The sequence below is a fragment of the Medicago sativa genome, chromosome 4 (genome assembly GCF_051527215.1).
Source record: "Medicago sativa cultivar Bolivia chromosome 4, Bolivia_mono, whole genome shotgun sequence".
Taxonomy (NCBI): domain Eukaryota; kingdom Viridiplantae; phylum Streptophyta; class Magnoliopsida; order Fabales; family Fabaceae; genus Medicago; species Medicago sativa.
The window spans coordinates 76,792,022-76,852,969 of NC_140752.1; the positions used below are offsets into that span (position 1 = coordinate 76,792,022).

At 34.2% G+C, this 60,948-nt stretch overlaps 1 protein-coding gene and 3 pseudogenes across 4 annotated transcripts in view; 3 read left to right on the forward strand and 1 right to left on the reverse strand.

The window, feature by feature from the left end:
- LOC146932063 (transcription repressor MYB4-like) overlaps positions 1-3,009 on the forward strand; it is a 3,174-nt gene extending 165 nt beyond the window's left edge. The window contains exons 1-3 of one of the 2 annotated variants that reach the window (XM_085703669.1): positions 1-20; positions 195-324; positions 2,524-3,009. The exon at positions 1-20 is cut by the window's left edge and continues 165 nt beyond it. In XM_085703669.1, coding sequence (XP_085559795.1) covers positions 1-20; positions 195-324; positions 2,524-2,842 — 469 coding nt within the window. In that variant the 3' untranslated portion in view covers positions 2,843-3,009. Of the gene's footprint in view, positions 57-194; positions 325-2,523 lie in introns of both variants that reach the window. The other variant, XM_085703668.1, reaches the window with a different exon arrangement.
- An 18,675-nt stretch (positions 3,010-21,684) lies between these two features.
- On the forward strand, positions 21,685-23,392 carry LOC146932064 (uncharacterized protein At4g06744 pseudogene; annotated as a pseudogene). The gene has a single exon (XR_015006917.1). The product of XR_015006917.1 is annotated as an uncharacterized protein At4g06744 pseudogene (transcript).
- Positions 23,393-36,955: 13,563 nt separating this feature from the next.
- LOC146932065 (uncharacterized protein At4g06744 pseudogene) lies at positions 36,956-38,711 on the forward strand (annotated as a pseudogene). Its single transcript, XR_015006915.1, has one exon. The product of XR_015006915.1 is annotated as an uncharacterized protein At4g06744 pseudogene (transcript).
- A 9,336-nt stretch (positions 38,712-48,047) lies between these two features.
- LOC146932066 (protein IRX15-LIKE pseudogene) lies at positions 48,048-49,300 on the reverse strand (annotated as a pseudogene).
- Positions 49,301-60,948: the final 11,648 nt, after the last annotated feature.

Here is a 60,948-nt window from a genome sequence, read left to right on the forward strand (position 1 = left end):
AGATTATATAAACAAACACGGTGAGGTTTGTTGGAGTACAATCCCTCAAGCTGCAGGTATATATATATATATTTGTATGATGGAACTATTTGAAAGAACATCCCATGAATTCACAATGTAACAACACATGCATATGCATGATATATTTAAACCTCACCACACATTAAATGATTTGGTTTGATGTATTTGATTAGGTTTACTTCGGTGTGGTAAAAGTTGTAGGCTGAGATGGACGAACTATCTACGACCAGACCTTAAAAGAGGCAACTTTGCTGAAGATGAAGAAGATCTCATCATCAAGCTTCATGCCCTTCTAGGCAATCGGTACGAATTTATTATGATTATGTGCCATGAATCCAACTTTATTAGATGCGCTTTTGATGACACACAAAAAGTTCAACGGTATTTTCTTTTTTTATCATATTTAAATGCTATAAGGTAGTCCATCCATCGTATGAAAAAATTGAATCAACAAAATATTAAACTACATACATCGATTTTTGTTGACTCTAAATAGATCAACTTTTGTTGATCCAATTTTTTATATATAGATTCCGAGCGGTAGTACATATTATGGAAAATACTTGTATGATCGCAATTATTTAGACACACCATTTAGACACAAGAATAAATATCATTTAGTTTTTTTTAAAAAAGAATTACATGATTTAATTCTAAACATGTATGTCTAATTAATCGTGACCATGCAATACTCCCTCCCACAGTATTTCCATCACAAAATTGATGAATTGCAATGTGGTACTTTTTGAATGGATGAAAAGTTGTAGGTTCTGTGTTTGCTGAGGGAAAGTGATAAATAAATTCAATCACATGTATTGATAAGTCAAGTGTGAAAAAAGTCTCACATTAAATGAAAATATGGATGTTCAATACAATATAAGTGAGATGACTTATATACTCAATGTTTTAAGGGTTTAAGTGAAGATGTGATGTCCACATAAAGTGAGTCGGTCAAACCATCATTATGATACCATTTTTGGGTCATAAAGGAGTTTGAGAGATCAATGGATCGACACGTTGAGCTTTGAGCAACCACAAAAGCAGAATTTGACACCACATCTTCCATTGAGACCTTAAGTCATTTAGTATATATAGTGTCTCCATATCATGCGATCATGGAGCATTGTTGTTCCAGACACTCCCCAAACTTTCCAACAAATGGTGTCAAAGCCACAAAATTCTGCTTGGTGTGAGAACATGAGTGGGATCTTAGTGCTGCTCATCGGGTCTAGTGATGTGGGTAACTCACTTGAGGTGGGGTGGGGGTGGGGGGTGGGAGGGGACAAGAGGTTGTTGAAATTCAAGTGTGAGTGATTAGTCACACGTCAACTTGGAATTGATGAAATGTTGAATATATATGAGAGGATATTCATATACCTAATTTTAGGTTGAGATGTGGTGCCAAATTCTAATCTTGTGGTTGCTTAAAGCTCAACATGATGATCTCTCAGACCCCTTATAACCCAATTGTGGTATCAAAGATAATGGTTTGATTGACTCCTTGTACCGAAAGTCATTCTGACCAAGGTGTTCAAGCGGCGTATCCCGTTGATGGAGTACAACGGCGGTGCAAGTAAATCTAGATGAAAAAGCTTCTGGTTGAGGGGTGCGTACCCAACTTAGTGATGAACTTGCACTTTAGGGAGAGATTGTTGGTATATCAAGTGTGAGTAAGAGACTCACATTAGATGAAAAAATGAATGTCGAACACTTTATAAATGAAATAACTCATATATCCAATGTCTTAAAGTTTTGAGTGGTCGCAATGTGTTCAATAACATTTGTGTGGTCGCTCAAAATCCAATGTAATGATCCTCTGAACCCCCTCGTGATCCAACACCATGGTGTGTATTGTTTCCTGATTGCTGCTAAAAAAGATTAAATTAGGGTGGAAAATTAGAGAGGGAAAATGACAAATCCCTTTCCATATGTGTTACTAAATTTTGTGACAAAGGAATTTTATTTTTCTGTAATTAATTTTATGGGTAGTTTCATTTTGTTTATTTAGCAAGAAGTGGTATTTTTTATAAAGACAAACATTAGTTGTTAGCAAATTTGTTTTCGTATGTTTGATTCTACTATTGTAGGTGTCAAAAATTAATATTAGAGGTTGTATAATTGATTTTGATATGTTTGAATATTTTTCGGTAGAATTTATTATAATATGAAGGTAGAATTTGTAGTTTTTGACTTCAAACATAATTTTTAACTTGCACTAAAATTTATTGTTCAACTCACTTTTACAATTACGTAATCAAAGATAAATCATTTTACATGATATAGAGATAATAATCAAGTAATTGAGTTCAAATGGTAAATGAGCTTCACTAAGAATGAATCAATTCCTAAGTGGTAATTGAGCTCAATTGCTTGGTCACTCAAATAAATTAGTCGCCAAGAAACCAAACACCCACTTCATAATTAGAGTTTAGAGATCAGTGTACTGTGTACATCTTTTGCTTATATAATGATTATTAATTATTGAATATGATTCATGTATAGGTGGTCACTAATTGCTGGGAGGTTGCCTGGACGTACGGATAATGAAGTTAAGAACTTTTGGAACTCTCATATAAGAAAAAAATTGATTAGGAAGGGTATTGATCCAAATAATCACGGTTTAAACCACAAAATCCCTCCCCTTCAAAATCCAGTCATGTCTAATAGCTCAAAATCCTTTGGCTTGAAAGACATTATTAGGAAGAATTGGACAAATAAAACCCATGTTGAAAATTATGGTGAAGTACTCTCAAATGCTGCAAAAGGCAAGGATGACTCATATGACCTAATGTTGGATTTAAACCTTGATCTCTCACTATGAACATTCCTTCACCATCACCTATAGTGTATTGCTGAAAACAATATAAAACTAATTGATTGTAAATTTAAATCATTGATCAAACTTCATTTTGCTTCCCCTTCATAATAAGCATCAAAATATTTTTTATTTGTAAATAAAATTTTATATGCATCGTTTGAAAGGCTTTAGATGCTGTATATGGCCCAGACGACTCTACTCTAATGTTTTCAATTACATCATCTAAACATACTCTAAGTTTTTGTTTCCATGTGTTTATAACCCAACAAATCGTCTTTCTTGATTACTTCATTTAGATTAAGATCATGGGATTTTTTTTTTAAACGAAGGGAACATGAATATGTTGTAACCAAATTTCATGTTTAATAAACTAACGATCCCTTTCCTAAAAAAATCCTTACGATCCCTCTTATTGAGATATCTATGTGGTTGATTCCACCTTGTTCAAACAAGTAGTAGGATCCTTATGATGATAACCAAATTTATGAATGACCCCTTGATGAAGTCACATCTATTAGTTGTAAAACGAGTACTGATATTTGTGATAGGAACAAACATATATGGATTATCGTTTCATGAGAAGCAAAAAGAATTGATAGGATACTCAAACTCGTATTAGTTTGGAGATAAGAATATAGAAGGAACACTTTTGGTTACTTGTTTAAGCTTCAAGGAGCATCAATCTCTTGGTGTTCTAAGAAACAACCGGTTACAACTTTATCATCTTGTGAAACCGAGTACATAGTAAGCTCATATGCAGCATTTCATGCAATTTGGTTGGATTCATTATTAAAATTTAAAGGAGCTAAATTGTGAAGTAAATAATGCTATATTTCTCTCTGAATCTCTCGATCATTTGGTTGTTGTGCTAACACTTGCTCAATATAAATTTAGGGTTTAAATGTGTCATCGGTCCCTGCACTTTCATCAGATTTTGGTATTGGTCCCTGTACTTTTTTTTGTTTGGCATTGATCCCTGCACTTTGTAAAAATATTGGTATTGGTCCCTCTGTTAACTTTCTGTTAAAAAAAAAAACACAAAACTAACGGAGTGCCACATGGCCCAATAATTTCACGCCACGTGGCACCAATATCAATATTTTTACAAAGTGCAGGGACCAATACCAATATTTTTACAAAGTGCAAGGACCAATACCAATAGTTTTGTGTTTTTTTTAATAGAAAGTTAACAGAGGGACCAATACCAATATTTTTACAAAGTGCAGGGACCAATTCCAAACAAAAAAAGTGTAGGGACCAATGCCAAAATCTGATAAAAGTGCAGGGACTAAAAACATATTTTAGCCTAAATTTAATTTCTACTATTCACTTTCTATATAAGACTTGTTGAATTTTGAGTAACTTTTTTTTATAAGACTTACAATTGTTGTACAACTAGTGTGTTAACCCGTGCAATGCACGGGTGATAGACTATATTTTCTTAATCTTAAATTGTTTTATTTTTTTTAATTATCAATGAAAATTATTTATCCCGTGAATTTTTAAATATTCCCGTATTTTTTGTTAAAAATAATGTTAGTATTTTTTTGCCGCAATGATGACAAATATGTGTCACATGTATTTATGTTTATCAGTGGTAAATATATGGCCCGTGTTTTTACGTATAAATGAAAAATATATTTATGGGTTTCAGTTCATCGTCGATGAAGCGCCACAACGGCTGTCCTTTTAGAGTCTTGGTGTGTGTTGATTCTATTGTGGTCATTGGTTTCGTTCAACGATGTCGTTGTCTTGTAGAGCTATGGTGTTGACGCGATTATGAGTTAGTCTCGGTCTGGTTTTTGCTATTTTTTTCATTTTTGTTTATTTGTGTTTGTTTTTGTTTTGTTTCGTGGAAATGAAGATGGTTAGTGACTTTGTTTCGGCTCTGTGATTTTGTCTGAAAATCATGAATCTCGTTTTCTGGATTGAAGGTATGGGTTCTTTAGTTTTGACGTTGTTCTGTTGGATGCATGTTTGGATTCAACATAACTGGTTTTATCCTGATGTTGGTCGAAATGGCTAGGTGCGTAGATGCTCCGTGTTGACGGTAGTACTCGTTCATCATACCTAAAATATTGTATCCGTCGTGGTTGCTTCTTGCATCGTTGGTGGACAGTGGTCGATTTATGTCGTTTGTTCATCCCTTGATCTGGACTGCGACTGAAGTTTCAAGACCACTGCGACTTTGTGGATTCGGTTCGTAATTGATTGTTTTGACTCAAAAGGGCATTTATGGTCTTCTGATACTTTGAAGATAATTGTTGGAACTTGGGTCGTTTCTGTGTTGGCAGACAATCGTTGGATTGTCGCGCCCCTACGGAGGTTCGCTAATTTGTACGTGGTAATGGTTGTTTAGGTCTGTTCTTTTTTATTACCATTTTTGTACTGAATAGTTGGGTTCTGCTTTTGTGGTTTACTGGGTCAGGTCGTTGGCCCTCAACCCAAGTCTTATATTTCCTTCTCTTGATAAAAACTTGTCCTGTATATTTTTCTATTTATCTGGTTTTTGGTAAACACAATGACAAACATATAGTTTTATTGAAAAATAATAGTAGTCTCTTGTTTATTTCAAAGATATTTATTATAATAGAAAAATGCTTTCCGATGTTTTTTTTATATTCTATATTTAACAGTAATGATATTTATCTCTTATTTTTTAGTTTCTTATTTTGACAAAAAAAATTCATATGCAAGAAGCAATGTAGTCATTTGAGATTGTAATTTTTCAATCAATGCAAAATATATCTTATAAATAAAAAAAAAATCTATTTTTGCAGATTTGAAATTTTATAATTCTAGTTTTTTAATTTTGAAATTATGTCATTTTATATAATTATTTATTTAGATTATTTTTCAAAATTTTGTTGTTGAAGATTTTTGTTTGATTGTTGGTTATAATTTGTTACTTTAGTATGTCATAAATGGTGTCATTAAAAAAAAGGTTTGTCTTAAATGGTGTAATTGGACTATGACTTTTATGCTTCAACCTTACATTGCCACATGTAACTTTTCTTTTAAATTTGATTTGGATATGCCATGTGTATTGTTCATTTTAAACATTCTCAAATGTATGTATAGAGGATAGAGGATGTTTGTCTTAAATGGTGTAATTGGACTATGACTTTTATGCTTCAACCTTACATTGCCACATGTAACTTTTCTTTTAAATTTGATTTGGATATGCCATGTGTATTGTTCATTTTAAACATTCTCAAATGTATGTATAGAGGATGTATAGGGGATGAGGTTTCGTGCCACTACATTCGCTCGATTGTAGCGCCCCTACGTGTGTTCGCTGGATTGTACGTGGAAATGGTTGTTTACGACAATTCTCTTTTATTACCATTTTTGTACTGAATTGTTGGGTTTTGCTTTAGTGGTTTATTAGGTCAGGTCGTTGGCCCCCAACCCAACTCTTGTATTTCCTTCTCTTGATAAAATCTTGTCCCGTATATTTTTCTATTTATCAATGACAAACATATAGTTTTATCGAAAAATATTAGTCTCTTGTTTATTTCAAAGATATTTATTATAATAGAAAAATGATTTCCCTCGATTTTTTTTATATTTAACAGTAATGATATTTATCTCGTATTTTTTAGTTTCTTATTTTGACAAAAAAAAATTCATATGCAAGAAGCAATGTAGTCATTTGAGATTGTAATTTTTCAATCAATGCAAAATATATCTTACAAATAAAAAAAATCTATTTTTTCAGATTTGAAATTTTATAATTCTAGTTTTTTAATTTTGAAATTATGTCATTTTATATAATTATTTATTTAGATTATTTTTCAAAATTTTGAAACCTTGTGACTGGCAAGCCGATCTGCATAGTCATTGCATTCTCTAAAAGAGTATGACAAAAGAAGAAATCCAATTCTGAAATTGTCAAATCTCTTTGATGAAAGGGTGGTTGAGAGAAGTTCCTTAAACATCCAAGCACACAATTGTAGAGAGTCTGACTCAATAACAACATTGTTGAACCCTTGAGCCATTGCTAAGCGAATCAACATAGGAGTGCATTTGACTAAGACATTGCTTGTTAGTCCCCATGTCATTTTTTTAAACTCGATATCAAGTTCAAAGACAGACTAATTCAAAAAATTCAATTTCATTGTCCACTTGTAAGACTCTGTTCAAAACCAGAGCATAGCATAGCTCCCACTTGTTATTATTAAACACTATATCATTTACAAACTTCCAAATAAAACCACATGTTACTATAATATAAACAAAAGAAGTGACAAACTTATATCAAGTTCTCAAACTTATATTTTTCTTTTAATAAATAATCTTCATCTCTTGGTTTCTAATAACCTCACTTAGGGATAGAAACAAGACTTTCCTCTTAAAAGTAATAAGCCCCATCTCAGAAATGTGTTTAGAGCAATGGAGACGTTGTTCGCCATACTCATTGGGTTACTATGATGTCCCCTTTACGTTCTCCAATAATCTTATAATTATTTTATTTTATAAAAAAAATAGAATCTTGTTAAAGAACCGACTAATTTGAAAGATCATTCTCACCATCTAGAGCAATTCTTACATGGGTAAAAACTCAAATTAAATTTATTTGGGCGCACACACACAAATGTAAGAAACTAAAAGAGAAATTATTTAGAACAATTCTTACATGGGTACAAACTCAAATTAAATTTATTTGAGCGCACACATATGTCAAAAATTAAAAGAGAAATTATTAAGTCACATCATTCCAATAGAAAAACCGTAAATTGAATCAATCCAAACCGAAACTACAAATAACTGCATTTGGTTCAGATGTATTCAGATCGTTTTCTTACTCAACCGCTTGATTTGGTTCGGTTTGTGGTTTTTATTTTACCATCCGAACCAAACCAAACCACAACTTAAGATAAACACTAATTAAACATATGTCACCAAGACTAAAACTCATAGAAACTCAATGGAAACTTTTACAAAATGACATATTTTTTTTCTTGTTAAGTTTCTTCTTTACTTTTTATTTTAAAAATATTTTTGTGTTACTTTTTTTTAGAGAAAAAAGAGATGAAGTAGCAGTGAGCTACTGTCACCCAAACTTCCATAACGAAAAGAAAAGAAACATTACAAAAAGGAGGGGTATATAACCAAAAACCTCATCAGGAAGGATCTAAACCTAAAATTGGGCCAACCAATTTTTGTGTTACTTGAACTTTTAAATAAGAGTATTACTTTTCCCATCCTATGGCCTTCTAGCGCGCCCTGCAAGAATTCCAAAAATACCCCTGGACCGGATTATATATTCCGAACCAGATTGTTAGTGTTTCCGGATTATAAAATCCGGACAAATACGATATGAATATTTTGTGTCTTTCTTTGATGTCAAGGGTCTCTGTTGACCGTTATACGACCCCCGCATAAGCTGAAATGCAATTGCAGGGGTCGTATGAGCGGTCAACAATGACCATGACACCACAAAGACTGATAAAAGCTACCTAAAAAACTAATTTTTTTTTGAAGAAAATGTAAGAAAGGAGGTGAAGAAGAATGAAGGTAAATGTTGAAGATCCAAGCCTTTTTATAGCCTTATATAAATCATAGGTCTTAATTACAGTCAAATAAAACGTGTTCCACATTCAAAACTGTAAAAAAATGCATTCAAACTCCACTAACCGGCCAAAGCTTTGGTGAAACGTCACCGGCCAAATTTTTACTGAGTGGTTCCGGATTTTATAATCCGGAATGCACGAAGTATTTCCGGATTATATAGTCTGAACCGCTCCAGAATAACATAAATGATGAATCTTTTGGGAAGGTGTTTCGAAGAGGAGCTTTTGAACTCGATCATGCCGGCCTGCCAACTGACATGTTACGATCTGCAGACCGACATGATCGAGTTCATAAGAACCTCTTCTTTGGAGTCAGATCTGCAACACGATGAAGAAAGGCAAGGTGTTTTCAAGAGGATTTCTTTGAGTTAGATTCTGCTGCCTTGCCAAATGACATATTCATCTGGCAGGCAGCAAGATCTAACTCATAGAAACCTCTTTATATTTTTGAGTTATCTATCTATCAAGGAGGCATCAAGGACTATCTATATATTTTTGACAGCATGCTGAAGATCTTCATCATGTCGTTATATAGAGATCTATATATTTAAAACAGCATGAGAAAGATCATCAGCTTGATGACAAAAATTTGCATGGTTTGCTTTGGTGTGTTTGTGTGTTTTGATGGTATTGAAGGTGAAAACCGGAGAGGATGTATTTATAGAGGTCCTTGGATGTTGTGGACCATATAAATTCTTAGTGCAATGTGGTCCATAGAAAAGAATCCTATGCTGAGGCATTCCAGATTACGTTCTCCGGAATATACTTACGCCCTGTGTTTTCCGGATTTAGTAATCCGAAAAGCATATATTTGGTTATTTTATCGATTAACTGAACATCTTTGCCGTAAATTAAAACATAATAAAACACGCAATTAAATTCAACAACAGATAACTAACACGCAATAAAACACGCAATTAAAAGATAATGCAACAACTTAATTCAACAACAAATAACTAACACGCAATTAAAACAACATAAAACACACGATTAATTAAAACATAACACATTATCACGGATCATCTAAACTAACTTCTTCCTCCTCTGGTCCCTCCAGCAGAGCCCTGATCTCTTCGTAGTTCCTGGGCCGGTGCAAACTTTTCAGAATTTGTTCAGCAGATCTAACCAACGAAGCGTCCAACTCGATCGGTCCTCTAGCGCTGTGCTGACCAAAGACAGAGAACATGGTTCTCACGTCGCCTTCGTTTGTGAGTTTCATCCGGCTGAAGCGTAGAGATCCGGCTGAGTCGGACAATGGACATCGATATTCAACACCGACCACCCTCCTCGTGTCTCTGTGGTTGAGTTGACGGTTGATTTGATCCAGGTCATCCTTCAGCCCGGAGAGGGTTGTAACACCCCGTTTTTCCCAACATAAAAATTTCTTAAATATAAGTCAGAGTTTAACAACTTTAAACGGAATGATACACTCCTTAAAAATTCATAAACTGAATAAATAACAATTTATTCTTCAAAATCATTTAACATAAGTAATTCAAAAACCTTGCAGCGGAATTAGTTCAACAATAATTCTTAAACTTCAAAAGCAATACGTAAAGGAACAGAAAATAGTATCAAAATCCTCATCCCGTTACGTATCAGAGCACCTAAGACACACTTGTGAGGAGTCCATTCACGACTGCAACTAATCCAGGTTACCTGCAAGTTACCCATACGAAGAGCAACATTTCCAAGCAAAGGGGTGAGATTTCTGATAAGCGTTTGGCAAGTGCACCAAATACTATCGAAGTAGTAAAATATCGATCCCACGAGGACTATTTTTAATCTCAATAATTCAACTACGTTGTATTTTAGGATGTATACAAGTTGTTTTGATTTGCCACTAGGCAGTAGATTGGTTTGATTGCATAAAAGTAATTGTTGAAAATAAAATTGGTTTTTAAGAATAAGAGAGAGATGAGTTTAGGTCTTTCGAATCATCGATGTTCCCCTAATTGTTATGTTGCACCTATCTGTATGAATGATCTTCTAATCCCACGATAGTTAACAAAATAGTCATAATCAATCCCTTGAGTTAGAACCCTCTTCTTAAACTACAGCCCCTAATCCCTTAGGTGGTCTAATAATCCTTGAAGGTTTAAAGCACGTTAACCTAATATCACTAATAAACGATTATCATTTCCTAGACTAACCATGTTTATTAGAACAATTCAATAGGTCTAAGTAGAAATCTATGGTCAGTAGTCATTCATTCTCACTAAATCATATTTATATTTGATCAGGATATAAAAAGCATTAAGAACAATTGAATTGAATAAAGACTAGAATATCATTCACAATAAATAGAGTTTCACAACATAATATCTCAATTAGGGTTACAACGAATCATCTCAGACCTAACCTCTAATGGATTTAGCTACTCATAATAGTGTTTACAAATAACATAATCATTAGAGGTAATAAAACGTACACAAAGTGGTTGAAGGATGAAGAAATTGTCCTCCGGGTCTTCCTTCCAGTTGCAAAATCGCACTTTGCTCTCTAGAATTCATAACCCTTGTTTTTGGAATAGACTTCAGCATAAATAGACACAAAATATCGCCCAAATCGTGTCACGTTTTAAGTAAATCGTGACACGTTTTCACCTTGTAGAGCAAGAAAACAAATTAGGGTTTCTCCAAATCGTGGCACGTTTTACCAATCGTGCCACGTTTTCAAATGTCGAACCAAACCCTTCTGAAGCTTCTCAAATCGTGTCACGTTTCATCCAAATCGTGACACGTTTTCATTCTTTGCTTTTTCTTCAGTTTTTCTGCTCTTTTGCTGCATAAGTCTCCTTGTGAACTCCATTTTTGTGCTAAAATACATCTAAAATTACGTAATGACAAGATGTCATCAATTTCTCATACAATAATATTAAGCAGGTAACTCATAAACTACATTTAACAATATATATATAATTCATTAATTATATCTAACAACTTAACTTTTTTAACTAGTATCATTAATCTTCTTATATTACTCATAAAACTATCATAATACTAATCATAAACATCTTCATATATCATCAATTACTAATCTTAAACACCATAATCATTCATAAAACACTTCATTAATAGCTCATCAACTTGACATCTTAACATCTTAATGACTCGACAACTTGACATTTTAACATCTTAACAACTCGACAACTTGACATCTTAACATCTTAAATCATCTTAAATCATCCTAGACATCTTCAATATGCATGTGGTACCACCAGGGCATTAAGCCCCCATCTCTAAGGTCATAAAGGACCTGTCGGGCATTAAGCCCCCATCTCTAAGGTCATAAAGGATCTGTCGGGCATTAAGCCCCCATCTCTGACTATGCAACGACACAACTCTAATGCAACGACATAACTTTCGTACAACTTAGACAACTTCATGAGCATCTCTTATAACTTCTGGACTTAGACCGACACTTACATCTTAATAAGATCGACAACAACTAATAATCTAGACATCCTTCCTTTCCTACTCCAAGTTCATCTTAAAACTACACGATCTTTAAATAGTAACACATCTTTATATAACACTCTTTAAATCACATATCTTCAAATAACACATCTTTATAAAATAAACACATCCTTGAATCACACAATTTCAAATAGCACATCATTATATAATACATCTTCAAATAACACATCTTTAAATCTCACATCCTCAAATAACACATCGTCAAATATTTTATCATTTACACACCGTCAAACAACACATCAATTATATCATTGAATAACACGTCAATACACATAATCAAATAACACATCTTTGCATCGCCAAAATCTAAGGTCACAACCATATACCAAAGATCTAATAAATAATAGTCCATAAACAAAGAATTGCCAAATTATATGAAAATAGAATCATAAAAAAAAAAAACAAATTCCAGTATACTAACAAGTAACCACTTATAAGGGGAAGCGTGGCCCAGAGACATAATGGATTTCAATATAATAAAAATGCAATAAAATAATTCACCCTAGTACTTCTTACACCATATCTTCATAGAGAAAAAACAAAATTAAGAGATTATACCAAAATATAGAGCTTCTACTAATACATAATCACACGAGCACCACATAACAATTTGAAGGCATCAATTATACAAACATAAATGACCAAAAATTCTAGATAGACCAATTAACATGACAACAAGGTAGCAGTATAATCGCATCAGACCGGAGAAATATAGAACAACAAGTTATATTCTCCAGTACCACAATAAATTTAAAACATTATAATATACTTAAAAGTTCTACTTCAACTTAAATCTATTTTTTTGTTTTGTTTTACGTATGACTCTAATTAATACCGAGGAAACTTCATTAAACTTCAATGCTAGTTGGTAGATTATAGTCTTAATCAAATCAAAGGATATTCAAGGGAACAAACGTAAAGAATTGATATACATATGAACAGCCGAAACAAACGAACACATATGGATGAATGAAAACATGAATCTAACACATCAACATCCTGCATTCATAATTAATCATATACTAAAATTACAACAACAAATTAGAGCACGAATTTAACATGAAAATAAACCTGTCACTAACCACATGTTCATACAACTCTAATTTCTCATAATCTCACAAACTCATCCTAAAACATGTTAGATGCAATCCAATGATTCACAGACCTAATATTAGTGAAGGATAGTCTCACCCTTACCTTAAATTGTTTTTCTAAAATCAAAAGCAGCGTTCTTCGTTGCTAGGGTTCTCTCTCCTCTTTCTCCTCTTTCTCCTCTTTCTCCAAAAAGCAGTCTACGTAAAAACTTTTTCTAACCTAAGCTTCCTTATTTATAATACTAATCACTCTTCCTAAATCTATTTAGGCCCAATAACTTATTCTTCTTTCTATTCTAACCTCCAATTCTACTTACACTAATAATTCTCATATTCTAATAAATAATAGAATAATGGCACATAATAAAATACTAACACCTCATATATATATATATATATATATATATATATATATATATATATATATATCACATAAATAGATTCTAACTTAATAAAAATATATAAATAAAAGGAGGGCGTTACAAGGGTGACATCGTCGCGAATCCTAAACAGATGGGGTGGTGTTCCACCGTTGTAGTAGACTACCGCTAGCTTGGTGTTCGGATCAAAGCCAGGGAATTCCATGATTTTTTTTCCTGGTGTAGTTTACTTGTAATGAAATCAGGGACCCCTATTTATAGAGGCATTTGGGCGCTGTGGACCACAAAAATTGTTCGTGCAATGCGGGCCACACAGAAGAATCCAATGCTGATGCAATCTGGATTATACAATCCGAACCAACCCTCACCATACACAACGTCCCAAGTTTCACTTTGGGACACCCCATTATCGTATTTTTCCAGAATACGTAATCCGGAGTGCATGTGAATTCCAGATTATATCTTCCGGACTGCACCAGAAGTTTAGGCCGGTGGTCTGCACCACAAAGAAAACTTTTTATAAACGTTATGGGCGGTGGTCAGCTTCATAAAACGTGTTTTTACACGTTTTTTGACCGTAATTATGGCCTCCCACATGTTTTTTAACCATCCCTCCCCTATAAATAGGCTTCATTTTCTCAATGCAAGTCACACATTCTTCTTTCTCTTCTTTTCGTCTTCTACAACGATGTGTTTCCATCGCTGGCCTTTCATAGAAATAGGCCTCTTTGGAAATCCATCAGGGGTCATATGATCGGTCAATAGGGTAGGGGTGAGTCTGAATCTGAGGTTGGTTTGCCTGGGTGTCATGTTGACCATCATGGTCTCTTGTTCCCTAGAGGCACCTGTGCCCCCTCTGTCTCCCCACCAACAGCTTTTCTTCTTCCCCGCCATCTTCTTTCCTCCCACCCTCTTTCCTCTTCATCAGTGGCTGGAGTTAGAGCTGGAGCCACTGGTATAGCTTATGTAATAGGATAAGATTAGAAATAGTTTTAGGATGTAATAAGCTTAAAAAGCTTGAAAGCTTGAAAATTATTGTAATGTATTGTTCATATATTAATAAAATGATTTCTTTTTATGCTTATGTCTTTTTATTTCTGTTTATTATTTTTATTCGCATTTTATTTTATTTTTACTTCTGGTAAAACAGTATTCCGGATTTTACAATCCGGAAACATCTGCAAAATTCTAACAATCAAATCCGGAAAACGTAATCCGGAGCAGGGGCAAAATTGGAAAAAAATAGGGCGCGCGAGGAAAGGCATAGGGTGGGAAAAGTAATACTCTTTAAATAATGATAAAATCTTAGTATTTGTATTTCTTACAAAATAAATTATTTTTTGCACACGTTTTAATTTGGTTTATGTTGTTAAGAATATTGTTATATGAAAATGAAATTTTAATGTTGGATGAAATTTAAAATATTGTTGAAAATATGTTGTGTTTTAGCTTCTTAACTCGATTTTGATGTTGAAAGCAAAAAAATGTATTGTCTCGATAAAAACCGCACAAAACGATCCATCACAAACCGTATTGTTTGGTTTGGTTTGGTTCAAATTTTATTTTAAAAGTCAACTGAACCAAACTAAACCGCATGTTTTTTATCTTGCGGTTCGGATGACTTTTAACTTTAAAACCGAAACAAACCACACCACAAACACCCTTAGTTGAGGAAGACCCACAATCCCGTCTAACTCATCTTTTGTACCCCTGATTATATGCATGTCTAATTAAGATAGAATAACACGTGAATTTGAGTTGGCATATCGTAATTGTTTGTTAGGCTCTCTCTTTCCCTAGAGGCTGACAAATATATAACATTTCAAATTTGCAGTTGGCGTCTTTTTTTTTTTTTTTTTTGATGAATTGCAGTTGGCGTCTATGGTATCTATGCTAAACTAATATTCACTAAAATAAAAAATATAGTTTCGTTTAATTAAATAAGATATACAGCAACAAATAATGTAGTAACACATGATATTTCCTATGCTGTTTTTGTTATTTCTTTTGAAATATCTAATGGAAATTGCACTTAAAAAATCTCCCTAACTTACAAACGCCTTTGTGATTGTGAACCTTCAATTGCATAACATTTTCTTTAGTTCGCCTTGCAATTCCTCATTGTGCTTATTCGTTTTTATAATTTCTATATATCATTCTTCCATGAAAAAATAAAAATTTATGTTCAATGAAATGGCCTATTATTATATGTAATTTCGAACATGAAATACAGTGTCATCGATTATATAGATATAATGAGGCCCACAACATGAGTTGGTTTGATATTGATTTGAAACCTTAGAGTGTGCTTAATCTTAAGTTCGGTTCTCCCCAATATCAATTTAGATGTGCTAATTTAGTGTTCTACACAAAAAAACTCACGAGCTCCGACATGAACAATATCCAGCATGGTAGAGACGGCAAGGGGTGACCTCTCCACTATGCATGTCCTATATTTCTTATTTGTTATACTGGTCAATTTTGTTTTTCTTTGGCCTTTTTCAATTGGAAACTATTTAAATTAAGAGAAATGATATTTTGACAACCACTTTTTGACAACTTTTGGACAACTTTCTCTCTCATACTCACATGATGTTGTTATCCTCTCTCTTCCTTTTTCTCTCTCCATTGTTTTTGACCAATAAAAAGTGAGAAAAACAAGGTTGTCAACAAAGTTGTCATCAAATGGATGTCAAAATATCATTACTCTTAAATTAAAGATTGGAATCTAAAAAGTAAAAACATCTTTGTTATTAAAGCAAGGGTCATGTTAACTTGTGCCCTTAGGACATAAGTTAAGGAGCTTAAAATAGAATCAACAAATAAATTTTATATTTAAATGATAACTTTTGAAACTTTCAAAGCATTGAATACACAACTTTTAAGAAATTTTTTTTACATTTGATTCCTTAACTTATGCCTCAAGGGCACAAGTTCATGTTTCCCTAACCAATCAAGATTGATGAGGTCCTTGAGGCCCACAACATGAGTTGGTTTGATATTGATTTGAAACCCTCGAGTGTGCTAAACCTTAGGTTCGGTTCTCCCCAATATCAATTTAGATGTGCTAATTTAGTGTTCTACACAAAAAAGCTCACGAGCTCCGACATGAACAATATCGAGTATGGTAGAGACGGCAAGGGGTGACCTCTCCACTATGCATGTCCTATATTTCATATTTGTTATACTGGTCAATTTTGTTTTTCTTTGGCCTTTTTCAATTGGAAACTATTTAAATTAAAGATTGGAATCTAAAAACACCTTCGTTATTAAAGTAAAGATCCAAAAGCACAAATGTAAGTGGGTGGGGGCTGTGAAAGAAAGAAAGGTAAGTGTCACCTATTAATAATTGGCTTCATCACTACCACACCTATTATTGACTTGACTTCTACTTCATGAAAGAATCTCAATTGCAATGCAATGCTATGTCCTCCAAACGCCGAGGATGTTAAAGAGAGAATTTGAAAATAATGGCTTCACAAATTAGAGTGACAATGGAGAAGAAGAATATTGGGAGATTCATTTTTCATTTCTAAAAATAATCATATATCTAAAGGTGAGACCTACGTTACCCCTCTCATGATTTGAGGGTATTTACCCTTCATGATATCAACCAATCAAATTGAACAATGTATACTCTATTAACTAAATCAAATATGGAAAGATTTTTTACATATAATTTGTTATTTGCATCTTTACCCCATATTCAATTAATGTGATTTTATTTTTCCAATCAAAAAATTTGATGAGATATTTTATTTCCACATTTCAATTGTTTACACAAATTTTGTTCTTCTCTTTTCTTTAATGTTTTTTTTGTTTCAAATTTATATTTTTCTACAATTTTTTGCACCATATCTTGTTTTTTTTTTCAAGCTTGGATCCGAAAAATAAAAATTCCAAAACGTTATTTTTTCTGACACCAATTATATATATTTTTTCTTAATTAGATTATTACATATTATCATATGCTTTTTTTAGGAAATATTATCATATGCTTGTATCTATCAATATTAGTCTAAACATTATCTTAATTTATCTATAAGATGACCAAATGCTTTTAACTTAAACAAATATTTTTTTGACAAGTTATAAAAAACGAAGACTTGTTTTAGTTCTTGAGAAAAATTATAAGACCTAATTTAGTCTCTGAAAAATATATAATTCACTTTTATATATCCAAAAATATAAAGAGATACAACTTAGTCTCCACTTTCTTAACTTTTTTTTATCGATGAAAGAAAGATAAAGGAAACAAAATAAGATACTAGCCATTTTTTTGAAAGATACTAGCTATTTTTTTGAAAGATACTAGCAATTATTTAGTAGTATAGTATAAGAGAAAATTAAATAAAATCATGATAGGGAAGACATGTGTATTTATAAAATAGAATAAATATATTTAAACAAAAATTAGATATGATAAAAATAAAAAAATAACCACAATTTTGATAACCACAAAATATATCATCCAATTTAGGGGAAGTCAAACATTTTTCAGTCAATGTGATAACCACAATTTTGATTGATCTCTATTTAAGTCTCATTGTTGCTTATACATTCAAGAATAAATTTCAAATCATCGTCAAAAAAAGAACAAGCCACATTTCGACTAATCACGAGTTAAGTCTCATTATAGTTCATCTGATGTACAAGTAAGGTCAAACCATTGACATAAAATAACTAACAACAGTTCGACCAAAAATGAGTTAAGTCACACAATAGTTAATCTGATTCAGAAGAAAGCTCAAACATTTGTCAGAAGGGTAAGGCTAGTAACACTCTTTTTTGAATATGCACCCTAATACTCACTCACTTATTGGTTTAAATCATTGTGGGTCTACACTTTGAAAATTGAACCCCCACAAAGTGGTAGGACATACATTGATTTCATCCAATAAATAAATAAGTGTTAACCACAGTTCGAGTAATCACGAAGGCTCGCTATAGTTCATATGATTCATAAAAAAGGTTTAACCTAGGTTATAAAATGATATGGCCATATTTTAATGAGTAAACTACACTCTTCTATCTTGAAAGATGCTTGAATTACACTCCACTTCCCTCTTATGTTAAATATACACTCCCCCTATCTCTTATGCAAAACATATTAGAAAACATTTCACATTTAAAATGTATTTTATGTTCTAATAAGTTATAAAATTAATAACAAAATATTTAAATTTAATCATCATATTGACACTTAAATTACAAAGAAATGAATTATTTTTTCTTCTTAAATGGTGTTTTCAAATTTGTAGATATTGTAAAAATATTTATTTATGTTAAAATATATTAAAGTGTAGTGCATTTAATTATTAATGGAGGGGATTGTAATTCAAGCATCTCATGGGGGTATAAGTTTTATTTTTCAACGGAGAAAAGTGTATATTTTAACTCAAGAGGGGAGGGAAGTGTAATTCAAACTTCTTTTAGAGGATGAGAGTGTAATTTACTCTATTTTAATTGATCGCATGTTGAGTTTCATTTTAGGTTATATGATGCAGAAGAAAGGTTAACCTAAATAGAATAGTTCCACTGAACTCATCTCTGTTAAATAATAGTGACCGATGAAATAGGAAAGCAAGTTTGGAGAGTGTGAGACAGATTGCGAGTTTCCATGGTGAGATGGTAAATTGAGATTGGAGCATTAGAATGATAAGAAGAGTTTCGATTTCTTCAAGACCACCATATACTAGAGGCTCCTGATTAATGAGCACATACGATTTTGACATTCAATTCATTGAGAACAGTCCATGAGATTCCATTGTTGCATCTTTTGAGAGAAGTCTTTTAAAATTGAAATAGTTAATATCTTATTTGTGATTTACATTTACTCCATTATAAGGTAAATTAAATATTGTTATTTTGATTTTTATTTAAAATAATTATAAGGTAAATTAAATATTGTTATTTTGATTTTTATTTAAAATAATTTTTCGATAATCTTAATTGTGAATTCCGTAAAAAAACTTAATTATGAGTAATTTATTTTTCTTTATTAAGAAGCCAAACACAATATATTAAAGAAAGAAAGCTTCTAACATGCCACGATGAATCGAGTTATATTTTGTTGGAATCATCTTGTTTAGAGTTCTTCATACTAGTGACGAGACTTTGAGGGGCACACAATTATTCCAATTAATGTATGAATGAGAATCATGATCATTCTGCTTACTATGAATTAGAATATGATAACACCTTTGATCGAGTAACGAACGTCGGGATTATATTTCCAAATTCATTAGTCAGTAACATTATCCCCTACCAACTCCTCCCCTAGCAAAAAGTATTCTCCCTCTATTTTCAATCTGGACCCTCTATTTTCAATCTGGACTCTCTGACCCCCAAACTTCCCTCTATTATCTCATCTACATAAATACTATTATTAACACTTAACTCAGAAAGACGGCTAAACTTGAAATGCAAAGAACCGCCTTTTATGCAAGGATTATTCCAAAAAGAGGTGTTCTCACCATTCCCCTCTTGATGCATCAAGCCTTCCTCAAACCACCCGCTCTTATTCCCTCCTTAACAACACATACATTTTTCCACAAAACAGACGCCTTACTTGACCCCCTAATGCGACCACCTTCAACCCTATATTTTCCCTCTCTAAATTTTTCTTGCTAATTTTAGTTTTTTAGTAAGATCTTAAGATAATTTTCTATATCTTGTTTAATTTAAAATTTTGATGTTGAAATCTTGAGGCCAAATATTCTTCAGCTCACCGGCTACATGATCGTACTGAGAGCCAATCCGTTCAAAATGGGATGTGTTACACCTGAGAAATACAAAAGTGGAATGTGCAGAGTTCAGACACAAAAGTTAAATGTTTTCAATCAAAAGGGCTAGAAAATAGAATTAGTTTTAGTACATAAATATAATATTCTATATACTAAATTACATGAACTAAAAAAGTGATTAGTATAGTACTTTTTCTGTACATGGGTGGTACATTTATTTACAGCTTCCTCCCTCCCATAATACATGACACAGTTGACCCTATTACGCATGCCAATGCATAATTTTGAGCTTAAATATTTTGAATAATATATTAAAAAAATTATGAAAATGTGATATTTTAAAAATACTCACCGAGACAAATCTAACGACATTTTATATGATATTATTTATCTTTGTATATTAGTAGAAAAATATAGTCAAAGTAAGTTAGGTCAAAATTACACATTTTCAAATGGGTCATCTATTGCGGGACGGAAAGAATATTTATTATCAAGTAATTTAGTGGCTAGAAATCACTTCCTTAAAGTGAATATGTGAACAATTTATAATTTAAATTTTGACCTCCTCATATTGCAACACCTTTATCAACAGCGCTATATTTACGAGAACATATACTTATTTATTTTACACACAATAAGGAAACAATATATTAATTTTTGAGTGATAACAATTTTATCAAAAAAAAAAAAACATAATAGCAATTAAAAAGTACAATTAAACGGAATAATCAATACTACAATGTTAACGAGTGCCCCGGACACTCTTTAAGCACTTTAAATGGTAAGTTTTATATGAAAAGTTATGTAATAAATGCATTGGTAATTGTAATAATTGATTTTATAAAAGAATAATTTCTAAATTTAGAATGCTTAAAGAGTACCCGGTGACACTCATTAACAAGACCCTAATTAAAAAGACATTTGTTTTGAGATTGTTTTATGTATGCAGATCTGTCACTTTTGTAGGACGGAAAAATAATTAAATTTGCTAATATAGATTTATGCAAATTTCTCCTCAAGTATATTTTTTTCACTAGAATTACCCTCGACTATAGATAATTAGTTTATATTCCTCTTGTAATGTTTATTATTCTTTTTACAAATATACTTATTATTCTTGTTTGTAGATAAAAATGTAATAACCATAGGTATATTGATAAATAAATAAATTAATAATTGACGCACTTAAAAGTTTTAAAAATATCTTATATAAAGAACAAAAATACATTTACTAAAAGTGTCATGTATGCAAGCACTTAGATATTAAAAATTCACGTGGTAGGACATAACATGTGTTTGTCCCCACCCCTAAAACCAAGTTTTTGAGACTTGATTAGCCTCCAAGAGACCACACTACCATTAATAATAATAGAATGAAAATTTTCGTCCTCACAAAAAGAAAAAGAAAGCGCAACAGCTTATCACAAGTGTGTACATTTTTTGTATTTTTTAGACATATCAACCTCAAACTCACGAGTCTTGACTTTTCTACTACCAAAAGTCATGCAATAAAGTTACACAATACTAGCAAGGCAATACCATATATACTATAGTCCTAAACCAAAATTTTATCTCATTCATCTCATTAAGCTAAGTCTAGAAATCAAAAATGATAAAAACCAAGTCCCTTTCCTTTTCATTCTTAGCAATAACATGTTTTCTCTTGCTTCACTCTCAATCCATAATTCAAGCCCTAGAGCATATAGCAACTTCAGAATATGAAGCACTGGGCCTAACAACAGAACCAAAAAGAGAAGCACTAGAAATCATCATCGGCGGGGGCGGCGGCGGTTCTGCCCCTGCTCCTTCCCCTGAATCTAGCTGCCCTCCTCCTCCACCTCCGCCGTGCCCTCCTACTACCCTTAGCCGATTAGATAGAGCCCGGGGCGTACTTCTCAAATTCAAAAGCAAAATCTATGATCCAACTGGGTACACTAACAACTGGAATGAAAACACAAAAAACACTTGTGATTTCAAAGGAATTCTTTGTGGCACATTCCCAGGTACAAATGAAAAAGCAGTTGCTGGATTAGACTTCAACCAAAAAAAATTCCAAGGTAAAAACTGTGACACTATACCCTTATCCGGTCTCTTAGATAAAATAGAAGAGTTAACATTCTTCCACGTAAATTCCAACAATTTCTCTGGTTCAATACCGAAAGAAATCACCACTTATAAATATTTCTACGAACTTGACCTCAGTAACAACAAACTTGTGGGAGAATTTCCAAAAGAAGTTCTTGATTCTACCCAACTAGTTTTTCTAGACCTCAGGTTTAATCAACTCACCGGTTCAGTTCCATCACAGTTATTTCAAAAAGATCTTGACGTAATTTTCATCAACAATAACAAGTTCAGTCAATGTTTACCTGAGAATTTTGGGTCCACCCCAGCAAGGTACCTAACTTTTGCACACAATAATTTCGTGGGAGAAATTCCTAGAAGTATTGGTAACGCTTCTAAAACTTTAACTGAAGTGCTTTTTCTAGGAAATAAATTTGAAGGTTGTTTACCTTATGAAATTGGATATCTTAAAAAAGCAACAGTTTTTGATGTTAGTCAAAACTCTTTAACTGGTCCTATTCCAGCTTCATTTGGTTGTTTGGAAAAGATTCAGTATCTGAATTTGGCACATAACAAATTTTATGGTACTGTTCCTGAGAGTGTTTGTGTTTTATCTGGGATAAAAAATAATGGGAATTTGTCTTTAGCGGGTAATTATTTTACTAAACTTGAACCAGCATGTTGGAGTTTATTGAAGTCTAAGATATTGGATGTTAGTAATAATTGTATTCCTGGACTTCCAAATCAAAGATCAAAACAAGAGTGTTATGAGTTTCAATGTAAGAAAAAGCCTTGTTCAAATCCTCAGAGTTTGAGTTATGTTCCTTGTAAGGCACATTGGGGGAGCAAACAGAACAATGCCCCTGCTTCTCAAGAAATGGCTACTGAGCCTGTTACTTACAAGTCTCTCAAACCACATCGGTTGAGGCCATGATCAAGTCATCTTGGGGTGATTCGTCGTCTGCATTGCACTGATACTTCAAATTGAAGGTGTGTCAAGTGTTGCTGACACAGACACAAAGTCGACGAGTATAGTTACATTAAGTTGTTTTTATGTTTATAAATTATTACTGTTGTCTATATTGTCTAATATTTGTGTCGGTGTCATTACTTCATAAGGTATTATGAAGTAAGATAATTATTGTGACAAAAAAAAGGTATTGTTACTGTACCATTGTTGAGTTTCAATAAATAAGATAATTATTTTCATATCATAGAATTATGTTAATTGTATTTCCCTATTGTATATTGTGTATGTTCATGAATAAAACACTTGCTATCCAATTTGGCACCATTGACTTTTCAACAGTTTGGTGCAACCCAAATGTTTTTAATTGAGTACTTAAAAGATAAATTATGATATAGAGAGAGGTGGATGAGGAGTGCCAAAATTTAAAAATGAAAGTATATTTGTTTCGGTTTAGGTAGATGACAATTTAAGCAGATGATGATTGAGCATTTTCTAGCTTGAGAATAATAACCAAAGATGCCCTATAGCATGTAGGGTGTACTTCATTGTATTTATTAGTAGTATATTAAAGAAGAATAAGGTTTTGTTTTGTTTTTTAACTAAAAAAATTAGAGTTTAGTTGAGATATTGGTTTCACGCATTTTCTTGTTAGAACAAAATTTGAGCATCCGTATCAGTCAAGTTTGATTAATGCTGTGTTTGCTACAGCGTTTTGTTTTGTCCAAATGCGCGGCAGTCCAAAAGCTACCTCTTGTAGCTTTTATATTCTTGCGGTAGAAATGCATTGCGAAGTGGTATTTCCCAACTAAACGCCACTCCAAACATAGCATAAAATATGTATTTTCTCAGTTTTAAAATAATTGACCTAGTTGATTGTTTCACACGCATCAATTTATAATTTTGAGTTGGATAAATGAAGATTATTTGTGTTTGGATACAGTCATATAAAAGTTAGTTGAACTATATATTTGTCTGCAAAAATCAATTATAAAATCAAAACTACAAATCTTACCTTCAAGTAGAATCAGTTCTATAGAAAAAAATTAATTATACTCAAAAGCAATCAAATATGTCAGAATCAATTCTTCACCTTCAAAATCAATTATGACCCCACTAAAAGTGGAATCAAACATTCAACATAAAGAAGAGAGACGGATAACAAGAGAGTGAGAGCATTTAGAGAGAGGGTAAAGATCTTCTCCATTTTTAAAAATAAATGGAAGATGTCATTTGACAAGAGATAGACACACAAATAGGTGGTGGGTCCTATCACTAAATGGGTCCTATCACTAGATGTCATTTTCTTTTGGAATTTTTCTAGGATTCTTGTTGTTGAAGGTTGATGGAGATGATATGAAGATGAAAAAGAGGAGAAGAAGATGAAGAAAATCTAACGTTTTTGAATTAAAACTAACGGAAATGACCAAAATGTGTAACAGAGAGAAGTTAAGGGACCAAAATAAATCGAATTTTAATTAAGGGACCATAACGATACTACCTAAATAGTTAAGGGACCAAAAATGCAATTTAGCCTAAATATTATCTCTCTCATACATCCCTCATCATCTCTTTTCTCTTTATCTTATCTACCATCTCTTATATGTCTCTCTCTACTTTGTCTCTTCGATATATTCTCTCCTCTCTCGTCTATAGCAAAGAAAGAAGGAATAGAGAGATGAAAGATGACAAAGAGAAGAGAGATGAAAGACGACAAAGAAAGTATAGAGAGAACTTATAGCAAAAAGAGGGTACGGGAGAAGAGAATATAGCTAAAGGAGATGAGAGAAAGAGATAGAAATTAAAAGTTACAGAGGAGAAAGAGATAAGATATAATAGTGAGAAGAGAGAAAAAGATGAGGAATATCAGATAGGGTAGAAAGGAGGACTATAGAGAAGAGAGTGCAGAAAGTATGGATATTCACATCCAAATCGATCTAAATTAAAACCCCAAACCAATAAAAAAAAATCAAAAACTGCACAAAATCGAATATTGTTAGATGTATTTGAAATGTTCTTTTGTAACAATCACTTGGATCAGATTTTGGATTAATTTTTTCAAATTGAACCAAATCACATAAGATACTTATTTTTTTTACTAGTGCAATATATTGTAATAATCTATTATTTGTTTTTTTAAAGAAATAATAATATATTATTTGTTAGTTTTATTTTTTTAATATTACTATTAGTTTAATTTAATCTGTTTCTTTTGCTATTTCATATATTTCAAACATAATTGACTATTGTCATTTTTTAATATTGTTTTCTAATATATCATAGTTTGCGTTGAGTTTATTATTTTACCGTGTTATTATAATATTAATAACAAAATTACAATTTGTAATTTAAATATTCAAAATTGATCTAAATGAAACTGCATTAAATTGATCCCGATCGAATTTTTAAAATTGGTTATCCAAAACAAAACTGAACCGCAAGTAATTTTAGCTTAGAAGCAGATGAGTTTTTGTCCTATCCAAAGTATAATGAGAACACCCTAACAGAGAGGATAGAGAAGAGAGAAAAATGCACTATAAAATTCTCTCTACTCTCTCATAACTTTTTTATTTATTCTCTCATTTATTTGTATCCTCTAGTCTAACCCCTTCTATCTAATTTCTCTCCTAAAATAGCGAGAGAAAAAATGTTAAGCTAAAAATATAAAGCCTCTAAACTATTTGAGAATTTTTAAATAGATTCTTAAGCTACAATACTGTAATGAGATCTTTGAATTTTTTTTTTTTGTAATCCTATCATTCTATTGAAATTTGATTGATAACTAACAAAATGTAATGAAAAAAAATCTAATTATAAAAGAAAAATATTAGTTAAGAGGCTTGATTACATTCCCTTTTATTTTAGAGATCGATTTAAACATTCACAAATACTCCACATATGCATATCTAGGATCACAAGTTTATCCTATACCATTCAAAAATTATAGGTGTATACTTTTCCGATTTGGATCCCCTGCTATAACTGCGTGACGCAGTTACAACTTCCAGCCGTCCGATCGGAATGAACAATCGGAATTGTTTTACTGTGTGAACTCAGTTTGAAATCTGAACCCTCCAATCTCAAATCAATGGTCATATTATCTGTTGCAACGTGAAACAACACCAAAACCTTATAGCAGGAAAACCTGGTCCATACTTTTCTCTCATAAACAAAAATGGGTTCTCTAATCAAGTGATTGAACTAAGTACTTAATAGGTTCTAGGACATATCATTTGAAAGAATACAAATTCGATTCTTGATAAGAATAATTTTTAATCTGACTTTAATTACCTCGTGATCGAACTCCAAAGTACTATAAACTCATTTTTCTTACAAACCGGATGGTTAATGAAAAAAAAATTATCTATTGAAAAAAAAAGACAAGGGCTTAATTTCTTTGCAAGTCAATAATTAGTGCCAACGACAAAGGGGACAAGACATAGGAGTTAATTGGTAGCTTACAAAAAATAAAACTCCCAACTGGCATGGTTTCTGAATTATTTTCCCTTTTTTCCACATTTTCTTATCCTCATCCTGTGATTTATAGTTGTTTTCTTTTTGATGGGGCCGGGCTCCCTCTTTGCCATTGAAAACCAATTAAGATAATACGATTGTTGGATAAAAAAATAAACTGGTACTCTTTTCTTGTCGACTTCGTATTTATAAATCATTTTGGCAACAAAGTATCTCATTTTAATGTCATTTTTAATATCAATAAAAAATATCTCTCTCTCTCTCTCTCTCTATATATATATATATATATATATATATATATATATATATATATATATATATATATATATATATAGAGGACATATCTAGTGAGAATGACTTAGTTATATGAGAATGGTGAGAATACTTCTCAACCCTTGGATCAAAAATAAATGGTTCAGATTAAAAAGACTCACATGTGCCTCTCTCTAGTCTATCATTTCTTATAAACCTGTTTTACCTTTTCATCTTCTTGGATAGACCATCATCTGCAACAGATTTTAACCTTACGTTTATTTTCAATTTCAATTTTTACAATCTCACCTGAACTGTTCCAAATTTTCCAGCACAGGATTAAAATCATTGGAGATATTGCCTTTCAAATGGACTTTCTTCTGAATAACACCAACGTATCCAAATAGATTAAAATCATTGCATATCGTTCTGGTTCTATTTTTCAGTCCATCAATTGGATTCAATTTTAAATTAATGATCCACTCTATCAAAATAACCCCTTTTCTTTTTGAAAAAAAATCTAAATAATATTCTTGCCCCTTCTTGTCTTCTCCAACCTACCAGCAGATCTCTCTCTCCGGTCTCCCAAATTGTTAACCCTCTTCGTTTCGAGCATCATCCATCTGTCTATTGTCTGATCAGAGTTCCAATAAAAAATGGAGGCAAAACCTAATTTACAATTGAATCCAATTGAAAATAAATAAATGATAATTTTGAGTTTTGTGCTGAACACAACAATTTTATGTTTGAAATAGAATTATTCTCAAAAGCTTCATTCCTTTCTTATTGTTTTACTGATTTTCCAAAGTTTCATTTCATTCTACAATTTTAAATTAGGGAGAAGATTTGGTGCACTAATTTAAGAGAGAAACCGAGAGGGAGAAATTTGGTGAGAGTTGAAAGAGAGGGATATGGGTTTGATGATGGATTAGTGCAATTCGACACAGATAAAAGGTAGAAAAAAAATATGAGGAACAATCCGGAGAGCAAAACACAGGATGGAAGGTTTGAGAAGATGATAAGTTGAATGGATTGAGGATAGCATGTGGAAAGGCATATGTGTTGTTTTTTAATCTAGACCATTTATTTTAATCTTGATGGCTGAGATTCATTCTCATCATTCTCATATAAATATGTCATTCTCACTAGATACATCCTCTATATATATATATATATATATATATATATATATATATATATATATATGAGTCAGGATCCGTTGACACCAGGTGTCAACGAATTCGTTGACACCAAATCTCAACCGTTCATTTAACTTGATCCAAAGGTTCACATTTATTCACTTACAACCCTCACATGATCTCTCGTTTCTTGATTGTACATAACTTATTCTCTCTCATATTTTATTGCCGAAGATCAGTTGTCATATGCTTCCTCATCTTTCTCCTATGATGATCACATCCTCAATGACAATTGAGATTCTTTGACATTGATTGTGTTCTGGAGTAGAAAAAACTAGTTTATCAATGGATTAAGGAAAATTATGATATGTCTTTATTACTGGCACGAGATTCTAGTATTTGTTTCAATGAATGAATTAAATTAAATTAATTTTTATTAGTGGTGATGGAAATTTGGGATGATCACGAAAAGGAATCAAGGTGATGACTACAAATAAATATACATGATCTTCTTGTATATTGCATGATCTCCTTGATAGGATTACGAGTCCAGAATTGGACACAAGTAATACCATTATATTATAATCAAGCTACATTCGAAGAGGGTGTGACAATGGTCAAAGCTTGAGGAAATATTCATCATAGCCTTAGGCAGAAAGATGAAGAAGGGTATGGCCATTGATTTTTCGGTAATAAAAGATACTAGAGAGAGAATTAATCATGTATAATCAAGGAAAGATAGATCCTGTGAGGTTTGTAAGTGAATAAATGTGAACCTTTGGATCAAGTTAAATGAACGGTTGAGATTTGGTGTCAACAAATTCGTTGACACTTGGTGTCAACGGATCCTGACTCTATATATATATATATATATATATATATATATATATATATATATATATATATATATATATATATATATATATTAATAGCATAGTAATTAGAATTTTGCTTCTTAAAATGAATAAATGAAGAATTTTAAATTTGAACTCCGAATCCAATCTGTTATAATTTATTTTTCTCTTAATTGAGTTATGCTCATAAAACTATTACTTATTAATGTCTTTTTTTTATTATATTAATTAATGATTTTTTATCATTGGGATGGAAAGTCGGTACCTTGGAATTTATAACACTCGCATTTTGCCCCAGCTAGTTGAACTAGTCATTGCCAGTGTTCTTGAAATTAATAATCCTTTTATCTCATGTAATGTAGGAAATGGATAGGTCAGATTGAATTTTATAAAGCTTAAGTCTGGTCTATTTCAAAAATTATAGATTTGAGTATGTACTACTCCCTCCGGTCCTATTTACAAGAAACATTTGTCTTTTTTGATTCATTGTATAAATGATGTATTTAGTCTATATTCTAGACAAGATACATTAATTACACAATGAATCTAAAAAGTCAACTTTTTCTTATAAATAGGACCGGAGAGAGTATTATTAGTCTTAGACTTACTTTTAAGGTATGGTGATAAAGTTCGAAAGCCTATTTTTACACTAATGTCTAACAACACCTACTAACTAAGTCAAAACGTACAATGATCTAAAACACATGAATAAATCTGCTACCAAATAACAAATTCTTACGGAGGTCTAATCACACCAATATATCTGCTACTAAATAATCAAATCATATGAAGGTTTGAGTTTGTGAAAAAAACTTCAACAATATCAATAATGGAAGATATATTATATATAAAAAATTTAATAGGCCGGTCTGACAGACTTAATTTACTTTTTTAGAAGTCTTAGTCTGACCTATTTTTTTTGGTAGATAGACGATATGACAAAACAATCATAAACTCATACACACAAAGTGAAGGTACCGCAGTTCGAACTCCGGTCATGACGTCCGACCTAACAATTTCGGCATTTTTACCAGTTGAGTTAGGACTTATGGGACTAGTCTGGCCTATTTAATTAGTCTGACCTATTTAATTAAATAGACTTTATAAAAAGCTTAAGCTTGACTTTTTTACTAAACGAGCTGGACTAAACTAACTTTAAATAGACTAAATCGTATGCCCCTGTCGAATGACATATCATGTTCCCGCCCCTAATCTCATGTTACAAGACCCTTTACACAATTTATGAGTATTAAAAAGTTTTTTTTTTGACAAAAACAAAACGATATTCATTCATTCAAATCGATAGAATACATCAGAATCAAGATCGCTAAAAACGTAAAGGATGAATCTGCGAACAAACTCACAGCACCCAAGTTAATAGCATATAACGGCAAAATGCCTACAAATAATATGATAAAATCTAAATCACCAGAATACTCTTGCTTCTGGATCTGCAGCGTTGACGTCCAAATCATTGATTGAATATGTGATTGACTGAAGCTGATCTTTCAATATGAACCAACGAACACCGCAACAAGATGCCAAATCAAACAACGCCGCACAAGACAACGAACAACACAAGGTCGCACTCAGACGACGAAATCACGAAAAAAAAACACAAAAGAAAATCACTTATTTAGATCGAAAGAAAGGAGAAAAAAGATGTAGAGGGGTGATTTTAGGTCAAAAAATGACCTAAAACCACCCCTCCTCGATGAGTGAAAGAGAAGGAAAACTTAGAGAGAAGTTGGAGTTTCTCTCACTAAAAAAAACTAAGGCTAGCTGTTCTATCATGAGTATTAAAAAAGTTACTTTTACCCTAATTTCATGTTATAAGACCCGTTACAAAATTTATGGGTATTAAAAAAGTTACTTTTATCATTCAATTTAGACAAAATGTCTGTAACTTTCTTATAATTACTCTTAGATTTATCGATATCATAAGAGAGAGTTTTAGTTATGTTCCTGGTGAGGCACACCGGGGAAAGAAACAGAGTGCTTCTCCTACTTGATTATATATTTCGATATTAGAAGATTTTGTAGCCAACACCTAATTACTTATTTTGCTGGAGCAAAAGAAAAGTAAGAGCAGTGTTATACTTGGCTGAATTTTGCTTCGCGAAAATTAATTGACTTTCATGACTGTATTTGCGAAAAACATGGGAAATCTATCAATCATGTTGCCTTCTTGATAAATTCGGGATGAATTCCCTCGTGACAAAACATTTTTGGAAAATTTCCTCTAGGGGAAGAGGTTCTAGTAATTTGAAGTTCAATTGAGAAGTAAGTAAAATGTTACCAATGATTGTTTTCATTAATAATCGAATTTTGAGGTGCAAATCCTCTCTATTTCCATAGAAACTTGAGATCTCAAGTTTGTTGCATATGACCTTGACATGTGGCACATTTAAAAAGCAATGGCTGAGATTTATTTTAAACCAAAATCATTTAAAAATAAAAATAAAACTCTGAAAATTAGAAAGAGAATAGGAAGGAAGTTTTTCACTTCCTTCCTTCGTTATTTCACTTCCTTCTCTCTATGTCTGAACCAATATTGTGGTGAGAAACCTCCTTCTTCTCACTATCGAGCACCACCACACCACAAAACCCTATTTAAATTCATCATTGTTTATGGACTTGGTTCATTAACTCTCTCCACCATGATATTCTCATATATATAGCAACAAAAAAAAATATTAGTGCCTCTAATTGATAACAACAATTGAACATGTCTTTGTCGTGGTATCATAAAAAACTTCATATAAGTTCAACCATGAACACCATCTCGGTCTCAAATTGAATATTAATAAAACAAACAAGAAAGCATTGAACGAGAAACTCAACAATAAAAGTCAGAATTGGCTTATACAACATAAAAAAATAAATGGTGTTGGCTTCAAGAAGTTCTGTCATCGGAGATCTGTCATTAGAAATTTGGGTCGTCACAATAGTAAACGAATTTGGCTTCTGGAAATGGTAGGTTTGTGAAGGAGAACGGAGTAACAGAAATTGCAAGTGGGAGACGTGACGACGGCGGTGGCGAGGGTTATACGTTGAGATTCACGACGGCACGATGGAGGGTCTGCAAAGAGAAATTTGAGAGAGATGGTGAGGGTGCATTTTCTCTCTTTGAATATACCTTGTTTTCTTTCTCCCTATTCTCTTTCTAATTTTCAAAGTTTTTTTTAAATGTTCTTGGTTTAAAATAAATCTCAGCCATTTCTTTTTTAATGTGCCACATGTCAAGGTCATATGCAATAAACTTGAGATCTCAAGTTTCTAAAGAAATGGAGAGGATCTGCACCCCGAATTTTGAGTTCTCCCAAATAATTTCTCAAAACTCATAAACCACTTCCTAAAAAAAAAAAACTCATAAACCACTTGAAGTCAATCACTATTTGACAATTTAACTTTACAATATATATTACTAAAACAAACGGGATGCTTACGCTATTTCTAAATCTTTACAAAATATTCAATTTGGTCTACCTGTTTGGTGATTACAACCATAAAAGTTTCTAATGGCGTCAAAACAGTACAATTAACAAGTTAGTGCTTAAGAATCCAAAAGATAACATGAAAGAACCATTGGCTTTTCCAATTAGTATAGACTTATAAATCAAATTTGGGATGAACTGGGTGAACAAATTTCGTCATGTTCTTCTTATTCTTTATCTTATTTTATTTTCTGTGATCCTTTTGGTTTTGGTTGGTTCTAATATTGCTCCATACATTAAAGTATTGATGTGAGTTTTGTTCGAATTCATAACAATTGGTGTCCACTGTGGGACAATCAGAACAAATCATTAGGCAATCACCATGTGTAACAAGTGGGATATTATGAAATTCCAGAGACAACGATTTCGAGTCGTTGAAGGTGAAGATGCATGTTGTATTAATTCAGCAAAGGTATGCAGAGGCATTGAAGGATGTGGTTGTGTTGCCGGCTACCATGTCACAAACAGACAAGACCAAGATGGTGGACAAGGTTGAGAGTGCCATTTTCTTGTGCCTTAGGGATAAAGTTTTGAAAGAAGTCGCGAAGAAGACAAGGTTGAAGTCGTTGTATAGGACAAAGTCATTGGCTCATAGGTAATAGAAAACAAAAAAAAATGTACTCACTAGGACGGTGGAGTCAAAAACCATCACAAAACAATTGATGAAGTTCAACAAATTCATGATTTGGTGAATATTAAGGTGAAATTTAAGGATGAAGACAAAGCTCCACTCTTACTAAACTTTATGGTAAGGAAGGCATTGCCACCTTGTAGAAAGTCCAAATGGCACCGGGGACAAGGAGTTGAAGTTTGGTGATAGTGGTGAAGGCTTGAGTATTAGAGAATCAGTCACTTCAAGTGGGATTGTCATGAGTTAGAGGACAATGGAAATTATGGGCAATTTGCAGTTGCATCAGTGTGTCTTGTTGGAAGGAGGAAGAAGGTGGAGTATCTCACATTGAAAATGACAACACTTGCAAGTTGACTTTTATGTAGAAGGAGAGGTCGGTTCAAGAGACATTTAACACTCACCATCAGCCTGGAGAGCGATGGAAAGAATGTTTAAGGCGATGATAAGAATTCTCAAGGTCGGATGGAGTGGCAGAGGTATCAATACTCATGATCAGTGTGGGAGGTGGAGATGAGAAGGTGAAAGGCATAGTGAATGTACAGATTTGAAAGTTGAGGTGGAGAAAACACAGCGTGAGGTGGAGCCTTCTACTAGCGAAACTAGGTGGAGGCAAACGGTGGCACCATAATGGTTCAGCTATGGAGTCATTATGTGTTATTCAATAGTTAAGGGCAAGAATTCTTCAAGTGGATAAAGATGCGTACTTCGGGGTTGAATAAGGTATGGTGCAACTCGTGAGATTATCTCAAAAGCAAAGGGTAGTTAAAGGCAACTGAATCTTGAGTAGGATGAAAATTTATCACTCTATGGTTGAAGAGGTTATGGTGAAAACTTATGAAACTACCTAAAAAGAATACTGTAGTTGGCTCCAAGGATCTTCAAGAGAGAGGGAGATGTTATGAGGCTTAAAGAGGTAAAAGTAGAATCTTGTGGGACTAGAAAGTTTAGTTGGATCCAAGGTCAAGCAACAAGGTTGTTGATGGTTAAAATGGTATCACCATCGATTTAAAGGTAAAGTGGAGTATGACAACAGAAGTAGGTGTATCATTTCCAATGAAGGTGGAGATCGCTAGTGTTGGTTGAAAATATACATATTTACGAAGTCTCACATGACTTAAAACTGGAAAGAAAATATGGAGGCCGAGTCTCTCTCTCTCTCTCTCTCTCTCTCTCTCTATATATATATATATATATATATATATTGTTTCTTTTATTTTTAAGAAAGAAGTGAAAGTGAGGCAAACTAGGGTTTACCAAAAGAGGGAGATCCTTAAGAAATCAAAGGATAAAGGTTTGTTTCTTTTGGGATAGAAATTAGGGTTGGTAAACACCTTGGAATAAATCGTCGAGTATCTTGGTCTATGTAAGAGATTTGGGAATGAGTAGAAATTATGGTTTATTGTTGAAGGCTAATTTCTTGTAACCCTTGTATCTCTTTGTAAGAAACTATTTGTTAGTGAACTGGAGAGATCTCTCTCCTCCACACGTAAGTCAAATTCGGACCGAACTATGTGAATAAATATCATCTTGTTCTTCTTCTCATTTATCTTTTGGCTTGGCTGCTTCTGATTTTGCTCCCCACATCAAAGTATCAGTGTGAGTTTTGTTTGAATTCACAACATGGAGAAGTGAGAAGAGATGGTTAGAGAACAAGCATGAAGGCTCACGTTATAAAGAGAGAGAAGAGAAAGGTTGGTTACTCGATTTATATCCATCGTGAGAATAAAGGTAATTTTTTGAATGATTATTGATATTGAAGAAAGGGGTTATTGTGTTTTTTTTTAATTTTGAAATCAATTTCTCGTAAAAATAAAATAAAATTCATATCAGCTCCACTTGGTCAACACTTGACTAAGGGGTATGAAATCAACAAACGGATAAAAATAGGGGGTGAAAATTGCACATTTAATATTAGAGAGGCCAAAAGCGCACAATTGAAAAATTAGGTGCTAAATATTTTACAACAAAAACTGTTACGGCCTATACGTTCAGAAACGTACACTTGAGATAAATGGTATGTGGGCTTGGACAAAAGCACATTGTTGAGTTAGTTTACAAACTAGAGAGTTGCTTCTAAACTGACAAAAAATGTGTTTTCTCTGGATGCATTGTTTGAGAGGGATTAGGGTTGCATGTACTTAGACGTAGAAAAGTCGTTGATCATGATCGGACGACAATATCTCTTCTGACTGCATGCAGTTTTGACTGCATTCAATCCAAATCCGTTCGAGAGGTAGAAAAATTGATGGCTTTTGTCTGTCTATGCGGTGCATCCATATAAAATTGGTTTTTTTTTAGAAAAACACTTATAGTGCGAAGGAATATATCGCAAAAAATAATGGCACGTCTATCGTGAACATCTCATGATACAAATATTCGAGAAGTTAAACACTACTCTTTTAGAAATGATGGAGGGGTACCTCCCTACAAACTATGATAAGCAAAAGAGCCCAAATTAATGGCTCATGGGCTCACTAATAAACACTTGCTCACTTTAAGGATATGTTTGGTAAAATGTAATGGATTACGCTAACAAATTAAATTTAAATGTTAAGTAAAATTAGTAGCTGAACTAACTCATAAATATAAAATGGCTGCTAAATATTTTAAACTTTCTAATTGAGACAATAAGAGTAAAAATGAGAAAAACATGATGCAATATAAACTCCGATACTACTTGAACAAGCATCTAAAAATGTTTAGAAGATTGTTAAACAAAATACGATAAGCTTGTGAGAGAAAGATCGTTATCAAATAGTGCGGGCTTATGCTATAAGCAATCCGCTGTAAACCAGCGATTTGAACTTGTCAAACATAGCCTAAATATGATGTTGCACACAAATGAAAACCTGATCATGGATAAGACAAAAAGAATACATTTAACCTGAAATATGAGATGGGAAACAGATCAAATACATTTGGGCAAAAATCTGTGAATAAAATAGTGGTGTATTATGGTTGCTTATTTTAGTTTGAGCAATGCTATATCTCTAGAAAAATAACATCAAGAATTCTTCAAGAATAAAGAATAGTCAATCACAATGCACTATTTGCCACAATTCAAGGAGGTGTGGCTGAAAAATAGGAAGTGGACAAATAAATCATCCAATTAAAATTTGCCAACTATTTCTTGAAAAATTCTTGAAGCTATTTTTCTTGAGAAGTAGCATTTTCCTTTTAGTTTATGTGCAATATATTAATGTTTTTGCATGTAACTTCGTGTGATGATCTTGATTTAAAGCATTATTGTATATGAACTCTAATGTGTTGATTTTGTATTTAGATTGACCATGCAATTGAGTCTCCTCTTCAACCCTTCATAGAAATTCCTAGAAGGTGGGAAGAGTGATTATGAATGATGGTTAGATAAATGATTTTAATCAATTGATATTCTAATAAAAGAAAAAGGGGTTCTTACCCAAAAAGCAGTGGTTAAAGTATGTGGTAAATTGGCAATGGTTACCACATACCATAATGGAGGGATTGATTTGTGAGAAAGAATAGCTGAAGTTTGAAGTAGATAAACAACGGTACGTGCTTTTGTTAAATGGTTTAGTGTATGTTTAATTAATATCACATGATAGATGTGCCAGAATCACAGCGACCCACCCTGATTATCCAGAAGCAGACTTTATGTGTACATGTCAGTATATCTCAATGTACAATGTACATGTACTCATGCTCCCCCTTAATCATAGTTCTCCGCAAAATGTTATGTGTTCACATTTGAGCTTTAAAGTCAGTGGTGTGCGCATAATGCTAGCTTACCAGATCTCCAAGACAAGTCACGGTGGGTAGCACTTTCTATTCATACTTATGACTTATGAGTGCGATATTATTGAAATCATTCTTAATAGTCCACCACTACCAAAAAAAGAAGGAAAAAATTATGTGTATTACTTCATTACGCTACTATTAAAATACCATACTACTATATAAATCATTAACCAAAATCTATGATCCATCCATGTCCACAATTCTCTTCGAAACCATGGTTTTATCAAAACAACCTCTTTCATTTTCAATCACCTTCCTTCTTTGTCTCAACTTGGTGAATTCCCAAATCCTTGGTCCAATATTATCCCCAATACTCCCTCCAATATTATCCCCATTAGTCCCTGACCTCTTAAACTTTTTAGACCAAAGACTTGCTATAGTTTTCCCAATCATTCAAGCCTTCAAAAATACTATAACCTCTGATCCATTAGGAATAACCTTAACATGGGTTGGTCCAAATATATGCAACTACAAAGGCTTCTACTGCGACAACCCGCCGGATAATCTCTCGGCCACCACCGTCGCCTCCATAGATTTCAACGGCTTCCAACTCTCCGCCCCTTCTCTTGAGGATTTCATTGATCAACTCCCTGACTTGGCTCTTTTCCATGCAAACTCCAACAATTTCTCAGGTACCATTTCACCAAAAATAGCATCACTCAAATATCTATACGAACTTGATCTTAGTAACAACCATCTCTCTGGAACATTTCCATCTTCAATCCTAAACATGCCAACACTGTCCTTTTTAGACCTTAGGTACAACCTCATCACCGGAACAGTACCTCAACAAATCTTCATACAAACATTGAGTGCAATTTTCCTAAACAATAACAACTTTCTTCAAACACTTCCCAACAACATAGGCGAAACAACAGCTTCTTATCTAACGTTCGCTAACAACAAATTCACCGGTTCAATTCCTAGTAGCATAGGAAAAGCATCATCAACATTACTCGAAGTTTTATTACTAAACAACCAATTATCAGGTTGTCTTCCGTATGAAATAGGGTTACTTAAAAACCTCCAACTTTTCGACGCCGGTAACAACCTTTTAACAGGTCCATTACCATATTCTTTAGGGTGCTTGAAGAAGGTGGAACAGTTAAACTTTGCTACGAACATGTTGTACGGTCAGGTTCCGGAAGTGGTTTGTGCGTTGGGGAATTTGGAGAATTTAACGTTGTCTTATAATTATTTTAATAGAGTTGGACCGTTGTGTAGGAAGCTTATAAAAAGCGGTGTGCTTGATGTGAAGAAGAATTGTATTTTTGATCTTCCTGATCAGAGACCTATGGAGGAGTGTGTGAAGTTTTTTGCGGTTCGAAGAACTTGTATAGGTTCTGGGTCGTTTACGGTTATACCATGTCAAATTCCAACATGGGCGAAACCTAGAGGGGGTAATAAGAGACGTTTGTTATCATATTCTGCTCTTGAGAGAAAAAGAGTTGTTTTGTAATTCACTTTAGATTAAACATTTTAGCTTAATCCAATTATGGTGTGTTGTGCATAACAAAATCTTGATCATTGCTCAATACTAAGTAACTTGATACTAGTTTGGTTAAACAATTGAATAAAAGTTGGTATGTATAGTTGGTAGTGATATAAAATAGGAGTGTACTTCATAGAGAGCTTCCAAATATGCGACACGTTTTAAAGATTTGTGACCCTCACATTTACTAATGTCAACCCCTAATGATCATATTTATTTGTTGCACATCTATTATGTATAAATTAGTGCTTTGTGGAGGAAAGTTGGCAAGGTATGTGTTGTAATTTAGATCAACACTTAACCAAAGCTGCATGCTTGTGATAGCTTTAAAAAAGTAATGCCAACAAAAAGCAAGGAATGAAATTCACTCAAGTTTTTATGTAAATGGATTTCGGTGGTTAGTCATGTAGTGTTTTATGTGATCAATAAAGGAAATTAAAGTTTATAATAGTTGATGGTAGTTGAGAGTCTATGGGAATGAATCCTCTCAAGTTTTTTTTTTCTCTCATATTTCTCATGTGTATCTCAATCTTACCAATGAATAAAATATGTGAGATGGGTTTTTAATGTAAAAGTATGCAGAAAATGGGGCATGTCTCATAATTATGAAATGATTGGTAATTTCGAGTCAAAATCCTCTCCATTTATGTCCTTCCCCATTTCTATCATTTGGAGAGATATAGGCACACAAAGTTTTGGAAAAAGTAAAAAATAAATAATGATGGCGGGACCCACTTAATGGTAGGACCTACCATCTATTTTTTGTGTCTATCTCTCTCTAAATTGCAAACTCCATTTATTTTGACAAATGGAGAGGATCTTAACCCCGTAATTTCTCATGTTTCTCAAAGTATGTAGGAAATGTTAGGAGAATGTTAACCAGTGCCCCTGGGGTATTGGTTAAGCAGCCAAAAGAAGTAAGATTTTATTAAAAAATGATGTAATAATTAGCTGGTCAAAAGTAACCGTTTATATTTTGAAGACAATTTTTTTTTCTTTTTTCTACTTTTGGCTGGTCAAAATGTTATAACAATCCTCAGTCCTCACAATATTCTCTTTCATACAGTCTAACACAATATTTGTTGCAAATGTTACAATCATTATGGGATAGAGAAATTGGCACGTCTTTTTTAACCAAAAAAAAAAAAAATTAATGATTGGGATGCCTAATAATTGTTCGGATTTTGCTTTTTCACTTCTAAAATTGCTCTTTAACATCCCAAAATTACTTAATTGACCTAATCAACAGTTAACTACAGCAAAAAAAAATTTAAAAAAAAAACCTCTAAAAACAATTAAGTGTGTTGCAGGAGTCTAACTTTTGAATTTTCCCTTAACCCTTTTACTTGTTACAAGTTTTCAAGGTGTGTGATTTGTGTCGATATAAAAATCATATACATCATTCATTAATTGAATGAATCTAAAATATAAATAATATAAATTTTTACTTATAATAGTGATTGGAGGTGTATGTTTCAATAGAATTTGTATGCTTTGAGATGTTGTTCCAATTTCTATTTTATAATTTGACTTCTATACTTTCTTCTACTCCTGTCATATTTAGCAAAATTAAATTCCGTCGACATTGGTCTAATAATTACAACCACATTAATTTTCAAAGTTCTTGGTATAAGTAGGAACATGGAAAATATAGAAAAAGATGTATCTATCAAGGTATGGACAAAATTGATGACTTTGAAGCATATTTTTACTATTGCTGTTCCAAGGTTCATATATTCCAGCCAGTGAAAGATTGATAACAAAAGATTGAAACTAATTTTTTTTTTTGGTGATGGTCGAAGTTTGAACTCTGGATATATCTTTCATATATTATGTATTGTCCTTGTCTATCGAGCTAATCATTAACCAATGTAGTATATAATTGACTAGCAAATGCAATTAATGCGGTTAAAATGATTTGGGCCTATTCGGAAAATTAGAAGAAAAATGTTGTTCTCACATCCATTGTTTTTTTAGAAACACATGGAAATGACCAAAAAAAACCCTCAACGATAGTTAACTACCGTTGGCTTCAAAACAGAAAATCGGCGGTAATTAACTGCCGCTGAGTTTTTTTTGGCCATTTCCATATGTTTCTAAGAAACAATGGATATGAGAACATCAACATTCAAATTAGAAATGGAAGGTGTAGTGTGAGAAGTGAAGAAAACTAAATCAAATATACGTCACTATAAATATAATCAATAAGAAAAAGAAAATTATCATCGATACACTGAGATAAAATATTTTTAAAGGAGCAATTAAAAAGTAAAATAGTGACTTGGATGATTGATTATGAAATCAAGTTGTCAAAACAAATTTTTGTTTCTCATTTAATTGATTCATGTTCTCTTGATCACTATAATCATTAAATCCTAGAAGAAAAAAAAGGATTTCTCTTTTCACAAAGGCATAAGATTCTCAATGTTGGAATCTATCTTTCAGGACATGTTTTTATCCATGATCTACGCTAGACATGAACAAACAACATAAGGAAACATCTGAAATCAGCTCTAAAGGAAACAATAGCTCAAACTCTATCATTCAAGCCAACAGGCAAGGAGGAACTACTATTAGAACAGTCTTGCAAGCCCCAGGAAGCACCCAATCTAAGATGGCTATTGACCAAAACAACAACAAAAGGAAATTGTCAACTGGACAGGAGAGCAGTACCAGCTCGGAGACCTTTCTCAGAATGGAAACTACAATGGCAGGCCCCTCAAATGGGGCCAGCCAGGCAACATGAAGTTTCTATCTTGGAACTGCAGGGGGTTGGGCAAACCCACTGCAGTTAGAGCTTTGAAGAAGCTCCTTAAAACTCACTGCCCTGATGTGGTTTTCTTGATGGAAACCAAGCTCACAGAGTCTGACAAACGAGCTAAGTCCAATTTGTCTTTTGGTCCTCTTTCTAATATTTTCATGGTCAATTGTACTATAGGCACTAGGAATAGATCTGGGGGTATAGCCCTCATTTGGAATAATAATGTAAACATTCAAGTGCTTAATTCAAATAAAATGATCATTGATGCGTATATTACTGCTTGTAATTCAAATAATCAATGGTATGCTACTGGTTTTTATGGTTCCCCTTATCATAATACTAAACATCTGACTTGTGATACCATTAATGATTTGTATGCTACTAGAACTCAAGATAGGTGGTTGATCTTTGGAGATTTTAATATGATTTTAAACAGCTCTGAAAAACTTGGGGGAAATGGCATGGATACTAATATTACCAACATGTTTAATTCCACTATTAGCCAATGTGGCTTAAATGATTTGGGGTTTAGTGGCTATAAATTCACATGGGCCAATAATCAAGCTGATCAAAGCCACATTCAAGAACGCCTTGATCGCTTCTGTGCTAACTCTAATTGGATCTCTCTTTTTCCTAGGTATATTAACAAGCACTTGCTCAGATACACCTCTGACCATGCTCCTATCCTCCTTGAATTTTTTGATTATGAAGAAAGTAGACCTACATACAGGAGAGAAAAACTCAAAAGATTTGAGCAGGTATGGACTGAAGATAAGGAGTGCTCTCAAATTGTTGAAGAGAGCTGGGGGGCAGCCTTTAGGAGACTGCCCTGACAAGTTAAAGGGGGTTCTTCATAGTCTGGATAATTGGGGTTGCCGGAAGTTTGGAGATATACCCAGAAGAGTTAGAGAAGCCCAAGAAAATCTATCCAGCCTAAAGAATAAGGTTCCTACTGAAGATGGTATTAGACAGATTAAAGAAGAAGAAAAGAGTTTAGATGAGCTTTTAGCTAAAGAAGAGTTATGGTGGTCTCAAAGGGCCAAAGTGCATTGGCTCAAATTTGGGGACTTGAACACTAAGTATTTTCATTATAAAGCTAGTCAAAGAAGGAGACAAAATGTTATTCACCAGATTTCTGATTCCCAAGGGAGAATATGGAGAGACAACCTTCACATTCACAAGGCCTTTATGGATTACTTTCAGAACATCTTTACTAGCTCTACACCTATCATGGACCCTACTGTCTTTCAAGTGGTCAGCAATAGAATAGATCCTCAGATGTATCACAATTTAGAAGCAGATTATACTAGTCAGGAAGTTCATCAAGCTATTAAACAATTAAAGAGCAACTCAGCTCCTGGACCAGATGGTCTATCTGCTTTATTCTACCACAAATTTTGGAATATTGTAGGTAAAGATATTCTGGATTACACTCTCAATATTCTAAATCAAGGAGGCAGCCCTGCTGATATCAATCACACTTATATCAGCCTTATACCTAAAATTTCCAACCCTTCTACTCCTTCAGAGTTCAGACCTATCAGTCTTTGTAATGTTATCCTAAAAATCATTACAAAAACTGTGGCTAATAGAATTAAAAGTCTTCTCCCTAAGATCATTCATGAATCCCAAAGTGCCTTCTTACCCGGAAGATTGATAACTGACAATTCTTTGCTGGCCTTTGAAGCCTTCCATTATTTAAAAAAACCAAGAAAAAAGAACAATGGATATGTAGGTATCAAGCTGGATATTGCTAAGGCTTATGATAGCTTAAAATGGGATTTCATTGAAAATACTCTTACTACGATGGGTTTTCCTATAAAGATGGTCAAGGTCATTATAGGTTGCATCATAACAACTTCCTTTGCCATTTTAATTAATGGTCAACCAACTGATATCTTCTATCCTAACAGAGGTATAAGACAAGGGGATCCCCTCTCCCCTTATCTCTTCATCATATGTGCAGAAGTTTTATCTGGTTTGCTCACTAAAAGTAGGGACCTGGGACAGCTTCATGGGATTTCCATAGCTACTGATGCTCCTTGCCTTACTCACCTTCTCTATGATGATGACATCCTGTTATTCTGCAAAGCTAGACCAGAGGAGGCTACCATTATTTTTAACATCCTAAAGACCTATCAAAACCTGTCTAGGCAAAAAGTTAACTTAGATAAGTCTGAAATGGTCTTCAATCCAAACATAGGAGATGAAACTAGACTTAATTTCCAAAAACATCTCCCTATTCAAATCAGCTCCTCCATTCATAAATATTTGGGCATGCCAACTCATTTTGGCAGATCCAAGGCTCAAGATTTTAAATTTATCATGGATAGAGTTTGGAAAAAACTCAGAGGTTGGAAAGAAAAGAACCTATCATTTGAAGGTAGAGGTGTGCTTATTAGAGCTGTTGCTCAAACCATTCATGTGTATGTTATGAGTTGTTTTCTTCTACCTATGGCCTTATGCAATGATATTGAGAGGGCTGTGTGTAATTTCTGGTGGGGAGGTTCAGACAATGCTAGGAAAATCCATTGGGCTGCAAAATCCAAAATTTTTAAACCCAAGAAGGATGGTGGCATGGGTTTTAAGACCATTAGAGATTTTAATCAAGCCATGCTAGCTAAACAGGTGTGGAGAATGCACACCAACCCTACTTCCCTGCTGGCTAGAAGTTATAAAGCAAAATATTTCCCTAATAGTGACATCCTCCATGCTCAAGTTGGGACCAACCCCAGCTTTGCCTGGCGAAGCATCATCCAATCAGCTTGGATCATTCAAAAGGGCAGCTGCTGGAAGATTGGGAATGGTCACAAAGTTAGAGCCTTTGATGATAATTGGCTTCCTTTTCAGAATGGTTTTAAGCCTCTCTCCAAAAATTCTCCCTCTACTTCTTCTCTTATGGTAAAAGACTTCCTTAAAAATGACCCATTTAACTGGGATTATAACCTCATTCAGGAACACTTCCGACCTATAGATGGAGCCCAGATTGTTCAATTGCCTATTATTTACATCTCTAAGGAGGATGAATTAATGTGGATGTATGATAAGTTTGGACACTACACTGTCAAGAGTGGTTATGATGCTATTCAAAGGTGGAAGGTAAAGGATGAGCCTGGCCCTCCATCTAGTGACACTTCCACGGTGCTTTGGAAGAAACTGTGGTCTCTCAAAACTATCCCTAGGCATAAGATGCTCTTATGGAGAATCATTAACAAAACCCTTCCGGTCAGAACTGAGCTGCAGAAGAGAGGAATTAACTGTTCCCTTCTATGTCCCAGATGTAACTCCAAATCAGAGACTATAACTCACCTATTCATGAGCTGTAGTCTTACTGACAGAGTCTGGTTTGGGTCTCAGCTGACGATCAAAATGAACCAATTCCCTAATTAATCCTTTTCTGATTGGATTATTAACAGTATTATGACAAAGGAAGACAACATTAATATTCAAATTGCTTTGATTACTTACAATTTGTGGCATGCTCGAAACCAAGCGGTCTTTGAAGATTACGTTGTTCCGGAAGATGTTATTATACGACGAGCTTCCTCCTGCTTAGCTTCATTCCTGTAAGCAACAGTGAATGATGTTGACTGTTCTTCTTCGCCTAAGCCGGTTACGCCTTGCCCCAATCAAACCCTGAATATCCCCTGCAACAACAGAGACCAACATTGGATCAAGCCTGATTCCAACTTCATAAAAGCTAATAGTGATGCCAATCTGCAAATCCCTGGACGTTGGGGGATGGGCTGCATCCTCCGAGATGATCAAGGTCTTGTTAAAGCTTCAGCTACGTGGAGTAGAAATGGATTTGAGGATGTTTGTTCCGCAGAAGCTTATGTTGCTTATGCTGCTATGGTCTTTGCTGCAGCTTGTGGAGTCAAGTTTCTGATTTTGGAAAGCGATTGCAAATTGGTGGTGGATAAACTGAAGGCCAAACGACAAGATGATAGAACTTATGAGGGATCTATTTTGGATGAAATCTGGAAGCTTAGTGACCAATTTGAGATATGTAGATTTAGCTTCACACGTAGGACAGGCAATCAGGTGGCTAATAGTTTAGCTAAACTGGCCCATGATAAACCTAATAATGTCTGGTGGGAGGATGTTCCCAGCCCGGCCCATGCTTTGTATCTATCTGATTTAGCCCATTAATGATAAGTTCCTTTTATTCGAAAAAAAAAATTATATGTAGCTTTATCAATAGAAGTTTGTCAAAATGCAACAAAAGTTTTCATCAAAGAATTATACGGAGAAGATGAAGACTTTACGTTTTTAATGATATTATTTTATCACAATCCTATGATTTTTCTTTTACCTAACAAGACATTTATACATTTATGTTATCATTTAAGAAATTATTTTTAGAATAAACAATAAATGATCATAATTTTATTTTTATTTTATATACATGCAGACTAAATACGTCGAGTTGATAAATAATTTTGTTATATGCTTTAACAATAATCTGTAGATGAATCGGTGTACAAATAATTTTCATTAATATTTAAAAATTTAAAAATTGTAATCAAAATTATACAAATAAACATAATAAAATATACACACACATTAGCGTAGTAGAAGAAGCTAACAAACCTGTTGTTAGTGGACTATAAATTAAGTATAGTTGCCAAAAACAAAATTGAAATAATTTTGATGCTAAAAACAAAATTTGAGAAAATTATAAGATGAAAAAGATATGTAATTTGTTTTATTTTTTGCATCGCTGCACTTTTGTCGCAGAAACTAGTACAAGAACGCCACCGACACCCCGTAACCCAAATCACAACCTGAAAATAACACTCATCATCTCTCTCTCTCTCTCTTTTTTTCAAGGACTTACCATTTCTTTTTAATAATGCTTTCTTTGCTTATTTTGATAAACATATTTCTTTTCATTTTGTTAAGTAACTTAGAGAAATCCGGATTTTAAACTTAAGGTAACATATTTTCATTTTGGTCAAGTATTTTAGTGGTTAGAAATTCACCTTTTAAAGTGAATGAGTGGAATGTTCCGGGTTCGAACTTTGACTCTTGCATATAACAATGTTTCTACCTATTGAGTTAAACTTATAAGAATATATTCTCTTCAATAATCCTTCAATATAATAAAATTTCAAAATAGTTCTTAATTGTGCACTATGTTAGTCAAAATAGTCCTTTACCTTAAAATTGCATTAATATTGTCATATTAGTATTTTAATGTACTTAGTTATTGTCATATTAGTCGATGCAAGTACTTACTTATTATCATATCAGTTTTTGTATGAAAAGATTTAATGTCAACAATAAATGACTAGTTTAATATCAGAGACTATTTTGATTAATGAAGTACACAATCATAGACCAATTTAAAATTTTGATGCATTGAGAGACTATTATGACTACTCATTACATATTCAGGGACCAAAATAATTATTACATTTTAAAATATACTTGAACTTTATATAAAAAATCTATTTTTTTCATTACTTTATACTCGAACAAAGAAAGCATATTCAGCTCATGACAAAATAAAAAGGACAGCATATTCAACAAAGACGACAAGGAAGGGCTTGTCTGGATATCTTATAGCACAATCATTTATCATAATAAGTGTTTATATATATAGATTGCATAAACTATTTTTATAACAAAAAGATAAAATTATATTAAATTACTTTTATATATACTATAAGCTTGTTTTATAAGCTACTCCCTCCAGTCACATTTATAAGCAACTTTTGCTTTTTCAGATTCATTAAATAAGTGACGTATCTAAACTATATTATGTTTCAGATACATCACTTATTTAATGAATTTGAAAAAGCAAAAGTTACTTATAAATATGACTAGAGAGTATATTAAATAACTTACAGAAATAAGTTGAAAAAAACTTATCAAAATTATCTTAAGTTGTTTTCATAAATTTTAACAAAGAGTCTCTCAAATATATATGAGTAGATAAGGTCAAATATGCCTATGCATATATTATAGGCTCTAAATGGATCTACTGTTTTGGCTCTAAATGAATCTACTGTTTTGGCAGTTAGCTTAGGAGTAAATAGCTTGAAACTCAAATTCAATTCAAGACAGGAAAAAAGTGGATTTAATTATCTGGTTTTTCTAAGGGTCCCACCAATTTAATTCCTTCAATCATTCCCCGGAGGCATTTAAATGTGAAATTCCATTTATACAACAGGATACTCGTGAACATGTTTTCTAACCCATGCAGAGTTATAAGGTGGATTGGAAAAGAATATCAGAGTAAACGAAAAATACACTTTTGTTCTATTATTAAGAATTTAAGGCTTAGTTTGCGAGTTTGGAGGGGAAGGGAGGGGAAGGCTTGGGAAAAAAGGAATGAGCAAATGGAAGGAATAGAGGAAAATGGGAGAGGAGGGATTTGGGGGGTTAACTTTTCTTCATAATACTAAACCCTCCTCATTTGGGGGAACTAAAAAATTGTATTGGAGGAGGGTTTTGTGGGGTTTTAGAGGGTTTATATGAAATCTTCATATTTAATCTATGTTGTTATATTATTTTTAAAATTAAAAATATGGGAGCTTCTATGGTGAAGTCAGGAAACCGACTTTTTTGGAAAAGTTATTTTTTATCTTAATGTTTGATTCATTTTAAAATTGTTGATTAATGATTAATGATCAATAGTAATTCATCTAGTAATTCTTGCAACATCTTGGACTTACAGGTACTATTTTATCGTTGACATCTTTAACATGCAAACAGAGTTGATGATATTATGTGATAGTCTTAAGTGTTACACTTTGTGGGGTGTTACACTTAAAACAAAGTAGGATAAAATTAGATTAAGTGTAGTCTTGTTAATTTGATGAATTGATGATACTATGGGGACGGAACTTTTGATGCCAGTGGGGTGTTACTCACTGCATTTTTGACGGTATAGTGCTAACTTCACCGTCATTTTCATGACTCCACCATAGAATTTTCCTAAAAATATAGTAATCATATACATTAATTTATCATTCTCTAAAAAACTACTTTTTTAAAAATTTTGAAAGATTTCTCCATTTTCCCTCGTATTTTCCACCCCTCAAACTCTTCCCTTCCCCTCCCCTTCAAACTCGCAGACAAAGCCTAAGAGATATAAAAAAGGAAAAACTTAAAAAAGTACACAATTTTACTGGGAGCTCGAACTTTTGCAAAACTCAAAGCTTTCACCATTTTCGGTTTCACTCTTTATCACAAAATGCCTTAACTGATCTACATTGTTAACCAAATTCTCTTCACAAAGAAACTCATAGCTGAAGATCTTCTCCACTTCTCTCCAAAAATCATGAACAAAAACATGAGTTTTTCCCATTTTCTTGCTCCGAGCCAACACTGCCGCCGTAAATATTGCTGACATTCTCCATGGAGCTGCCGAAAAGTACCCTCTTGGCCCATCAACCAGAATCACGTCCCAAGAGACTTCGTAAATGTGGTTCGGCATATCATTGATTCCGAGTTTACATTCTGAGAATAACAAATTTTGTACTGGCTTACAATCACGTTTGGACTCTTCTTTTGCATGAGAAAGCAACGTTGGATACTCACTAACTTTGGTTGTGAACTGACCATCGTAAGCTTCGACTCCCGGGTTAGATTGTTCAAATTTTGAGATAATATATTCGTTTTCATCGATGAAAACAGTGCGGCCATTGTTATTCAGTGCAGACCAGAGAAGAGACTCTTGGGTGAGACCAAAGATAAGGAAGTTGGGGTTTGGTTTAAGGTGAAGAGTGGTTGTTATGGCGTTTATTTCTGCAAAGGACATGGATTTGGTGGTGGAGTTTGAGGAGGAGGCGTAGTGGACGAGGGCTTTATTAGTTATGGAGGGTGGCAGAAGAGAGGCGGAGGAGGATGCGGCCAAGGAGGTAGAAGAGGAGATGGTTGTGATGAGAGTAAGGGTGAAGACTATAGTGAAGAAAGTGATGATGAAGAAAAAAAGGTTGTTATAGAGAAAGAGTCCTATTGTTGGAGACTGTTTGTGTGGAGAATGGTGGAGGAGTATGAGCTTTGGATTTGAATTGTTCTTCATTTTTCTTATTTTGAGAAATAGAGAGAATAAAGTGTAAGAAAGAAGGAAAATAGTATCAAGAATGCGATAAGTACATGCACATAGTAAAAATAAAATGAAAGAGAAGTTTCGTTGACCACGACCGACATAGGTTATTGTTTTTTATTGGGACTCTTTTATTTAATCTCCTTGTGTACTACTTGCATCAAAGATTTTCTGTGTAATTTGCTAACTGTTCGTAATTTAATAGACAAAATCGAGGAAAGAGATCCGCAAGAATTTTTTTATCAAGAAGATGAAAAACCCATGGCAGATTTAAAAAAGAGGAGTTTTTTTCACGTTATACATGGTCTTCGTGTCTCATATAAATAGGTAAGATAGTTATGTAAAGGGAGAAAAAGTGGTTAGTGAGGCTAGAGAAAGTCAAACATAAATTGACTAAAGAGAAAGTCAAAGTTATGATATGACCAAAATAATTTGACTAAGTCAAATATGATCACAAATGAAAATAATAAAATTGTTTTCTAATATAATATTTTCCATATTTATTGATTAAAAATATGAGAAAATTATATATAACTTTTGACATATATATCCTTAAAAAAAAACTTTTGACATAGACAAAATTTACAACAATTTGGTGCTTATTTCAAAAGTTTAAAAGAAAATTGGAAGAATAATTTTAGGTGAACATCATGGATATGAGGCATAGATCTTGTGTAGCAAGTTATCTCACTTAATACTAGAAGTGCTTATTTCGAAAGTTTAAAAGAAAATTGGAAGAATAATTTTAGGTGAACATCATGGATATGAGGCATAGATCTTGTGTAGCAAGTTATCTGACTTAATACTAGAATGATAATACTTGATACACAATAAAATTGATGTAGCAGGTTATATGAATAAAATACATTTGACATATGTTAGAGGTCTATCAATCGCATTACACCCTCAAAGTTCTTTGTTGATGTTGTTGTGCGCTAATATGTTAACATGTGGCTGGTTTTTTCATGATTTCTCTAAAGATTTCGCCTGCATGTGGCCCCACTTGACACTCACAGAAATATATATCCTCAAGTGTGTGTTGCAAATCATACACCAGTTCTAAGGGATATGCAATTCGTTAAAAAAAGCTAAACATGTTTATCCTCTTTATGATGCAGTGTCTAGAACTTACTCTCCTAACATTTTTTTTTGATTAACAAGTAACTTGTTCTTATGCATATAAACCTTATTTATGGGATCTCCAATCACATAAGTTTGGTTTTCATCACATGTTAATTTTGATTGGCTAAGTCCAATTCTTTTCTCAATGCATCACAAATTAATTTCCTCTTAGGCTCTTTGTCAAAGGATTAACTAGGATCACTTGTGATTCGAGTTCACATAAATATAAAATATTATATTAACATCTTTCTTTAGCGTGTGCTTTACAGACAAGTGATGAAGACACTTTTTTTTCATTAAGAAATATCGATTAAGACGTCTCTAAACCAATCAATCTTATATTTTACTTATGTCTTTACCGATAAACTCAATCTTCATAATAGATTTATACAATTCTTCAAAAAAAAAAAATAGATTTATACAAGTCTGCTTGATACACAAAAGTAACCGGATATGTATTGTCTCTTTTTATTAACGTTTGCAATACATAATTAATGTTTTTCTTCTTCAATTAAAGCATTATAAAATAAATAAATAAATAAATGTATTTAATATTTGATGTACTTTTATCTTAATAATAGCACTATTGATGTATTTTTATTTTAATAGTAGTATTATTGATGATTTTTTTAATAAATAAGTTAATTAATGTATTTTTTTCTAATAAAAAAAACAAATAGCCTAGTTAATTAGATTTTATTTTGCATACAAACTAGTTGTTTAGTTTTTTTTGTACCATTTTATAGGAATCCTCCCTATGTTAGCCTTCCTATGCATCACAACCACGAATAAAAAGAAGTGAGTTGTGTTAGGTCTCGACAACCAACATCGAACTTTGTCAAATTTCTATACATGGATCAAATACTAGTGTGAATTCTAGGTCATTGTCCGGAAGCAACTCAATCTATAGCTCGAGTACAGTGTAAAATGATGAAGGATCACTGCATCAACACTTGTGAGCAGTGGTACCGATGCATCAAAACGACTTGTACTTAGTTTTCATTGATTTAGAGAAGGTGTATGATAGAGTTGCTAGTGTGAAAAACCCTTAAGAAGAAAGTGGTTAGGTTTATATATATTCAAGTTATAAAAGATATATAGGAGGGATTCTCGACTAGTGTGAAGACACATAATGGAGAGATCATCGATTTTTCCAAAACAATATGATGCACCAAAGTTCTGTTATACCCTAATTTTGGACCTAAAAATACTTGTTCAATTCTTCTTTTCTTGCATTATAAGTCATTTGATTTGTCTCTGATCAATTACATCTTTCTCTGCATTTTATTTCAATATTACTTGCAAAATTCACATAAAAGGGTATTTTAGTCATTTCCTGCATTTAACTCATTTTTATCCTTGAAAATTGTTTGAGTCTTTTAAATTGGTTTGTATAAGTCCTTGTTTCAACCTCATGTCAAAATTCATTTCAAAAAATATCAGTTGAGTCATTTTCTAGTCAGTTTAGCCCCTAGGGGCATTTTAGTCATTTCCTGTTATACCCTAATTTTGGACCTAAAAATACTAGTCAACTTTTCTTTCCTTGCATTATAAGTCATTTGAACTGTCTCTGATCAATTCCATCTTTCTCTGCATTTTATTTCAAAGTTATTTGCAAAATTCACATGTAAGGGTACTTTAGTCATTTCCCATGTCAAATTTCTTTCAGTCTTTTAAAAATTTGGTTGAGTCCTTTCAAATAGTTTGAATAAGTCTTCATTTCAATTCTATGTCAGAATCCATTCCAAAATTTGCATTTTGAAGTCATTTTGAGTCAGTTTTGCCCCTAGGGGCATTTTGGTCATTTCAAGTGTCAAGTTACTGTTTAAATCCTAAAAATTGTCTATGAGTCTGTTAATTTTGCTTGAATGAGTCTTTGCTTCAGTTCCTTGTTAAAAATCCATTTTAAAATTCGTATCTAAGTCATTTGCAGTCGTTTTAGCCCCAGGGGCATTTTGGTCATTTCACACGAAATTTCGGCAGAGAGGTACTTTAAAGTACCTCATTTAGGCCATTGGTTCGTTTTAGTCCGTTTTGTCAGTTTTAATTGTCTCACTTTACGTTTAGTCAGGTTTACCAATTTTAAATCCAATTTTATTTTATTTTTTGCACTTTAGTCCTCTAGTTCCTAAAATTGCATATTGGTCCTTCTTACCTTTATTTTTCTTAAGTCCTTTAAATTTTTAATTGCATTACAGTCCTTGAAGTCTTTTTATTAGTAATTTTGGTCTTTTCTTTTTTTGGTCCTTTTAAACATTTTCAAAATCACAATTAAGTCCTTTGTCCAATTTGCAGTCTGGTCCTTTTTCTTAAATTGCAGGGCAGTCCTCAAGAGTTTCGAAATTGCACAAAAGGTCCTCAAAGCAAAAAACCCAGCAAGGCCGAGTTATTCCAAGTCCATGTCCAGGTGTCACAAGGCTATTGGTCCAGAACATTACACTTGGCCTATAAAATGAGGCCACATCACCAATTACAAAAAACTTTCCCAATTACTCAGTGACACATCACCATCAGAAACCTCTAACAGAATTTCTCTCTCCAATCACCACCGTAACAGAATTCAATCACCACCGTAACAAACTAAAACCACCGCAATCCAAATCAATCATCGCCACAAAGTTTCTCAAATTCATCAATTCACAACCAAAAATCCACAAAATTCATCACAGAAAGCTCAAATTCAACAATTGCACAATGAAAACAGTTCAAGATTGAGGTGATTTTGTTTCGCAATTCTCAGAGATTCGAAGGAATCATCATCATCGAATTGAAGACTGCAATTCCAGCACAATTTCAAGGAAATTGTACGATCACAGTTCGAAGAAGAGAAGAAAGGGGAAATTGAAGCAAGATCACAGTTCGAAGAAGAAGAAAGCCAAAGCACCGATTTATTTTTGGTCTCGAAGTTCACCAGAAGAAGCCGAAGCTTGCTCAAGGATCTTACGTTCGAATCTCCAAACAAATCCAGGTATATTCAGGGAAAACCTTCTCGTTTTTGCTTCGAAATCATCATCGAAGGTTTGAGATCAAGAATAAACGGTGAATTGAAGAAAGATTTTGAAAAAGATCCGAAGAAGTTCGGACGAAACCCTAGAAACATGAATCGTCCAAAATTCACCGTTTATTTCATCAATTGAGTTTCAAATCCGTGAATAATGAAGAAAGTAGTTCGAATTAGGGTTTTGATTCAAAAATTTTTTGAAAAGAAAGTTGAAACCCTAAAAAGCAAAAGAATCCGAAATCAAACCTGTAGAAACATGTAGATCGAAACATTTTGAACGCTCGTCTTCAAAGAACGTGTAGATCGAAACGTTTCGAACTCTTGTTCTCTAAAAAAGTCAAAATCAAACGGTTCGAACAACTTTCTTCAGAAAAACAGCAAGATCGAAGTGTTTCGCATCCATTCTATGTTTGATTTGTGTGTTGATTCATAGTTCATAATCCAAAATCATGTTTGATGTGTGAATGCCATGAACGGCGCCGCTAGGGTTAGAGTAAGAAGAAGAGAGAACGAGAGAACTCTGAGAGAAGAGAGAGAAACGAATGGGAAAATGAGGTGAACCGGTCTTCAAGACCTTTTATAAGCAGACTGAACCGGTTTGGTTCAGTCATTGGACCATTGGCTTTGTGTCCTGGCCGTTAGATCTAAGGGTTGATCCAGTTGGATCAATCCAACGGCCTTCTGTGATTCCCTGAGGATCCAGGATCCATTCATCCCTTGGGCTTGGGTTTGGGCTTAGTTTCCTGCGTGTTTCCTTGTTTTGTTGCTATTCTTACCACTGTTTCCTGCTATTTGCACACCTTTATGCTCAAAAGATTTGTTAAAAATTCCAAGTATTTTTTCATGTGTTTTTGACTAGCTTCTTGATCTTTTTGTGATGTTATTATGTGTTGAATTTGGATAAAAAATATGTAGCATTTTTTTGCATTTGTTAAATCTTGTGAAAATTTTTACATGTTCTTGTGATCAAAACTCTTTGAAAAAAGTTCCAAAGAAATTCATGAGTGTTTTTTGACAATTATGTGACTTTTTGGTGTTAATTGTACATAAAAAAATTGGTGAGCATGGTGTGGTTAATTTTCCTAATGTTTTGTGACATTTTGTGCTAAAAATAAATGAAAACTCATTTGATTTTAATTCCAATTGAATGTTGGTGACCTATACCTTTTGATTCCATAGGGCTTAGCTACTGTTTGTGTTTGATATTAGTGCATGAGTATGAGTCTTAGTAGGTTACTTAGCTTGCAAGTTAGTTAAATAGTTAAATAATGCAAGTATGTTCAAAATTTGTTTTAAAATGCCAAGAAAATCATGTAGTCTTAATTTCCATTCCAAGACTTTATTATGAACCTTTTTAAATGTAATTGGAATGTGGGAATTATGGGTCACTTGGTTCTTGCATTTTATGAATAAATTTTAGCTATATTTGCACTCTTTTGCCTTTATTTTCTACCCTTTATGTCCTAGTACTTCTCTTGCTTTATTTCCTTTGATATTGCTCTATGCTACTAACCTTTCCATTTCATGTTTCATATTCATCATAAGCATTCCCACTTCATCTTCTTCTTCATCTAATTTCTTGCATTTTAAGTTTAAAAATGTAAATACTTAGAGGTTTTGTAATATTTTACCTTCATGCAATTTTAATTTCTTGGCAAAGAGGCCATAGAATGTATCTAGGCCAATGATGTAATAAGGACAATGGACTCTAATGATGTACACCGACACAAGCACCGACACATGCACACACATCACTATATAGCTAGAATATGCATGTTTAGATGTATGTTTAGGATTGTATGTTTAGATGAATGACTAGGATTCATACTTAGAAAAAACCAATTTTCCAAACAAATGTGAACAACTTCACTCAAACCTTTTCCAAATAAACCTTGGGATCCAATATCCCATTGTATTTTCTTTTCCATTTTCTTAATCAAATTTCAATGAAAATAATCAAACTTTGACTTCTTTTGCAATTCACTAATTCAACCTCACTATTTTCCAATCTCATGCCCTTGAGGCCTCTTTCTATTCTTCAAACTCCATTTTCAAACTTAAAATCAACCAACAAAAAACAAAAACATTTTTGAAAGAGAACTACGGTGGATTTGATCCCTTAAACGGGTACGTAGGCAAGGAACAAAATTCCTTCAATTCAACTAAAATAAAAATCCAAAAAACATTCTTCTCCCTCCAATTCTTCACTTAGAACATCCTTAGGTTTAATAAGCATTTCAAAATAGCATTTAAAAATAAAGCGCGCGCGTAGAAATTAAAGACGGTTCCTATAGGTTACTATAGTCGTTATGGGTGCCTAACACCTTCCCGTAGCGAAAACAACTCCCGGACCTCGATTCTCAAGGGTTTTGCTTACTTTTTCCCTTCCCAAGAAAAAATAAGATATCACCGGTTTAAAAGGTTCAAACGTAATCAATGTTTGACACCCGAAAACCAAGATAAAACAGCTGGCGACTTCACTGGGGAGATTCGAGAGTTACGCCTAGTCTTTATTTCCACGCTTGCGCTTGTATTTTTACTTGTTTCTTTTACTTGCTTTCCTATGTGAATAAATGTTTAATTTCTTGCAAACGTGTGGGGTGAGAATATCAAAAGTCCTGCACCCGGGCTGAGTGAACTTAGGATTTAGGAGGGATATAATCGACAATTCATTCCGGGGGTTGCCTCGTGTTTTGGATTATGCGATCAATCCCACATAGCTGAGGCATTTTGGGGGTGATGTTGTCGGCGCGAGTTGTCGCGTTGAGGCACTTTGCTTCTAATTGTTCTATGACGCTATGAACCGTAGATAACCAAACCCATCCATGGCCATTTTCTAGGACGTAGTGCGGAGGCTAAACCGAGTGTCGTCTCGAGTTTTAGTCGTCATGCGATACTACACTCAAGTTAGACCTCCCACGTATAATCATGGAGCGAGAGTTGTCTCGTGACACCATGAGATACGTCGGAGAGGTTGCAACTTGGGAACCTTCTTAGAACCCGGTTACTATTATCCTAAAGCCCTAGTTTCACCGGACACCGTGTCCACCCATGACTCCTCGACTTTGAACTTCAAACCCACCATGTTTTCTCCGAACTTGAACATAATCATGCATTCATGCATACATGCATACATGCATAAACTTTTTTGTCATGCATTGTCATCGAAGGGCTTAGACAAGTTGAAATTGTAAACATTGTAGGGATGAAGATGACTAAGTCCTACAAGTTCAAGGAAGTGGATTTGGCTAGTTTGAGGGATTTGGCACTCAAGATTGAGGATCCGACTGGTTTCCGACGCCGTTACGGGACTTTACTTCCTATTCTCCATACTAATGTGGATGAGAAGCTTGTGCACACTCTAGTGCAATTCTATGATCCGGTGTATCGGTGCTTTACTTTCCCAGACTTTCAGTTGGTGCCTACTCTAGAGGCTTATTCTTCCTTGATGGGTTTATCTATTGCTAAGGGGATACCTTTCTCAGGACCTGAAAATCCTCTTCCTCCATTGGTTATTGCTAAAGATCTCTATCTCAAGACCACCGATGTCTCCAAGAATCTTGTCACTAAGGCACACATCCGAGGGTTCACTTCAGAGTATCTTCTTGGGAAGGCCAACCTCAATACCACTTGTCAGGACACTCTTGAGGCTATTCTTGCACTTCTCATCTATGGGCTTATTCTCTTTCCGAATCTGGATGGCTTCGTGGACATGAATGCTATTATGATCTTCCACTCCAAGAATCCGGTTCCTACTTTGCTAGCTGACACATACCATGCTATCCACGATCGTTCCGCCAAAGGTCGTGGATACATTCTTTGTTGTGTGCCTCTCCTCTATAGGTGGTTTATTTCGCACCTTCCGCAGTCTTTCCACGACAATCCGAGGAATTGGTCTATTTCACAGAGGATTATGGCTCTCACTCCTAATGAAGTGGTTTGGCTCACTCCCGCTTCTAGGGTCAAGGAAATCATCTTTGGTGGTGGAAAGTTTCTTAATGTACCTCTTCTTGGTACCCGGGGTGGAATCAACTACAACCCGGAGCTTGCTTTGCGACAATTTGGTTTTCCGATGAAAGATAAGCCCATCAATCTTGCTACAGCTCCTTACTTCTTTCACTACTCCAGTGCTCCCACAGGCATTAGAGAAGATTTCGTGCAAGCTTGGACCAAACTTCGGAAGAAAGAGGTAAAGCATATGGGTGTGAGGTCCGGTATCGCTCATGAGGCCTATACACAGTGGGTGATAAGCCGAGCTGAGGAGGCTGGTACGCCTTACCCCTCTATGAGATATGTGTCCGCAACTGTTCCTACCAGGCCCTTGCCTCTACTCCCACCTACCCAGGAGATGTATCAGGAGCATCTAGCTATGGAGAGTCGGGAGAAGCATCAGTGGAGAGCTAGATACTATGAGGCTGAGAATTTGATCATGACTTTGGATGGAAAAGGTGAGCAGCAGACTCATGAAGTCTTGACACTGAAGAAAGGGTTAGCCAAGGCTAGGAGAGAGATTGAGGAGAAAGATAGACTACTTATGAGGGACTCCAAGAGAGCTAGGGGTGCCCGTGACTTCTATGCACGATACTGCGACTATGAGTCCGACTCTGAGGACGACGCTTCCACTTCCTATGCTTGAGGATCTCCATTTCCTGTTGTTATTTCCATTTGTTTATGTTGGATTTGTCTTGTAAGACTATATGTTAGTTGTTCGATTCCCGTTTACGTTAATTGTTGTTTAGTAATGTTTACGAGTTCATAATTTGTCTAAAACCCTTCGATAACACAAAAAGAGTCTTTTTTTGCATATGCATTAACACATTTCATGCATCATATGCATTCATTGGCTACAAAAACTTCTCTCGTGCTCATTGCCTCCTGGTTTTGTCCGCCGCAGTCTGAAAAGTGGCTCGTGTTCGCAAAGTCTACCAACCAGATAGAATTCATCAGACAAGATTTCACAAGAGAAGGATAATGGCTAACTTTGAAGAAGAAAATGCTCAGCTCCGCGCCGAATTGGCTGCTATGAAAGAAGACTTGGCTAAAGCTCATGACGCTATGTCCGCTATGATGGCTGCACAGGAACAACCAGCCACTTCTGTTCCAGTTACTACTGAGATTCCTGTGTCTACTGCTATGCCTCAAGTAACTACTGTTGTTACCGACCCTATTGTACACACTGTGCAACAGGTGATTGATGTTGATACTCCGCGTGGACAAGATCCCGCAATGGAAGCTATGAGGAAACAGTTGAGGGAGTTGGCTGGAGAACTCCGTGAGGTCAAGGCTAGCCGAGGAAACAATGGTGCTCCTGCTAAAGCTCGTGACCTATGCTTGGTGTCCCGATTTGAGGTTCCTAAGAAATTCAAAGAGCCAGAATTTGACAAGTACAATGGGACTTCTTGCCCACATAACCATGTTATCCGGTATGTCCGAAAGATGGCTAACTACGCCGACAATGATGCACTGATGATCCACTGCTTTCAGAGTAGCTTGACAGATGATGCAGCAGATTGGTACACTAGTCTGAGCAAAGATAACATCCATACCTTTGAGGAACTCGCTGCTGCTTTCGAAGGTCAATATGAGTTCAACACCCGTCTGAGGCCAAACAGGGACTCTCTCAAAGCCCTATCTCAGAAATCAGATGAAACATTCCGTGAATATGCTCAGAGGTGGAGAGGGGCAGCTGCCCGTGTTTCTCCTCGACTTGATGAGGAAGAGTTGACACAGACATTCCTGAAGACTCTGAAGAAGGAATACAAGGAGAGAATGATAGTCTCTGCCCCAAACAACTTCTCTGATATGGTTACAATGGGCACTCGATTAGAGGAGGCCGTCCGAGATGGTATTATTATCCTTGAGAAAGGTGAATCATCAAACAGTGCACCAAAGAAGTACGGTAACGGTCATCACAAGAGAAAAGAATCTGATGTAGGGATGGTGTCTGGTAACCCGTCTGCAGCAGCCATGCAACTACCTTCGCCCTATCAATACATGCAATACTCTCAACATCCTTTCTTCCCACCATTCTACCAACAATATCCTCTGCCACCGGGTCAACCACCAATGCCCGTCAATGCTATCCCTCAGCAAACACAACAACAGCCTCCTGCTCAACAGCAACGACAGCAACAACAGGGTCCCCGACCTAAGCCTTCTTTCCCGCCAATACCAATGCGGTATGGTGAATTGCTCCCAACTCTGCTGGCCAAGGGGCACTGTGTCACCAGACCAGGCAAGCCTCCGCCTAATCCATTACCTCCGAGGTTCCGTCAGGACTTAACATGTGAATTTCATCAGGGTGCTCAAGGCCATGATATCGAAGGTTGCTTTGCTCTGAAATATATTGTGAAAGATCTGATAGAAAAGGGACGGTTGACTTTTGAGAACAGTGTTCCCCATGTCCTTGACAACCCGCTTCCAAACCATGCTGCTGTCAATATGATTGAGGCCTTTGAAAGGGTTCCTGTCCATCAAGAGGATCCCAGGCTGGATGTCCGCAATGTCGTTACTCCCTTGGTGCCATTACATGTCAAACTTTGCCAGGCTTCTCTGTTCAATCATGATCATGATTCTTGTTCAGAATGTCTGCAGAATTCTATGGGCTGTTGTGTTGTGCAAAGTGATATCCAGAGCCTGATGGATGACAAGTACTTGATTGCCAGTGATGTATGTGTGATTGTACCAGTGTTCCATGATTCTCCTGTTGAAAGTGCAAAGAATGTTGAGCCTTTGGTGATCAGGTTACCTGGTCCGGTATCTTATATCTATACCAAAGCAATTCCTTACAAATACAATGCAACCATGGTTGAAAATGGGGTGGAAGTACCTCTGGTATCCCCAGCTACAGTTGATAATGTTGCTAGTGAAGTTACAGCTCTGAGAAGTGGAAAAGTCCGTCCGCCCTTGTTTCAAAGACAGGTGGTAACACCTATTGCCACGGTAACTCCACCAGTTGCTCCTCCTGTTGACAAGAACACCAGCCCAGCAGGCCAATCTATTGAAGAGTCCAATCTGGACGAAATCCTGAGGCTTATCAAGAAAAGTGACTATAAGATTGTTGACCAGCTGCTACAAACCCCATCAAAGATATCCATCTTGTCTCTGCTCATGAGCTCAGAGGCTCACAGGAAGGTGTTAATGAAGATACTGGAGCAAGCTTATGTTGACCACGAAGTCTCTGTGGATCAATTTGATGGAATAGTGAGTAATATTACTGCCTGCAACAACCTAGGGTTTGGAGATGATGAGCTCCCCGAAGCAGGGAAACGCCACGACTTGGCTCTACATATCTCAGTACATTGTGGATCTGACCTGATATCCAACGTATTGGTAGACACTGGATCGTCTCTGAATGTAATGCCTGAATCCACACTAAGGCAATTGAGCCACCATGGAATTTCTCTGAGGGGTAGCAGTTACCTGGTTAAAGCTTTTGATGGATCCCGCAAGGATGTTCTCGGGGAAGTGGACTTGCCAATTACCGTTGGTCCCGAAACATTCCAAATAACTTTCCAAGTCATGGATATCAATGCCTCTTACAGCTGTCTCCTCGGAAGACCATGGATTCACGACGCTGGAGCAGTCACATCCACTTTGCATCAGAAGCTCAAGTTCATGAGAAACGGTAAGGTTATCACCGTATATGGTGAGGAGGCATTTCTGGTTAGCCAAATATCATCGTTCTCTTGTGTTGAAGCAGGGTCCGCAGAAGGGACGTCGTTTCAAGGCTTGACTGTCGAGG